Source organism: Glycine max, chromosome 9 (assembly GCF_000004515.6).
Source record: "Glycine max cultivar Williams 82 chromosome 9, Glycine_max_v4.0, whole genome shotgun sequence".
Classification (NCBI taxonomy): Eukaryota; Viridiplantae; Streptophyta; class Magnoliopsida; order Fabales; family Fabaceae; genus Glycine; species Glycine max.
In genome coordinates this window covers 6,212,976-6,285,064 of record NC_038245.2, presented here as the reverse complement: position 1 = coordinate 6,285,064, position 72,089 = coordinate 6,212,976, and the positions used below count along the sequence as shown (strand labels likewise).

Sequence of the window (72,089 nt, the reverse complement as noted above, 5' to 3'; positions counted from 1 at the left end):
TTTCAAATACGTGTCAAAAACAGGAAAAGGAAAGAAAAGGGGGTGTGGTCTTCGAATTCCACAACGAATGTGCTAACGCAACTTCGAATGCGAAAATAAAGGGTGGGTGTGTTCACAAGGTTCCAAAGTTTAGTTGTGTGTTTTATATGTTATTTTTCTAAAGTGTTTGAGTGGTTCAAAGGTTTACGGTTTGAACTCGACCCCGTTTTTGGGTTTTTAAAGGTGGATTGTCACTTATAGAGGGTAAATGTTTATTATTATTATTTTTTTTTTTATAATTCTTGTTCTGGGGACCATAAAAGGGCAGAACAACAGAGAAAATTGAAATTAAATAAAAAATGAAGATAGAGGGGTTAGGCGGAGGGTCAAAGAAAGTTAGCTTCTGTTAGGTTCCATTGGAAAACCTGGATGTTTTTAATCTAATTAAGAAACTTTAATGCTGGCTAGATCATTAATTATTAATTTAAAAAATAAAAGAAACTTTAGCATTCTATATGGCTTGATGACACTTTTTGTCTTTTTTGTTTATACTTTACGGCTTAATAGTGTGTGTTTTTTTATCATTGAGAAATGATAAGGGTTTAATTGTGTGTGTTTGGTATAATTTTGAGGAGTTTATAAGTTTTATTTTGGTCTAATTTATAAGTTAAATTAATTAATTTATTCTCGTTAGCAATCACTAGGGTCGGTCAAACAGGAGAGTTGAAATAAAATATACATAAGGTTAAAAGTTCTACTAATATTTGTAAGTATTATTTATCCTCATTAATGAATAAGGACATTATGAAAAAATAATTAATGTAGAAAATTATGGGATGAGTATAAAAAGAACTAAACATTATTTTTAATTTGGATTTTATAAGTAGAACAATAATGAGTAATAAACTGTAAAAATAGCAAAAATTATAGATTTAAAGATGAAGATTTTTTCCTCCAAAACCTAGTAGACAACTTGGATATGAACACTACCTAAGAAGCTGTATCCATATGTCATATTCATTATTCAAGAAACTTTAACTAAAACAAGAAATTTATATAATGTGACATATCATTATATGGTTCAAATTTAACAAAATGAAAAATTATATTATTTGAGAATAAATTAAATGTATTATTTCAATAAAATTTTAAAACAATTAATATTATTAAACATTACTTGAAAAAAATGCATTATATCATTACAAACAGAAAGCTATATATTAACCGTTAGGTATTAAGATTGTCTTTATTGATATAATTTTTATAAAATATAAATTAAATAATTAATATAAACACTATAAATTTACATTAGTAATATAATGTACTATTAAACTATATTTGAAAATGATTCTCATTTAAAAAATATAATATAATATTAATAATAATATATTTTTATTTCTAATATTTTGTAAGGAAGTATTAAATAAAAATAAATATATTTAGGACCTGTTTGTTTTGGCATCATCACACCGATTTTGATCTATGTCCTTGAAAAACAAGCTATTATAGAATATTGGTCATTTTAGCCTATTTTATTTGACGTAATTGCTGCTATGGCTGTGGTGTAAAGAAGTTGGAACCACCATCTATCAATATTTTATAACATAAAAGATGTACTAGTACTAATATCTTATTGGCCTACTAGGAAGATTAATAAAAATATATATTACAAAAGTACTTAAAATTACTCTACTTGTATGGCTGAAAGTTCTTGTTAAAATTAAATTACTCCAACAAATAAGAATTTTTTATTAAAATTAAAATTACATTAAAAATTATGATAAAATATATTAATAACATTTTTAGATCGCTATCCAACGCACGCACACTATATTTATTGTACAATATCTTGTTTTTGATTTCGAGGAGCAAGCAAGAGATGAGCATGAGCATGAGGTAAAAGCAAAAAAGTCAAGTCAAGACCGCGTTTGGTAATTTGTGCGGCTGACTTACGACAAACACTTACAGACAACGACTGTCGTTGGTCTTTCCAACTTTTGTTACTGTCTTCATTTCCAACTTTTGTTACTGTCTTCATCATGGTGTCCTCATCTTCATTGCGTTTTGATTTAGTATGACTTTTACTAACCGGACATGTCTCTTTTACCATTCTGTCCTTTGATGTACTAGTACAGTAGTATTATACTACAGAAACGTGGATAAAACATGTGAGCAATTTTGTACTACACAATAATTTGATTTTTCAAGTAGCACCATAATAATATGTAGTACCTTATTTTTCCAGTGTGGATTATAAAAAGAAAAAAATTATATTTGTTAAAAGTTAATTTAAAATAAATAGACACTATGCTATGTTCGTAAAGTACAATTAATTATGAATAAAAAGCACCATATATTTCCATTAATGAATTAATTAATTATTAATAATTATGAGAGAAGAAAGTCATTAATAAAAGACAAAGATAATAGATAAAAAAGAGTGGTAATATTAAGCACATATATATTATTTTAATATAACAATCAGCAAACTAGTAAATAAATAGAAAATTTTGTTTTTTCAACATTTTTTTTCATTTAATTTCTTCATTTTTTTTGTGTATCATTAATGCACACATTGGAATAGCATCACCCATGCATTAGAAGGTCGATGATAGAAAGCAAGCACCAAATATATGAGGTACACATTTTATCACACTAACTATACAATTAATAAATTTCTAAAAAAATATTATACCTTAATAAATAAATAATATATACTACGTTCTTAAGTTTATAAGTCACCAAAAATTGTATAAATCCTTTCTCATTTTTCAGAAGTACTGGTAGAGGAGCCATGTAGTAGTGGGGCCCTAATGCCAACAAAGGACCACACGAATTATCGAGTGGGGTGTAGGATTCCAAATATGACCGTATGTTTTTATTTTTTATTTTTTATCGTACATATATAAAGATTAAACTTGATTGATTGGACATGTTGGATGTCCTTGAAGGGAAGAAGGGGTCATTCAAAGTGAGAGACCAAAAGTTATGCTGTGGGCTACTACGGTTATGTGATTTAAATGTTCAATAATTAATTCTTTTGTATCATAATTATTTTTAATTTTAAAAGTTTAAGATAATATATATTGAGATTTATTATATGAGAGGAAGTTATTTTATACCAAAGCGAGGATAAAATCTGAACTGTAAATTAAACATAAATAATTAAGTTTTAATTTCATATAATTACTTAAAAAATTATTTAAATTTTTAAAAAAATTATGTGATTTTTTAACATTAAATCTTAATTATTATTTATAATTATAGGGCGATCTAGATTTAATTCTTTCACTCATATAAATTTTTTTTTATAATATAGGCCCATGTATATTAGTAGTTATATTTACCTGATTGTACTCTCATCTTATCGAGGAGATAAATTAATTATCATTTTGTTGATTAGCAAGAGAAATAGTTATGAAGAGATTGGTTAAAACAAATAAAGAGTAGATTAGAAAATTTTAAAAATTCTAACATGTTAATTATATTTTTAAGTTATACATATAAAATTAAACAATAAATAAAATTTGGAAATAATACGTTATTACTTTACATGAAAATGGATTACAAAGATTTTACAAAGAAAGTAAAATAAAAAGTGTGGTAGGCTTGTAGCTAGGAATGAAGATGAGTCGAGTCGTTTGTCAAGGTCTATGGCTCGACCTATTTAAGGTCTGGCTCGGCTTGACTTATTTTCTATAAAGGTCAAGTTCAATCTTTTTAAAAAGTTTTTTTTAGATCAAACTATAAAAAAAACTTCTTAAGCTTGACAAGCTAACTTATTTAAGTAATAATAATAATAATAATAACTATTATCTATACCATTTTTATGGCATTATGAATAACAAGATGAGGTGGAAAGTGCTTAGAGAGTTCACTTGCATGTGAAAAATTTTCAAAAAGAAAAAGATTCAAGTTAGAAGGATAATGCAACCAAGTTAATACTTACCAAGAAAAGAATGTTTTGTAAAAACATTTTCAGACAATTTAAATATTTTTATTTGGTTATATTAGTATAAATCATCTCTAATCCATATATTTTTTAATATTATGCGTTTTTTTTTTCATTTTCTTTTGATATACTTTATGTTTAAATAACTTGAATTTAATATAATTTTGTTTATCAATTATTTTTAGATTTGTATATTATTTATACAAAATTTTATAAGTTTCTTTTTTTAGTTAATATTTTACTAAGTTTTAAAATAATTAATTGGTTAAAAACGTCTTTAAGCAGATTTTTAAATAGGCTCGTAGGTCAAGCCAAACTTCTACATAAGTCGAGACGAACCTTTAAAAAAAGCCTATAACAAATAATAAGTAAAACTCAAAGTTTACGTATTTAACTCAAGCTAAACTTAAACTTAATAAAGTTTGTATTAGCTCATTTTGACCCTTACTTGTAAAACAGCCGGGGAGTGTGTGCAAGTACATACGTAGTGGAGCAAGTACGTACGCAGCTTATGTCAAATCATAATTAATTAAAGAGACAACCCATTAATGAGTTGTAAGATAAAGGTGCATTTTAACATTGTTGAGCTGGAAATTGGTCCTTGATGGACCCTGCCAGGAAGGAAAATTATTGATCTACACTTCATTTTTTAGACGTCACTTAATTTTTTTATACGTATGAATTACTAATAAAAGAAAAGAAAATACAATTAGAAAAATAAATACATATAATAAATAAAGTGATAGAAAGAAAGAGAAATGAGATAAATGAAATATGAAATGTATAGCAATAATAATCGTTTTTTTTTATCAGCAAAAAGTTGTATTGATAAAATGGAGGGATACTCGCCAATTTATAAATGTGAAGCAATTAAGTTTTCCTACTAATGGTTACTGAGTATTTAATGAATACAATCACTAAATATCCAATAATAACTCTAATAACCCTGTTTGGAAACACATGTATTACAGAATGTAACGGTTGTTGGGAAGATAATGTTTTCTTATTTTTTTATTAATTATTTTTAAGCTAAAAATAACTATTATTAAAAGAAGAAAAATAATATATTAATAAACAATTACTAGAAGAACAGAGACGAATACTAATGACAATAATAATTTAAAAAAATTATAAATTTAAGATAAATTTATTATTATCAATTAAATTAACTATTTTTTTCATCTTAATTAAGTAATTGAATTATATATATATATATATATATATATATATAAAGAATATGCAATTATTGTTTGGTATATTGAATTTTAATTAAAATGTTTGTTTAATTAACATACTTACATATATCTAGAGTTTGAACTCAAAACCCCTAATTAAACTGAAAAAATTATAGATTCACGAGCCTTAGATGATATAGTGACGAGAGAATTAACTTATAAATACTCATAATCTGTCCTTTAAAATTATTAACTAGGTTCCGGGTCAAAGATTATACACATTTTTTTACTATATCAAATACATGACTGGGATACTTCGTCTTTTTTTTTTTTTTTTTTTACTTTAAAAACTTAAAAACTTCGTACAACAAATATTAGTCTGAAAAAAATTGGCTTAAGGATGCGTGCGTACCAAGTGGGTCAAGATGGTCAAATATCTTGACCATTCAATTCAATAATTATCAAATTATGTGTCTATTCGCACAGGATGGGCACTTTAATTTGTACCCCTTTTCTCCTGCCACGTTTTGAATGGTTTGGTATTTTCCTTAGGCCATCATTTAGTCTTCGTATACGTTCAGAAATGTTAGGATATACAGCGCTAACTGATTTGGAATATGAAACTGAATAAGATTATTAGTCTTTGGCCATGAATTAAGCTTTTTTTCCCTCAAGTTTACGCTTTGAAATGTTTAAATTTCAGGTCAAAACATGCACTATGTTTCGACATAAAATACTACCACCAAATATCATCAATGGATAAGCTTACATTGAAACTTGTAAAATGTATTTGGCGAAGGTGTACCTTCAAGTGGACATTACATTATTGTACGTATAATTAAACCACATGAACTTCTCCTTTGACTTTTCAGTTTTCATCCTTTATTATTCTCGAAAATTCATTAACTCTCTTCTTGTTTTTTTATTTCAATATGATCATTTTGGTTCAAAAGCAGCCATGTATTATTACACCCGTGCGTATTAACTAAACCTGTTTGATTTAATTATATATAATAAGCCCAAATAAATCTGTCATAATCTTAAAATAATGTGTACTATAAAATAACTTTATGACACCAGCCGTGGGTTTGGTAGACAGGTATTAAAAACGCTCAACCATTTAATACATCAATCAATGTTATTACCTACCTACCTCCCACTAATATCCCCTCCACGAGAAGCTGAAAAACATACTAATTCATCAAATCATATGATAAAACTATTTATTAAATTAATTTAAAAAATATAAAATGATAAAAATAAAAATATTTATATAATAATTTTATAAAATTTAATTTTTATATTATATAATATATTTTAACTATTAATTATGCTAATTAACATAAAAAAATATAATGTCTACTTAAGTGTATTTTTTTAAAACTTGATTAAATATATTTTAAGAATAATAGAATATATAATATGAAAAAAATATAATAATCGAAACTAAAAATGTAATGAAAATAATTTATATATTAAAAAATTACAAATGTTTAATTTAATAAAAAGAATTAGAATACATCGACAAGAAATATATACTAACCTTTGTCGATGAGGGCAGGAAAGATAGAAATGGGAAAGATAAAAAATATGTAAAAAATAGAATGAATTTTAGTTTGAGAGAAATAAAAACAATAAAAGGCAAAAATATAATGTGTAAGTAGAAAGATCATGTTATTCTTGTTACATTCATTTATAAATATTATTTCCCTTGACATCATTTTCCCTTAACATTCTTGTAAAAAAAATTATCGCTTATTATGACAATTTTGCAAGCAAGAATTCACTTTGTAGGTAAAAAGATCATGAACACCTGACACATAAAGACAATTCTGAAAATGTAAACATAATTAACAAAATTATAAAGAGTAATTTTAAATTTTTTAAAAGATGTATATGTTGTAAGAGAATAAATATCAATGTTGTAATCAATTTGGTCAAGCCACAATCATTGGATACAATCGTAAACAATATTGATGGACATTATATGACATTTGGCATCACAATCATCAACACATTTTTTATACAATGGTAAACAACATCAATGTGTTTTTTTAATTAAAAATGATATTCACAAAATATTTTTTCTTAATTTTAAAAATGAGTATAAAAGTGTTTTAAAAATAATTTAAAAATCATTTCAATTTCGATTCATTTTTGTCAAATATATTTTATTTTAAAAATTTCATTTAAAATTCAAAAATAAAAAACTTAGACAACCTCAAATAGACCCTTAGTTTACCAGGCCACATCGTGATAAACTAAATACTTCTGCTAGCTCCAAAGGTTACACACTTACCCTTAAAATAAATGAATTTGAGCATGTCACAGCCGAATTGCAAAATTCGGTGCTTATGCATGGGCTCTTCAGCAATTAGTTATAACTTATAAACTAGTAGTCGTAACAATCCTTAACAGATAAACCGCGGCTGCAAAAAGCCAAAGAACAAGCCACACGAGAAACCACTACGAATCTGCAAACGCATGTTTCCACTTCCAATTACTTTATTTTCTTTAAAAAAAAGTTAGCTCAACTTGTTAAACCCACTAGCTTGGATGAGTTGAGTCACATTGATTTTTCCCCTTACTATATATTAAAATTAACCAGCCAAACTAGATTGACTTATTTCGAGGTTAATATGTGACGAACAGATGATCAACTACGATTTAATTTAACAAGTTGAAACTTGAGTACGTAGCAGGAATATTAAAGTCTACGAATGAATTTGGACTTAAAGTCAATGCATGCATTGGTTCATGTAAGACATGGAATATAGAAACACGCATATGCATGCCGTTGAACAACCGAGGCTTATTATTATTATTGATCCTATTTCCTAGTGATAGCTCTGTAAACATATTGTAATCCTATATATATATAATCATTTAATTTGTACAGATTGAAATGGCCATTACAGATGGAAATGATGAAATAAGTGTTTAGTGTTAGTTGGTTTGCAATTCACTTCACTCACAACCTCTAACATATAGCTATATATAGCCTGATATTTATTTAGGTAGCCAATCAAGAATTAATGGAGAGACAAGAGAGAGATACCCAACAGCATTAAATATTAATAATTTGTTTGTTAAGAATCAGACAAATGATTTTTCAATTTTCCAACGGTTTGGTAGGCAATGCTTTAGCAAGAATAATTTCATTAATTTTTTTATATGAATAGTTTATTAAAATTAAAATCTTTAAAAAGAGGGATAAATGTCATGTAAAAAATCATTATTAATAAACTGTTGGGTTCTCTTGGTAGGATTGCATTCCCAACTTTGTTTACAGTTTTTAAAAAAATGATAATTAGATGGCTCTTCCTAGTTACATAATAGATTTAGATAGAATTCTTTTTTGCTCCATTCAGGGAGTCACAGACTTAGACACTGTTTGCTGTTTGGCTCTTGGCATGGGTTGGGTTTTGAATTTTTCATCCCAATAATATAAAAGAATTAAAAAAAAATTATCCAAATAATACAAACTAAAAAATATTTACACAAATGATACAAATCACTATTTAAGGTGAGAAATCAGTTTCCCCAAATTGATTTTTCATCTTCATTTTATTTATTTATTTTCATTTTTATGTTGTGAAATTAGGGATGGGTAAGTGGGCTCGAGTACATGGACTTGCCCGCAGGACTTGCGGTCCGCGCATGTAACGGATCAATTTTTTTAAACAATCCGTGATTATGCAATATTTTTGGTCCGTCCCGCTTAACCCACGTGCTATGTGAGTTTGGTCCATGGGTTGACTCATAAGCCCGTTTACTAAGCACAAACATACATTTTTAGTTAAAAATCGAAAGTTCCAGGCATTGATGTGCATATTAAATAAGACAAAAACTTAGATGAAATTTCTTTACTAGAGTAACTTTTAAGTGTTATCTGTGTTGCTTTTTAAATTAGAATTAATAAATTTTTATCTTGAAAATATGTATAATCTTTTAATATAAATTTTTATTACACGAATTACTAAGTACAACTTCAATTTTAATTGAAGAATAATTCAAACATTACTTAAGAACTTGGACTGTAAGACATGTATCTACATCATTTTGTATCACACATTAATTGCAGTACAAGTGCAACTTTAAGACTTATTCATACAGTATATGTGATACAACATTTACTTCCATTCAATTAAAAAATCATTTGTTGTTGGAGATGTTTAAGTTTCATATTTTAAATTTATTGTTAGGATTTTCTTTTCTTAAGACATTATTTATTTTATTGATGTAATTAACTAATTGTTGGAATTTTATTTACATTTGTATTGAACTTAATTTGATTGTATTGTATTTTTGTTGAAATTGTAAATTTTTTTAAAATTAGGCCCGTGGACCAGTCCGTTTGACCCGCGGGATCCGCGGGGCAGGAGTGGACCAATTTATTAGGTCCATGTAAGAATGCGGGACAAGCTGGCTGCTAATTGTTATTCATGAGTACTAAATGCAATAAAAATAGGATAAAAAGTAGCAATGTACCTCTAATTTTATGGTTTCTTTTGTGAGATTTGTAAATAATTTATTTTTGTGTGAATTTATATAATGGAAACTCCATTTGGATGACTAATGTTGAACTTATTTGGATTTTTAGGCTAAAGAAGAGAAGATTTGGAAATGTTGCTGAAGGGCTCGCTTAGCGAGTCACATTGGGTAAGCGAGGTTCATCCGCTTAGCGAAAAGGACAGCTCACTCAGCGAGAGCGAAACCCTAGATAATGTTGAGTCAGAGAGCAGCGTGCTTAGCGCACAGTCAGTCTGCCCAGTGATGATTTCGTCTCTTCTCGCGCTTAGCGCGTTCAAGCCCGCTTAACAACCAGTCACTAACTCTCGCTCAGCGAGACATGCTCGCTGAGGATGCCTTCGTAACCTGAGAAACCCAAAAGTCTTTAAAAACTAGAAGATGAGGGGAAATGAAGCATCAAGCAGTATGGAAAAGGAAGGAACAGGGCACCAAGGCTGAAAGAAGACATTTTTCTTCACACTTTCACTTCAGCACTCCATTCCCACCTTATTTTCATCCTTGTATTAAGCCCTCCTTGCTAATGGAGGGCTAAGCACTTCATTGTTGGGGAGTTTTTCCACTAAGCACTCTTGATATAAAAACTCTAACTATCTATTTAATATTATTACTAGTGTTCTCTGCTTCTATCTGTTGCTTGATCACCCATTTATTTGTTTTATTAGACTTTAAGTATTGGAAAGTGCTTCTAGTCCTTAGAACTTGGTAGTGCAACTAGAGGCCTGCATTCTAGGAATAATGTGTAGTAATCTAGTAAATATTACATCTTTTGCGTAATGTAGCTCGCTTAGAATGAGATTGTTAAGGAATCAAAAACAAAACTAAGAGGACTAGGCTCTTTTATGTGAGGAATTACAGTTAGAGTAATTTAACGGTGCAAAGAACATTAGAACAATATTAAATAGAGAAAAACTTCTTTAGTCACGTCAAGAGAAAGTTTAGTAGAGTACTCCCTGACACATTCATCTTGGTATTTGTTCTATTATACAATTCTGTGTTTGTCTTGGTCATGTGTTTTTAAGCTTAGAAAAAGTATTTTAGGAATTTGAAACATGAATGAGTTATTTCATTTATTTCACTGCAGGTAAAATAGTTTACAAACTAAATATGCGTCATCAAAGTAAAACAAATTTACTGTGGACATGATGCTCAGTCTTACCATTTTAATTACTATTTGAACGAATTAGTGCACTTGTCAATCGTATTACCACTGGCCCGGTCTGTTGCAAATGCTGGTTTATGCGGACGGGCTTTACGTAGGGCGGACTGACCCACTTACCCATTTACCCATCCCTATGTGAAATTGATTCTCCAGTAATCGATTTCACAACGTGTTACTTTTTAGTATCGTGCACAATAGAAAATGCTTGATATCAAAGTAGTATCGTGCACGATAAAGAATACTTGATATCAAAGTAGTATTGTGCATGATAGAGGATGCTTTTTACAAGACGATTTTATTAAACATTGATTTTTAATTTATAACAAAGTATATTTTATCTTGAATAGTATTTAAGAAAAATACATATATTTAAATATTTAATATTAATATAAATTATACAAATCACCGTATAAGGTGAGAAATCGATTTCTCCTAAGAACCAATTTCACAATGTATTATTTTTCATAAACAACTTTACGACATTGGTTCTTGGAAAACAGATGTAGTATGACTTTTTTTATATTTTTTTTTTTACTTATTTGAGTTTCTTTAGTTTTTTTAAAATTGTTTTCCATTTTTTTTAAAAGTTTTTTAAGGAAAATTTACTGTTTTTTTAGTTTAATAATTTATATATATATATATATATATATATATATATATATATATTAATTTATAAAAAAAATATAATTTATCTCGGCGTATGTAAAAATTTGAATATAAAATAGATCTTTAAATGGATTAGTAGACTAAATTAAATTTTTAATTAGATTAAATCAAAGCTAAAAATAAAATTCATAATTGATAATAGACCAAACTCTATCCTTATATTTTTTTAGCATACTTAGTAACATATTTTATTTTTTTATATGTTTCTTTTCTTATCATATCATAAATCCTATCAAACTTATATTTTTTATAATTATGTTTTTCTCTCTCCCTAGATGTTTAATAACAACATTATGAATGTTCATTAAATATTTTTTCCTATCAAAAGATATCACTTATCATATTTATACATATCAAATGTTTTAAATTATTGAAAAGAGACTAACATTGAATAAAATTTTAAAAGTCACTTTTTAAATTAAAAAAATATTTAAGTTAATGATAAAATAAATTTTATTTTATTTCCAAATTTTAATTTAATAAAAACATTTAGCTTATTAAAAATAAGTGGAAAAAATATAAATGATAATAAAAATAAAAAGAGAATGTAGCAAACAAGCAAAATAAAATTAAAAATATAGCAACAAGTTGAATTGAACTAAAATATTTAAATTTAAATTAATACAAAAAAATTTAAGAATTCAAATGATATGACATTCATTCAACGTTGTTGGCTTAAGCTTACACAGTGAGGACAAGTTGAATTGAACTAAAAAATATAAATGATAATAAAAATAAAAAGAGAATGTAGCAAACAAGCAAAATAAAATTAAAAATATAGCAACAAGTTGAATTGAACTAAAATATTTAAATTTAAATTAATACAAAAAAAATTTAAGAATTCAAATGATATGACATTCATTCAACGTTGTTGGCTTAAGCTTACACAGTGAGGACAATTTTTTTTGAATGACTTGGGATGTGACACACGAAACATCGCTTTGGTTGACCTGGTTCTCGGATATCAGTTTCGGTGTGGATACGAGAGGAGGCAGGATGACCTTTAGTACTTCTTTTCTTTTATTGGTCGAGGCAGATCATTGGTTCGTGACATGGTGGCCAATAGGGTTCGTTGCACAATTCTCCAAACAATCCTTTATATACGTTGGAGACACTTTCTAACGTATACACGAGATGTACGTAGTTTCTGTACTCATGATGAGTATGCTTACAAGCAACAACAACATGAGAATAAGGCATATGCAATTTCTAGGATTTGCTACCATCACAACACCTTTCATCCAACCTGACCATGAAATCTCTAGCAGGCTGAATCTTTCTCGGGTTTATTGTCTCCTGGATCAAAAAGCTTTTGTCCTTTCAATCGAACTCAAAAATAGTGTGAGCGTTTGCATTTCTTTGTGCGTCTTCGATGACCTTGTTGCAGTTGTGTTTTGTCCATTTCCTCTTCACTCTAAATGTTATTTGAATATTACACCGCACAATGTTGTCAAGATAATATTTTTGCATTTTAGCCTACCAATAATTTTGGCATTCACAAATTTGCATTATATACCCATATGTTGTTAATATTTGACACAAGTGTTTCCGAAAGAGAATTGATCTCTTGTCAAACAGTATGTGTTTCGTGCGTACAACATGTCATCAAGTGTGTTTCACCAATGACTTTATCATTTATGTTTATTTTTTATGATACTAATTATGTATGTTTTACAAATTTTATGTGTAATCTTCTTTTATTTCGTGCGTGTAATGTTATTTTATTTTTTGGATTATTGTTTATGTACTAAAGATTTGAGAAAATAAATATTGAAAAGGATGACACGTCAGTAAATTTTCTGGTTTCATTTAAGGATTAATTTTTTTAAAATACTATTGTAGATTAATTCATATTTAAGGTATTCATAATTTTATATCAATGCAAACTATTAAAATTGAACATGTTTAGATAAAATAATTAGATCACTTAAATATATGCATTTTTCATAAATATTTAACAAAATTATATTTATATTAAGTATTTAAATATATGCATTTTTTAAATACTATTCTATATAAATTATTTTTATAATTTAATGTATATACATTAGTGAAATAAAAAAATTAAAACAAAATATTTAATTTAAAAAAACTGTAACAAACAAAATTGAAAACAGTTTAAAAAAATTATTTTTAAAAAAATATATAACAAAAAAATTGTGAAATAGGTTCTTTCACAACATCATAATGAAAAAAATAGACAAAGGTGAAAAATTAGTTTGGAGGAAATAGATTCTTTACATTACACAATGATGTGTATCATTTGTATTATTTATATTTATATTGAGTATGTATATATTTTTCTTAAATATTATTTGAGATAAAATATACTTCGTTAGAAATTAAAAATCAGGGTTTAGTCAAATCGTCTTGTAGAAAACATTCTCTACCGTGCATGATACTATTTTGATATCAAACATCTTCTATGGTGCAGGATGCCAAAAAAAAAATAACATGTTAGTGAAAATGATTCATGGGGAATTGATTTAACAACATAAAAATGAAGGTGAGAAATCAGTTTGAGTAAATTGATTTTTCACCTTAAATAGTAATTTGTATCATTTGGGTGAATAATTTTTGGGTTATACTATTTGGATAAATTTTCAGTTTTTTTTTTTGTATTATTGGGGTGAAAAATTCGTTTGGTTTCCCCCTCATTGCTTCTTGCTTTTCTCTTGGTTCTTCTATATATCATTCAGATTTTGCTGTTTTGGAGGGATTCTGATTTGGTGTCAACCTAGTTAGGGTGATCTCTCCTTAGCATCTCTTGTTTTGTTTAAGAAAAACTTAAAATAAATAATAATAAAATAAAAAAGAGAAAGTAAACTTTATATATATATATATATATATATATATATATATATATATATATATATATATATATATATATATTACTACTACTATTTCTCCTACTTTGTAGACAAATAAAATAGGTTATTCTTTTGATATATTCTTTTTAAAAGAAATAAGATATAATATAAAATATATTATAACTTGTTTTTTTTATAATAAAGAAAAGAACTCCATGTAATATGTTACAGTGTCTTTTTTCTTTTTTATCATTGTCACGACGACGTGTATTCCTTTGCCACGTCATTTAATGACACTGAATTATTTGCTAATATTGCATGTAAGTCTCAAGGACTTATATATTGCCAACTTTTTCTTTAATTTTTTTTAAATTTTTTATTCAAATGTTGGCTCAATAACGTACATTTTTAATTGAATATCCCCTTAACTAAAAATAAATAAATAATGGTAATTAAAGAAGAAGATATTGATTGTCCTCTTTCTATGTTGTCTAAAGTTATATAGTTTTATGAGAAAAATATTGTTATCACTCTTGTTTTTTGTTACAAAAAGTAAAAACTTAACTGAAGTGTGGAAAGAAGTGTCCATTGTAAAATGGACCGGGCTACAAATGAAAAGGTCCAAATATGATGCCCATGATTAATAACAAAGGGTCCTATCTATCTATTAAAGGAAACCATTTGTTTCTTTCATTTGCTTTTCATTTTCCCACCCCCACTTTTTTTGTTTTTTGTTTTTATTTCTATTTTACCCCGCTCCCTCTTCTCCCCTAACATGCACCCCTCAATCTCACCTCCTCACTTTCTCTTTTAGCATTGCTTTTCCTCATCTTTCACTGTTTTCTCTTTATGAGTTTTCACATCACTATTACTTCTTTTCCAACAGCATTTCGTTTGTGTTTTTTTTTTAGTGTTACCGACTTATCTTGTACAGAAACCCATTTCCTTTACGTTAAGATACACAACGAAAAACTTATTTTCTTCAAATATTTTATTGTTAAAAAAAGGGAAAGTGGAAAGATAAAAAAGGGATGTGTGAATATCACCGTATCACAGGCCTGAATCCTGTTATCAAGTTTTTCGATCTGGATGATAGGGTGGAATCTCCATTCGACACGTTGTTTCTGAGTAGATGAAATTTAGGGGTGGGTAAATGAGCTCAGGTTCATAGACTGACCCGCAGTCCGTCCGGGTAATAGATCGGTTTTTTTAAATAGTCCATGGTTATGCAATATTTTTGGGTCCGCCCCGCTTAACCTGCGGACTGTGTAGGTTTGGCCCGCGGGGTCCGCGGGTTGCCCATAAACCCGCTTAATCCATGATTTGAGAATCCCACCAACTACAACACCTTAAGAATCTCGCTTAATCTAGATCTTTCGTTGTTGGCTTGTGATATTTTGAGCATCTAAATTACAACTATGGCTTCCAAATCGACATTTAGTATTGGCTCACGGGTGCTTAACAAATATCGAACTAGGCTTCTTGGTGATAATGTGCAAGCCTTGATATGTACTAAAAATTGGTTACTAGGATTTGATGAGCAAGGTAAATAATGTGTAATAATTGTTGTCTTTTAATGACTTAACTTGAGTTGATTCTAATATTTATTATCGTTTTGAGTTTTAGGAAAGGAATATGAAGATGTTGAGATGGGGCTCAAGCTACTTCAAATATGGAATCATTTGTTGTTGGAGATGTTCAAGTTTCATATTTTAGATTTATTGCTTGGATTTTCTTTTGTTAAGACATTATTTATTTTATTGATGTAATTGACTAATTGTTGATATTTTATTTACATTTGTGTTGAACTTAATTTGATTGTGCTGCATTTTTATTGAAATTTAAATTCTTTTAAAACTAGGCCAGTGGACCGGCACGTTAGATCCGCGAGACAGGGACGAACCAATTTATTAGGTCCATATAAGAATGCGGGGCGGGCTGGCCCAGTCCGCTACTAATGCGGACTTATGCAGGCGGGCCTTACGCGAGGCGGGCCGGCCCGCTTACCCACCCCTAATAAAAGTTCACTTCGCTTTTGGATCTCGTTTGTTTTGGTCATGCCTCATGCGTTTTTGCTTTCACAAGTCACAACTGTTACCCATCTTAAAACTAGTTGACTTTTTTATACAACCACATATTAGCGCATTCTCAACAAGCCCCATATACATTTCCCCCGTTAACCTTAAACTCAGCATGACCTAATCTAAGTCTAATCTGCATCAAGTACGAATACGCCCATTTTTGTATCGATCTCAATCCAATCATTCGTTCAATCAAACATTAGTTTGGCTTTGCAGAAACTTTGATTTGCAATTACTTTCACATTTTTCAATATGTGTCAATTCAATTTTTATTTTGCAACATGTAATAATCCTTACATTGTGTGCTACTTACAGATGAATCTTGTTGTCTTTGGTGTATAGAGATTGGCTTTTGCATTATTGTCTTCAATTATCTTGTAATGGTAGTATTAAATTTTAATACTAGTAATGCATTTGAAGTATATTGTTGGAAATTATCCCACATTGACTAAAATAGGGCCATCATTATAAGGTTGAATTAGGCTTAAATCCAAATTCTAAGACAGAATAAGAGCTTATAACTATTTCTTTAGGGCCTACAGGATCACCATTGTTTGGCCTTTTATTGGGTCACCCAGAGATGTTCAGTCTTGCAATCTCCATACTCGAGATGTTCAATTGTTGGCATCAATGGATGTGTTAGAGATTCGACAACAATGATAGAATTGACTTTAATACCATCTTAGAATTCTAAGATATATTGTCTTTATATCGTAGGACCAAAATTAAAAGAAAAATACAAAGAAAATGAGAACTGATTTTCGTTTGAGTCTTTTATTTACTTTGTGTGAACTATGAAGTTATGGAAAAATTACCAAGAGCTGTATATGAAGTTTGTTTTGCCTAATTTTGGTTAGATGATTATGATTTTCTGTGCTATCAGTTAATGAAAAGGGAGCACCTAATTTGGCTGAAAGAGCAAAGTAAGAAACTATGAATCATTGTAACAAGCATTCAAGCCATCATCATAACAGGGAATCTCATGGACTAAATAGCGATAACACCTCAGTTGATGATGTTAGGGCTCCGAATGTGTTTGAGCCAGCAAAGGAGGAGTTTCAAGGCCTTGCTGAAGTGTTTCATCACAAGATAAAGGCTCTTACTTCTGATATAAGGTTCAAATCACACACATCTTCTTAAAGAAAAATAAAAGTCAAAATTGACTGCAGAAAGTAGACATTGGACATTGGTGTTGACTGTTGATAGACTCTGTCTTCTATTTTGTTTATTTTGTGATTTAGGAATGAAGATCAAATCGTCGAGTCATCAGAACATAACCAAGAATCTCCAAGCTCTCCACCAGGTATATATGTTAATGTATGGGAAAGGTAAATTATCTTAGTCATTTGGAGATTGTGTACATAAGATGGTGTTTACATTTTCAAATCTTTTTAAATGGCTGCATACATGTTATTATAGAAACACATTAGGCTAGTGAGTCTCATTGCTATAGTTCAAATTCTTTCGAATGTCTTCATACATGTTATTGTAGAAACACATTAGGCCAGTGAATCTATCTCATTGCTATTATTCCAATCCTATACCTAGTGTGTGGTTGTGGGAAATGGAAAGAATGGGAGAGGAGGGATTTTATGGAAATTTGTTGTTTGGTTCAATTTTTAAGAGGAGGGGGAATGGAGGAGAGTAAGATTTTTTTTTGGGAGGGGGGAATTTGTAACACTTTAGCTGTATTGACTAAAATATTTGAAATTCAAAATAAATTATAAGCGTTTAAAATTAAATTAATTTTAAAAAATCTATTTGACTCAGTGTTGTCAAATGACGGTTATGGCGGCACCATGGCGATATGGCGTGACAGATTTTTGATAAAACACCACCAAATAGCGGTGGCATTGCAGGTTTCAAATGGCAACACCATGACAGCTGCCATAGGTTTAACGGTGATGGTGGAATGGCGGTTATGGCGGAAGAAACGTTTTTTTTTTAAATTTTCCAAAAATGAAAAATTGGGTCGTCTAGGGCCGACCTGACCCAACCCTAAACCCTGGGTTTGGAATCCTAAATGAGATGAGCAGCACGACACACACGAGCACCACGCGAGTTCTCACACCTCGAAGTTGCGAGTTCTCCCATTCGCAGCAGCGACGAGGACGACAACGAACGACCACTCGACAGTGACGAGTTCTCTCTTCGATTTTTTGTTTTTCAGTGGAGCCATGACTTTTTCTAGTTATGTTTTTTTTAATTGTTCAGCCCTCTTCTACTAATTACAATGACTGAACCATCATCTAATGCTGCAACAAGGAAAAATAGGACAAAACCTGGTTGGAAGTATTGTCATCCACTTGTGAAAGAGGATACAAACACCATTGTTTGTAATTACTGTGGAAAAATCACAAATGGAGGAATAATGAGAGCCAAAGAACACTTGGTTGGGAAGCTGGGTAATGTTGCATCTTGCAAGAAAACTCCACCAGATGTAATCGAAAAGCTCAAGGGATATATAGCTAACAAAAAAAGTGGGATCACTTACAGTAGTACTAGTAGTGGTAATATGCCAAATATAAGAGATTTTGAATTTGGTGAACCAATTGGATGTGATGAAAGTGAAGATGAGTTTGAGGACTCTTGCAATGCTATTGCTTTGGCCGCAAAGACAAAGTGTGAGACTAAAAAATGACCAATGGACAGCTTTTGTAAGAATCCAAAAAATACAATCAATCGGAGAAAAATGGAAATGTTGAGGCAAAGGAACATATGAGAGTCAATGGATAAGAATGAAGTTTTGAAGGTGCATCAATATATTGCTTGCTTTTGGTACAGAGCTGGTTTGTCATTCAACCTCATTAAATTGAAATGCTTTGAGAATATGGTTGTAGCCATTGGTCAATATGGGCCACATTTGCCCATTCCAAGCTATCATGATATCAGAGTTTCACTCCTGAAGAAGGAAGTTGAATACACTGAAAATTTGATGAAAGGCTATAGGGAGCAATGGGTCAAGTATGATTGTACTATTATGTCCGATACATAGACTGATCGGAAACAAAGATGCATCATTAATTTTTTAGTTAACTCTCAAGCTGGTACAATGTTTTTTAAGTCTGTTGATGGCTTTGATTTTGTGAAGATAGGTGAAAAGCTTTTTGAGTTGCTTGATGCTATTATGGAGAAAGTTGGAGAAGAGAATGTTGTTCAAGTTGTAATTGATAATGGGAGCAACTATGTTTCAGCGAGTAAGTTGTTAGAGGACAAAAGGAAACATATTTATTGGACTCCTTGTGCAGCCCATTATATTGATTTGATGCTTGAAGACACTGGGAAACTTCCCTTGATAAGGAAGAGAATTAGAAGGACAATTAATCTAGTTGGGTTTATCTATGCCCATTCTGGTACCTTAAGCTTGTTGAAAAATTATACAAACAAGAGAGAATTAGTGAAACATGCTATTACTAGATTTGTCACTTCTTATCTAACCTTAGAAATGCTCCACAAAGAGAAATCTAATATTACAAAGATGTTTATTTCTGATGAATGGATCTTAAACAAGTTATCTAAGGAGCCTAAGGGGCAAGAAACTACAAAGCTAGTGTTCATGCCTTCTTTTTGGAATAGTGTGGTTTACACTCTTAAAGTCATGGCTCCATTTGTCAAAGTGCTTCGTCTTGTGGATGATGAAAGGAAACCAGCCATGGGCTATATATATGAAGCAATGAACAAGGCAAAAGAAACAATTATCAAGTCTTTCAACAACAACGAAAGCAAGTACAAAGAAGTGTTTGCAATCATTGCTAAAAGATGGAATTGTCAACTTCATAGGTCATTGCATGCAGCTGCCCACTTCTTAAATCCTGAGTTCTTTTATGACAACATTGATTTGGAGTTTGATTTTAAGGTCACCAATGGATTGTTTGATTGCATTAAGAAGTTGGTTCCACAATTTGATGTGCAACAGAAAATTCTAACTGAGTTGCATCTTTACAAGATTGATGTTGAACACTTTGGTTCTAAGTTTGCAATTGCTCAAAGGAAAACACATTCTCCTAGTAAGAAACTTTTACCAAATGACAAATACTATACTATTTTTTTTACGTATTAATGTTACAATTCAGAATTCTAAGTTATGCTCTTAGTTGGTATTGTAGCATATTGGTGGCAAATGTTTGGGTCAAAACTCCAAATTTACAAAAGCTAGCTGTTAAAATTTTGAGTTTGACTTGTAGTGCTTCAGGATGTGAAAGAAATTAGAGTGTATTTGAGCAAGTAATTGTGACAAAACTCTAACTATGCTTTTTATTTAATTTTGATGGTCAAGTTTTATTTGGAGTATATTTGAGATTGAGATCAAGATTTATTTGTTATGTTGTAGATTCATTCCATAAAAAGAAATAGGCTTGAGCACAAGAAGTTGCATGATTTGGTGTTTGTCAAATATAACCAACAATTGAAGCAAAGATATAATGCAAGAGATGAAATTGATCCAATTTCTCTTAATGATATTGATTTGCGCAATGAATGACTCGTGGGAGAGATTGATGAAGATGATGATAATGATGCTGGAAATGATTTGGTATTTGAAGACGATGATGCACTAAATTGGGCAACTGTGTATGAGGCTTCGGGGGTTGGAGAGCGTAGGATGTACATTAGGAGGAAAAAAAAGGAAAGAAAGCAACCAACAAGTGCTGGTATTACTCCTATTGTTGCTGCCCACACATCTAAAAAAACATGCAATGGTTGTTGGATCTTCATCGAGGAAGCAAAAAGCAGTCCAAGAAAATGATGAGGATCTAGAGTTTGAGGATATTGAACTTGAATATGAAGAAGAAGAAATCATAGTTAATTTTGAGGCATCTTATGGAGAAGAGGGAGAGGGAGATGCTCCAATACCTTATGATAACAATGAAGAGGATTATGTTGGGATTGAAAAAGATGATTAGAGCTTCAACCTTTACTTTACACTTTGCATTATGCTTTTATCATTTTGTTATTTTGAACTCTTGAATGAGTTTGTTTGGTGTTGGTTATTGTGTGAATTCATGAAACTTTTGTAGTTTATTTAAATGCAATCCATTGTTTTTAATTTTTTTTTTATATTTATTTTTTATCTATTATTTTGTATATATATATATATATATATATATATATATATATATAGTCCGCCATTTTCCGCTACGCCATCTGCCATATTTTTATGATGAATTTTTTACTTTTCGTCATGAACCGCCATTTGCCATTAACAACATTGATTTGACTTGTCAACCAAATAAAAAAAAGACTATTATTTTTTTCTTCCATTAAAATCTCTTATCTCCCAGCCATCAAATTCCTTTTCTTCTCTCCTTTTGACCAAACTTAATGTCTAATCAAAATTCTTTCCATCACTTCCTCTCCCTTAAACCAATTAGAGTTATGTCAAAGAATTATATAAAAAAAAAATCCATTCTACTTATGTCCTTTGAATGCAAAAATCATGTCATGCCATTATAAATAACCAAAGGCTTCTTTCATCATGAGTTGCTGATTTGATATACAAGTTCATGGCCAATAATTTGTTGACTTGATGTAAGGCATTTTTTTTTATTGGCAGAAACAAAAGCAAAGGAAGCAAACATATTTGTGAAAGCTAAGGAAGAGATTAAAGCCATCATACACCATGATAAGTCACAACACCATCACCATAAAGAAACTCATGGAAGGAATGATGATATTAATGAGAATACTCCTACCGATGAAGTTAAGGGTCCGAATGTCTTTGAAAGAGTAAAAGAAGAATTTGAAGCTGTTTTCCAAGCTATACATCCCAAGAAGGAAAACTGACAATTTTCCTTTCTTACCATAGAAGGATGGTGAATCCTATTTGATTGGGAGCGTAATGTGCATGATATAAACTGTAAATAACATGTTTATACGTATATATATATATATATATATATATATATATATATATATATATATATATATATATATATATATATATATATATATCGTAAAAAAGTAATCTCTTAGTTAATTTAAGTCCAAAAAGATTTTTCCAATCAAATCTAACCTAATTAAGTTTAAGTTTATTATGAGTAAAATTAATAATATTAATTATGATATTTAATTTAATTTTGAAAAAAATTTCCATTTTATCATTAGTTAACCTATAACTTTCAAATTAAATACCAAGACTCATCTAAATAAGCTTCTTTTCAACCTAAGTTTTTCGTTAGCTTATTAACTTCTAATTAATGTTTTTAATTATTAAAGTTAAGTCACTCTCACTAATTAATTAAGGTCTGGAAATTTTGCGTGCAAGCCAATTGTCTGATTCAAAACTCACATTTTTTATTAACCAAATTTTGGCTTAATCTCGTTAGATGTTTAATTAGAATTTTATCTCCAGGTTAAACACTTCGTTCCAACAACTTGGGTCCATCATCTTCATTGTCTAGAACCTCGGATACAGATTCTTGGGCCCAAGGTTGCTTTTATAAATTTCCAAGCTTATAAAAATGTTTAAAAAAATTCAAATTACGTGCTTCTAAATTACCGGATAACATAGCCAAATGATATAAGCATTAATTATTTTTTATCCATAAAAATAAAAGATAAAACTAAGAGTTTAAAACAATTCATATCTTGTTAAGCCAAGTGAACTAAAAACCCCTTGGTATATATAAGCATAAAATAACATCATAAATCATGGAAGAATAGTCAACATTCAGGCAATATCAACCCAAAAATATTAGCATAGTTTGTGAAAGAAAAATGTATCAAATATAGCAAAACCAAATCTCTTGATTCTAAGAACTTATGTATGAAACAAAAAATATTTCAGTATTAGTCCTTCGCAACTTGGTGGGCATTTGCGTGAATGCATGGGTGATACTGAATATTGATACACCTGTGCAGGCCCCCACAATTCTCTAGCGCTCCATAAGGTTTTTCTTTTATTGGAAAATATTAGTAATTAATTATTAATTTTTTTGTTAAGAGAAAGAATCAAATTTATGATATTTTCTTCTTTTTCTTTTTCTTTTATCACTCAACCAATCTTATAACTCCTGGTTCATATAAGTGTGACAGAAGTGTATTGCTAATGATGTTCCATCTTATAACTCCTTATTTATATAAGTGTGACAGAAGTGTATTGCTAATCATGCATGTTCCATCAGTCATAGGATGACCCCATCTTTAAATTGAGTTACACTCATTACTTGTATTTATCAGGTCATAACTTTTACTGTGAATTAATTTGGACTATATTCAACGTAGAACATTTTTTATATTTTTGTTATCAGTTTTTTTATTAAATAATACTAGTATGTATTTACATGATAGGTAAATATTTCTAATATTAAAATTTGATCATTGCGGTTATAGACCCGTTGTGCAACTTCAATTAGATCGTTATCCTTCCACTTCCGTCATTCTCATGGCAATACACACATGCACACAAAAATCAGCTCAACTTTATATTCTCAAATCACTGTACATGTCCATATACATGCACCATGTGCAAGCAAAACGATCCGCAACTTGGCATACACTCCTTAAAACATTATTAATACGTACATGCAACCAAAACCTACCATTTTATGTCTTCTTTCGTGTTGGGGCAACCCCACATGCCGTTTGAGTAAAGCGACAAATTTTCCTTTTGAGAAAATTAAATTACACTAGGAAGTCAAATTTCCCAGTATTCATTGCATTGCATATTTGCATCACTAGAATCTCATAAAAAAAACAAGTGTCTCAATCGAAAGATGTATATACAAATGCCTTATAAACGAAGGCAACTAAAGTGTGCAAACAAAAAGGCAAAGATAAAAATTAAGGAATTGAAACAAAGCCGGTGGCAAATTTACTGTAGAGGGACACATTTATAAACAATTTACGCATCAGGGTCCCTTTTGAAAGAAATTGCAGGGGGGGTCTGTTTCTGATTTGATGTCGCCAACTGCATTAGCGACTCCAGGGATGCCGCCAGCAGGAGCAGCGAGAAAGCAGTCCCGCCAGCAGCACGAGCGAGATGCTCCACGTAGGACTTATGCCGCCATTCTTCTTGGCGATACTTGCTGAGTAGGCACTGATGCCGCCAGCAATAATAGCGACATACACCAGGGCAATCTCGCCAGTGCTAACGACGAGATGCTCCATGTAGGAAGTTACGCATGCTCTCCCTGTTCATGACGAGACTAAAGATAAGGTCTGAAAGCAGGTTAGGTTAGGGTTCAAAGGCTACCTGTAGATGTTCACATGCATTGCAGGTTAGGGTTCAGAGGCTACACCTTGTTCACATGCATTGCACAGGTTAAGAGGAGACTATAAATGTTGACATGCATACAATTTTGCTTTTGCTTTAATGGCGTGTAAATTGACAGATAGCTTCAGCTTTGTTGTTGTAAATTTTGTTTAAATAGAGCACTTGCAATGATACTCAATACTAGCAAAATTTCATACTGAAAGAGAGTAAGAAACTAGTGTGAAGAGAGGAAGAAAGCCTTTCGTTTGAAGTTTGAAGTTTGTTGATTCTATTTTTTTTTTTTTTTTAGTTTTTGTTTATTTCTCATGTATAAATTTTTTATTTTGAAGTAATAAATTTTATGGTTAGAATAAAATTTGAAGGTCAAATTGTATTAATTTTGTAAATTAGTTTTTTAATTTAGAAATTATTAGCAGTAATTATTTGTAAGCCTTTTTTTTAACTGTTTTGCGAATGAATTTAAATTCCGTATTTGACATATACAATTACAATTGTTTTGGTATTATTTGACATATAATTTAATTTAAGACAAAAACTAATTACATGCTATTTCTTAACTATTTTGTGGTTTGTTTTGAGTTAAAAACAAAGTTTCATTTTACTTGTGATCAAATATAGTATAAGTTAACAAAAAAAAAATTGTAATTTTAATTATAAAATATAGTATAAGTTAATAAAAAAATTGTAATTTTAATTATGTTCCGTCTGAAAAAATTTTAAGTGTAATCCTTTCATTTATAACCCTTCTATTTTGTGTCTGAAACTTTTTGTGAAGTTGAGGAATTTTTCATAAATTATTTAATTAGAGTAATTTTTTAGAATAAAGTATGAATGTGTAGTTTAAGTTTAATAGAGCAAACAAATAAATATTTTATATTTGTATCATTGACAAAATATTTAATTGAAGTAATAATTTTATTTGTTAGACTAAAATTTGAAGGCAAAGTTTAAGTAAATTTTTTTTAATTAGAATTTTTATTTTAAAATTAGTATGAGTAATTATTTGTAATCCTCTTTGTTCATGGTTTTTGTGGCTTAGAAGAAATTTGACGTGTGACACTTCCGGTTATAAATATTATATGTGAGTCTTTAAGTTTTTGAAGGAATTTTTTTTTTGAATTATTTAATTTGATGTATGAGTAATTTTTTTTTGGTTAGAATGACGTCTCAATATTTACTTTAAGTTTAATAGAGGAAACAAATAATTTTTTTTTTATTTTTATGATTCACAAAATATTCAATTGAAGTAATAATTGTTTTATTTAGAAACAAATTTTAACACGTGAAGTTTAAGCCTATTAATTTTTGTAATTAGGTTTTTTACTTTGAAGTTATTTTTTAATAATGTTTACTTATTTTAATTTTGTAGTTTAAGTTTAACTTTAACTTTAATTTAGTAGATGCAGCAAGCAGATACACTTATTTATTTTAAAAAGACTATTGTTATGATTAATTATTTTTAATTTTGTTGATGTAGGTATATCATGAATTCAATTATTACAGTGTTGTATTTCAACGGAAGAGTATATGAAGACAATGATGGTGTAATATTTGAAGGCAGTAAAAAGGCGATTCAGATTAAACGCGGAATTAGTTTCAATGCTTTGAAAAAAAAATTGGAGATAAGGTAAAGTTAGAAAATAATGAAATTATTTCTACTATAAGTTGTAGATTTTTAGTTTCAGGAAAATATGTTGCGTTGCAAATTTGTGATGACGAAGATGTTGAAACTATGATCGAAAGTTTTCAACAACAACAACAAATGTCAATTCTAGAATTGTACGTAGAAAAGGATGTTGCTGGTGGTTCTATGTTTCATGCTGCAAATTCTGTTACGTCATGTGGACGTAATGTATCTCATCATGAGTCGGAACTGCCAAGAAATATAAGCAATTTACATGTTGATGAAGATGATGATGATGATTATCTTGCATCTAACTCATACGTTGAAGAGTCTTTTGATGAAGATGATAGTGATGATGGAATATCTGATACAGACGATGAAGTCACTGACATCGTTGAACCAGTTTCAATTGTTCACCCAAGCGAAGGTAAATGTTTGTGAAATACAAAATTAGTTGAATACATCTATCTTTTTATGAGAATTGTATTTAATGGTAACTAAATATGAGTAGTTTGTTGACGTGATTTTTTTTATAAATTATTAGGTGTACCAGAAATTCAAAATCCATTTTGGAATGATGCTATGCATTATAATAATATCAATTGGAGTCATCCGGACGAGGAAGACATTTGTGGTCTGGACATGCCAACGACTTTTAATGTTGGACAAGAATTATATGTTGGCATGGATTTTGACAGTAAAGATGCGGTCAAAAATGCACTCAAACAATATGTGATGAAGGTGCATCAAAGTTTTAAGGTTGTTGAAACGAAATTACACAAATATATCGTTTGTTGCCCCCAACAACACCGAAGAGTCTCCTTGCCCTTTTTATATGAGGGTAATTTTATCCAAAAAAACTGATGCATGGAAAGTGACACAATGGGGTGGACCGCACACATGTCTAAATATGACTATGACACAAGACCATGAGAAGCTTGATTCAAATTTAATTGTGACTTGCGTAGTAGGTACGTTTTTTATGTTCATATTATCCTACTTTTGTGTTATTTGTTATTTTAATTTGTAATTTTATTTAATTATTTGAATTACAGGCATGATCAGAGAAGATCCATCAATAAAAATTTCTTTGATTCAAGAAAGGATAAATAGTGAATTTTCCTATAAGGTTTCATACAGAAAAGCATGGATGGCCAAACAAAAGGCGATTGCAATTGAATATGGCGATTGGGAAGAGTCGTATGTGAAACTCTCGTCATGGCTAACACACATGCAAAATCATTCTCTTGGCTCTTACTTTCAAATACTACATGACGATTTTAGTGTTGGTAATAGGATGAGTCGCAAACATCGTCAGTTTCATAGAGTATTTTGGACATTTGGTCAATGCAAGGAGGCTTTTAAGTACTGTAAGCCAATCATACAAGTTGACAACACACATTTATACGGAAAATACCGTGGGACCCTGTTAATGGCCACATCACAAGATGGAAATGGTGGTGTTCTTCCTCTAGCATTTGTCGTGGTCGAAGGCGAGACGCTAATAGCATGGTCATGGTTTTTGGCCCACTTGCGTGAACACGTCACAGATAAGAATGGAATTTGTCTAATATCTGATCGTCACGCAAGTATAAAGTCTGTTGTCGCTAACGAAGCACTTGGTTGGCAACCTCCCCACGGTTATCATGTGTATTGCGTCCGACACATAGCCAGCAATTTCAATCGCAAATTCAACAACGCAAAACAAAAAGAGATGTTCAAGAAATTGGGTAAGGTTTATTTTATACATTAATTTAATTTGAGTTTCATGTCTACGTACAACTTTTGATGATAACAAATTTGATGCAGTGTACACTCCTTGCAAGCATGTGTTTGATCAGCCATAGCAAGATGGATTGATCGCATTTCAAAGGAAAAATGGAGCATGGCTTACGATACATCTGGAAGACGATATGGTCACATGACAACCAACCTATCAGAATGTGTGAATAAGGTGTTGAAAGATTGTCGCAGCACTCCAATAACAGCGTTGGTCAAGTCAACATATAGTAGGTGCCGAAAGTATTTTGTTGATCGTGGTCGCCAAGCCCAAAGACAATTAAGAGAAGGCCAAGTTTATTGTTCTAAGCTTGTTACAGAACTTAGGAAAAATCAAGAACAAGCTTGTTCGCACATCGTTCGCGTGTATGATATCCACTCGACAAGGTTTGAAGTAGAGGAGACCTTCAATCCTATAACGCAACGTGGCGGACAAAAACGGGCAGTTAACTTGAATGGCCATTATTGTCAATGCGGAAGGTATTCTGCGCTTCACTATCCATGTTCACACATTATTGCAGCTTGTGGTTACGTGAGCATGAACTACTACCAATATATAGATGTTGTTTACACCAATGAGCACATCTTAAAAGCATACTCCGCACAGTGGTGGCCTCTTGGGAATGAAGCGGCAATTCCTCCTTCTGATGAGGCATGGACACTAATCCCTGACCCAACTACAATTCGTGCGAAAGGTCGGCCAAAATCAACAAGGATAAAGAATGAGATGGATTGGGTCGAACCATCTGACCACCGACAAAAATGTAGTAGATGTGGAGCAGCAGGGCACAATAGGTGCCGATGTCCAATGCAATCTGATCGTGGGAGTAATTCATTTAATTGATTTATGTATGTTACATGACTGACTTGTATTGCTTTAGGTTTTGTTCAATGTATTTACTTGTTGGTCTTCAATGAAATCGTCAGTTACTTTTTGTTGAATGTGTACTTCTAATGAAATAAAATTACATTTAGAAGTTGAAATAAATGGAGTGGATCAATCGAGGTTGAGTGACATTGGTGTTGATCGCTAGTTAGAAACGTTAGTTATTTTCTTTTGTCTACCTTAGTTTTTTTTTTAACTATCTACAATGACAAACTATGGACTTAGTCATTATGGTTTAGTGTCTAAGTATTTTGGTTTAGTGTTTAGGGTCTAAGCCTTAGGTTTTAGTGTTTAGAATTTTGGATTTAAGGGTTTAGGGTTAAGGGTTTAAAATTGAGTGTTTAGGGTTTGGGGTTTAGAATTTAGTATTTAGGGTTTAGTGTTTAGTTTTTATATTTTATGGTTGAGGGTTTAGATTTTATATTTTAGTGTTAGGGGTTTAAAAGGTATGGTTATGGGATTAGGGTTTAGTTCTTTTTTTAGGGGTTAGGGCTAAGTTTTTTATTTTAAGGGTTAGGGTTTAGTTTGTATATTTTAAGGGTTAAGGTTTAGTTTTTATGTTTTAAGGGTTAGGGTTTAGTTTTTTATTTTAAGGGTTAGGGTTTAGTTTTTTTATTTTAATGATTAGAGTTTGTTTTTATTTTAAGGGTTAGGGATAAGTTTTCATGTTTTAGGGGCTAGGGTTTAGTTTTTATATTTTATGGGTTAGGGCTGAGCTCTTATTTTTTAGGGATTAGGGTTAGTTTTTTTATTTTAAGGGTTAGGGTTAATTTTTTTATTTTAGGGGTCAGTGCTAAGTTTTTTATTTTAAGGGTTAGGGTTTAGTTCTTATTTTTTAGGGTTAGGGTTAGTTTTATTATTTTAGGGTTAGGGTTAGTTTTATTATTTTAGGGTTAGGGTTTAGTTCTTATATTTTAGGGGTTAGGGTTAGTTTTATTATTTTAAGGGTTAGGGTTTAGTTCTTATTTTTTAGGGTTAGGGTTTAGTTCTTATATTTAGGGGTTAGGGTTAATTTTTTTAATTTAAGGGTTAGGGTTTAATTCTTATATTTTATGGTTAGGGTTAGTTTTATTATTTTAAGGGTTTAGGGCTTAGTTCTTATTTTTTAGGGTTAGGGTTAGTTTTTTTATTTTAAGCGTTAGGGTTTAGTTCTTATATTTTAGGGGTTAGGGTTAGTTTTTTATTTTAAGGGTTAGGGCTAAGTGCTTATATTTTAAGGGTTAGTGTTTAGTTTTTATGTTTTATGGGTTAGGGTTTAGTTCACATTGATGTTCATCGTTACTTAGAAACATTAGTTTTTTCCTTTTGGCTACCTTAGTTATTTGGTTTAGGGTTCATTGATTATTATAGTTTGATACACGACATAAATTGTATCCATAAGTAAGCCTTAATAAACTGAATATCATACATTACGTGTGAAATTCAAATGACAAATATACAACAAAGCCTTAATAAACGGAGACATGCAAATCATTCATTTTGGTGTCCGTAATGCCGTGAGGATGTGCCACATGGTCGATCCCATCTTCGTGCTTGGCGATCAGGATTTCTTCTGCCCCGATGCCTCCCCGCTTCTTCTTCGTCAGCCTTCGCAGAAAATGCGTGATGCAAATCAACACCGAATAAGTCACCCGTATTAGGTATTTGTCCCGGTACATTCCATTGTGTTCCTAACGGGGCATTAGGTGTTGGAATTGGGCCATGAAAAATGAGCTTGTGTTTCCGCAACATTATCGAACGATTGCTGGCTTGCAGAAGTATCAGTGTGATGACCCTGAAAAGGATACGGACACATCTGTGTCGAATACTCAGCAAATGTTTGTGGCGTGTAATACATTCCATGGCCATGCTTCGGCATTTGTTGGGAATATTCTTCCCCTTCAACAGTCTCCCTTCGTCTGTCTATGCCCTGAGTTTCAACACTTGACTGAAGTATGTGAAACTATTGTGCGGGAAATTGACGCTCAGATGCAGGACCATGTGACACTGGCTCAGTGACTCTCTCTTGCTCTTCGGATAAAATTGTAATTTTTTTCACATAAGGCACGAGATCATCAACTGTCCATGTATTCCTCCCTTGAGGAGACACCATGTATTGTAATGTCTCCGCAACTTTAGCCTGCAATTATAAGGGTCAGAAAATTAATGGCCATCATTAAAAAAATGTTCAAGTTAAATATTCAAAAAAATTAAAAGATACCAATGTAGCCGTCTTTGCATTTTGTGGGTCAACAAACATCTTTGTCTTTCGCCTATACCAGACCATGTAGTCCGAGTTAAAGCTCAATAGGTCTTCTTGTCGGGATAAGCGTCGACCCTAAATGCATCGCGATTTTTCCACTGATGAATCATTGGGGCGAACAATTGCCCCCAATTTTCGTCATGTTTCCCTTTTAATGTTATGCCATGAATGTTTAAGGGTTGTGAAGGAGACTCTGGAATTGGTTGTTGCATACCAAATTATCTCAATATTCTATCCGGTTGGTGCCACTCAATAACTTGGAAACAAATTAGTGGCACCACCGTGTACCACGCGAGACTTCTGACTAAACAAATGGGAGGCAACAATGATATAACGGTTGATGGGTACGACTCCCACACAAACTGCATATAACAACATAGTTGTGAATATTTTAGTAAAATAACACATATAATTTTTTATTTTACAAATACAATAGCATGTTCTTACCTCATGACGTTTCATAATATCCAACTTGCGACGAAAAACTCTCACATCATCATTGCCGATATGTTGGTTTCCACGTCGCAGCCACCTACAAAGATTAAAATTTAATATATGCTAAAACCATTTATTCTATTGAAATGAAAGACGCTGTTAAAAATGACTAACCTGTGCCCCAGTGGTGTATTTTCTACTTGGGAAGGAGTTCTCTTTGGAGCCAAGGTTGGACATTGTTCCCATGCCCACATTTGTAGTAAGATGCACATACCTCTGATTGATTTAGTTTTATAACCGGTGGCATTGCACATCTCTCTATATAGAAAACCAAGTACGGCAGCTCCCCATGCATATCTGCCACATTCTTCAAAGTCACGTAAAAATTGAAGGTACCTTAGCGAAACTTTGTTACTGCTTTTGTCAACGAACAAGACACCTCCAATGAATCTCAGTATCCATGCACTGGCAAACCTTCGTACTTGTTCTTCGTCGTCGTCGTTATTTATTTGCGCAAAATGGTGAGCCAGCCAACTTAATTTAACCACACTACCTTTAATTTCATCTTCTTGTGGTCTCACTCCCAATAATTCCTCATATAAATCAGCCCAATCAAGATTTGTTGGACCGATTAATGGTAAACCATCCACACTTATACCTAACAATACAGAGACGTCTTGGAGAGTAATAGTATATTCTCCGCATCTCATGTGAAACGTATGTGTTTCCGGCCTCCATCTTTCTATCAGAGCACTAATTAATGAGGCCTTTATTTTTAAGTATCCCATCTTGATAATCCAGGCGAAACTAGATTGTAGAAGAAAAGGAAAAATTTGCTTGGGAATTTGTTCTTTCCCTTGATACGTGGGGACAACTCGTCTGATATGTAATTTCCGATCTTCTTCCCCATTCCAAACATGTTCTGAAACATGCTTAGGTTGCATCCATAATACATCAGCATCGATGGGGCCAGACTTAATGTTAATATGTGATGAAGATGATGATGAAGATGTCATTGCTACTACAAAATAATATATAATACAATAAATTCACAAATCAATTTATACATTATTTGTAGATAATATAAATTAAATTAAACTACGCACATTTATAAAAATATTATTAGATATATAACAATAAATTTGAAAAAAATCAAACTAGCCAATTTTTAATATATTCTATATATAAATTAAAATACATGTGAACAAAACTTTAAATAAATAATTTTTTTTCTACAATTAACAAAAAAATAATTGAATAAAATATGGACTAACAAATTATTTATAATACAAACAAATATTAAAATGCAAAAAATTATTTAAAAATATATATACAAAAATAATAATAATGTACAATGTATCATATATTTAATAACGTAAATTTCCTAAAACAATTAATATTAACCTACAAACTAAAACTAACACTATCTTATCATATATATATATATAACTAAAAATTAAAAACTAAAAATAATTAACTCAAACAATATTAACTTATCAATTGATTTATTTAAAACTATACTATCTATATATAACATACAAAAATATAACACTATATATCACATATATAATATCTAAAAATATATACTACAAACTAAATAATATTTTTATACTAACTAACCTAACCTTCAAATATCTATTATTACATAAAAATTAATAACAGCATACTTATTAATAATAGTAACTAACCTAACCTTACAATACCTATTAATCCTAATTAACCTAAACTTACAATACCTATCAATACTAGCTAACCTATTATTTTAAAAATATTAACAACAAAATATATAAATCATAATATATAAATGTTATTTAAGAAAATCACTTACCAGGGAATTATGAATTATGGAAGAAAAAAACTCAGCAAAAGCAAAGAAACCAGCACCAACAGCACGCAGACACTCAATGAAACTCAACAATGGAGAAAAGCAAAGCTCAGCTTGAAGAAGAGAAGTGTGAATCCAAAGTTTACATTGGAGGTTTTTTTATAGAAGAAAACGTATACAAGGTCAAAAGCTACTCAAATCCTACTCTGTATATGTTGCATCCCTAAACAATGCAAAGTTGAACCTAATACTGAAAAGCTGAAGCCCTAAATGCAACTTCATGTGAAGATGGCATGTCTCGCCAGCACTGTGGGCGAGTCCCACGTGGCCTGTATCGCCAGTCCTGATGGCGGTTCCAACGTGGAGGTGTGTCGCCAATGCAAAAGGCGACACTCTCCTCTCTCCCTCCTACGTGGCCTATAACGCCACTGGCACTGGCGGGTTCACCCTTGCCGCCAATGGCTATGGCGGGTTCACCCTTGTTGTCAGTGGCAGTGGCGGATTCCACCCACATAACAGACCCCCTCCGTTAATTCTTTTAAAATAGACCACAATCCGTAAATAGTTTTTAAAATAAACCCCCTAAGGTAAATTTGCCCAAAGCCGGTGGTCATGGTTATTATGGTTATGGACTTATGGTACGTATTATTGAACCGTGTTGACGTTTATCCTAGGACTTTTGATGTGCATATCTTAATCCAGAGCCATGATACTTTAATGCATACGTAAATGCTTAACGTATTACTGTGTTGAGGACCACATATATATAAATGGCCTCAACAAGGATTCAGCTTCACTACAAAAAATATTTTTCCCTTAACTTTCTTCAATTAATGTACGTATATCAATGCGAGCCATTTAGGGTGTTTTTGACTTGGCGTTTGAGCACCTAAACTGACGTTTATTCCTCGTGAAAAATTACACCTATTTATTTGAGGTTTATCCTCAAAGTTATATATTCCTCTCTTTTCTTTTTCATCGAAGGTGGAATATTCCAAAATAAATATTAATTCAATTACATTAAACCTGCTTTTAACTAAATTTAGGTTTACAAAATTGAGTTCAATTCAATTTTTTAACTTAAATACAATCACACGCCTAGACTTATTTATTCACACGTGTGTTTGTAATGAAAAATGTATAGGTATTTATAAGTTATCTGCTTTGTCTAATGTATATATATCAAAAGATATTTTTGAAGCTATATGTGCATTTTTAACCTTATAATTTTACAAATTTCTATTCACACTGTATTTAGTTACAAATTAAATTACTCCCAATAGGTTTGTTAAGAACAACGGATTTTTGTTACATAAATTTAAAAGGAAAAATATTTTTTGGGTTTCTTAGTAAAATTTGGATTGCAAGCCGTCTGAACGTCACAAAATAAATCAAATCTAAATATAATACTTATTTCCTGCTTCAAAATTCCACGATAGGATAACTAGGGGGAGGGATGAGAGCTTGTATGATACAGTGATGAAAGAGAAGAGAAAGGAACATGATTTCAAAATGAAAAAGAAAAGAAAAAAGAAAGAAAGAATTATCTAATAAAAATGAGATTTTTCATTTCTTTTATTTTTTTCATTAAGAGAAAGAATAAACGTATTTGTTAATAAAATTTTGAATATAAGTTTGATGACTTTGATCTATTTCAATGTTCAATATTATAATATTAAATAATAGAAGAAATGTATTGAGAAAATCAACTACTAATAAAATAAGTATATATAGTACGAGGGCCTTTATTACAAGAGAGTGGGTAGCGAATGTCCTTGGCATTGACTTGTATCTTGTTCTTTTTCCTTTGAAGCGAAAAGTGGGTAGCTAATGTGTTCTCCTTTTGTGCCTGCATATACGTTTCTGATCTGCTTGCAGGGGTAAATTCTTTGGAATTGTTATTTGCAACCCTCTTTTTGCTATTCTCAATACCATTTGCTCATTTTTTTTCTTAATATTATTATTATTAAATGTGATTAAAGGATTAAAAGTTTATGCCCTGCAATTAAATTAACGTGAATGCTTTGGAATTTTTGATAGCAATAAATATATATATGCTACATATTTGCTTGAACGTGTTTGAATGCAAAAGACAAATAAATGTGAATATTATTTTATGGCCTGAAATAAAATTAATAAAATGACTATAAATTGTTAATAACAATAAGAATGTGCATGTCAAGTATTTGATTGAAATTAAATGTATGATGGATTTGTTAGTCACTAAAGTGACCAAATTTATAAGGTTATTTAATTTCAAATTAATTATTATTTCAATTACCCATAGAATACTAGATGCTAAATTATATGATTATTGGTTTATGGGTAATTGAAATTCATTGTTATAAGGTATTTATGGATCGCCTAAAGGTTGATTAGTTGTTCTTATAATTAATAAATATAATTGTAGGCGATTTATGTGTATCATTAGTTTTTATTTATATACCCAAAGGAAATAGGTATTATTAATTGGTGCATATTTAATTGCCAAATAATGCTAAGAATTTTATTAGTATCATCATGTTTGTATGTTGTGTATTGGTGTACCACCCAAAGGAGAGCATCAATATACATTGACCGTTATCTAAATGAATCATATGTATGACATGTGTTTTGTGTCTCAAAACACTTATGTTAATTTTATTATGAAGAGAAAGTCCATTACGAAGCTTGGCAAAGATCTAACAAACTCAGCCTAATGTTCATGAGAATGAATTTTTCAAACAATATTAATACAGTTCTCCCTAAGATTGATAATGCTTAAGAGTTTATGAGTTTAGTGGGAGAGCGCTCTTAAATAGTTGATAAGTCTTTTGCTGGGACATTAATGAGTACATTGACCACCATGAAGTTTGATGGTTCACGTACTATGCATGAACATGTCATTGAGATGACAAACATTACATCAACACTTAAAACCTTGGGAATGGCTGTAAATGAGAACTTTCTTGTTTAGTTTATTTTGAACTCATTACCGTTTGAGTATGGCCTGTTCCAAATGAGTTATAATACCATGAAAGATAAATAGAATGTGCATGAATTGTACAATATGTTAGTTCAGGAAGAAACGAGACTTAAGAATCAAGGAAGTCACTCAGTCCATTATGTAAGCCACCAAGGGAATTAAGGAGCTGAAAAGAAATTTATGAAAAAACATGATAAAGGCAAAAGGTCATTAAAGATCAATGACAGTTGTGTGCAAATCCAGAAAAAGGTATCAAAAAGGCAATAATTGCCAATTTTGTGGGAAATCTGGACACTTCGAGAAGGATTGCCTAAAGCGTAAGTCTTGGTTCAAAGATTGTATGTTTTGAATCAAATTTAACTAAAGTTTCCCATAATACATGGTGAATTGATTCTAGATGTACGACTCGTGTTTCTAATACTATGCAAGGATTCCTTACAATCCAAACCATAAGCCCAAATGAGAAGTTCTCTTCATGGGAAATAGAGTGAAAGCTCTAGTGGAAGTAGTCAAGACTTTTAAAACTCGACACTAAACATCATTTAAATTTACTGGAAACTCTTTATGTACCTAATTTATCTAGGAATTTAGTTTCATTATCTAAACTCGATGTTACTGGATACTCTTTTAATTTTGATAATGGATGTTTCAGTTTATTTAAGCATAATCATCTCATCGATACTGGTATTCTTTGTGGTGGTTTATATAAATTAGATGGTTTGTATATTGAAATTGTTTTAACTCTTCATCATAATGTTGGCACTAAATGTAGTTTAGTGAACGAATGATCTGCTTTCTTGTGGCATAAACTATTAGGTCACATTTCTAGAGAAAGGATGGAAAGATTAATAAAAAATGAAATTCTTCCTAATCTAGATTTTATGGATCTAAATATTTGTGTGGATTGTATTAAGGGAAAACCAACAAAACATACAAAGAAATGAGCTACAAGAAGAACTTAACTTCTTGAAATTGTGTATACTAATATTTGTGGACCTTTTGATGTTAATTCTTTTGAAAAAGAAATATAATTTATCACCTTTATTGATGACTATTCAAGTTAAGGTTATGTCTACTTACTGCATGAGAAATCTCAAGCAGTGGATGCCTTAGAAATCTACTTGAATGAAGTAGAAAAACAATTAGACAGAAAGGTGAAAGTTATTAGATCTAATAGAGGTGGTGAGTATTATGGAAGATAAGATGAAATTGGACAACACCCAAGTACATTTGCAAAACTTTTTCAGAAACGTGGAGTTTATGCGCAATACACAATGCCTGACACACCATAACAAAATGGATTATTAGAAAGGCATAAAAGAACTTTAATGGATATGGTTAGGAATATGTTAAGCAATTCAACTTTACTCATATCTTTGTGAATGTATGCCTTGGAAACTGTCATGTATTTGTTGAATAGGATTTCTAGTAAGGTAATTCCAAAGACACCTTTTGAACTGTGGAAGAATAGGACACCTAGTATAAGACACCTGCATGTTTGGGGTTGCTAGACAGAAATAAGGATTTATAATCCGTAAGAAAGAAAATTGGATGCAAGAACAATCAGTGGATATTTCATTGTTTATCCAGAAAAGTCAAAGGGGTATATGTTTTATTGTCCGAATCATAGTATGAGAATTGTCGAAACTGGAAATGCAAGGTTCATTGAAAATGGTGAAATCAATAAGAGTACAATTCCACAAGATGTAGAAATTAAAAAAGTTAAAGTGAAAGTCCCTTTAACTTGTGTCTCTAGCAGTAAGGTGATTGCTCCTTTAGTTGTTGTTTAAAAAAATAATGAAGAGGAGTAACACAATAATGAGCCTATGATACATAATGAACCTATTATGGAAGAACCACAAGAAGTAGCATTAAGGAGGTCTCAAAGAGAAAAGAGACCAGCTATTTCGAATAACTATGTGGTATACCTACATGAAACAGAAACAAACTTAAGCATTAATGATAATGATATAGTTTCGTTTTCACAAGCTGTCAGTTATGATAATTCTGAGAAGTGGTTAAATGTCATGAAAGAAGAGATAAATTCCATGAGACATAATGGTGTTTAGGACCTTGTAGAATTGCCAAAGGGTTGTAATAGAGTTGGTTGTAAGTGGATCTTTAAGACTAAATGTGACTCTCATGGCAACCTTGAGCGTTACAAGGTTAGACTTGTTGCTAAGGGATTTACTCAGAAAGATGACATTGAGAGACGTTTTTATCGGTTTTACAAAAGGATTCTTTCAGGATTATCATGACATTAGTAGCTCATTATGACTTGGAACTACATCAGATGAATGTGAAAACTGTCTTTCTTAATAGAGATTTAGAGGAGAATGTTTATATGGACCAACCAATGGGGTTTTTAGTTGAAGGAAATTAACACATGGTATGCAAATTAAAGAAATCAATATACAATCTCAAGCAAGCTTCCCGCCAATGGTATTTGAAGTTTAATGATACCATTGTTTCCTTTGGATTTAAGGAAAATACTGTTGATCAGTGCATATATCCGAAGATTAGTGGGAGTAAGGTTATTTTTCTAATCCTGTATGTTTATGATATATTGCTGCAATTAATGATCTTGGTCTTCTCCATGAGACTAAGAAATTTCTCTCTAGCAACTTTGAGGTGAAAGATATGGGAGAGGTAAGCTATGTGATAGGGATAGAAATATTCTGTAATAGATCACAAGAATTGTCAGGCTTATCTCAGAAAGCATATATCAACAAAGGACTAGAGAGATTCAGGATGGAAATGTGTTCAACATCACTTGTTCTAATTTAGAAAGGAGACAAATTTAGTCTCGCACAATGTTCTAAAAATGATATGGAACAAAAACAAATGGAAACAATTATGTATGCATAAGCTGTTGTTAAGAAAGTTGAATTTGGAGCATGTTTTGAGAATACAATTCAAGCTAATTGACTGCAGGATTTTATTTCAAGACTTAGAATTGTCGACAGTATTACTAGGCTGCTGAAAATGTATTGTGATAACTCCATAATACTATTTTTTTATGAACGATAAGTACTCTGAGGGTGCTAAACATATGAAATTGAAGTACTTTTTCATGAAGGAAGAAGTTCAAAAACAAAGAGTGTTAATAGAACATATTAGCACAAACTTTATGATACTTGACTCTTTAACAAAGAAATTATTGTCCAAGATATTTATAGAGCATGTTGAAAGTATAGCCATTATTGTTATTGATGATCATTAAATGTAATTTACCTTATATATTTTAGTAACACTTTAAGCTCATTTTAGGAAAAGAAAAAATACTTTAAAATGTAACTAAATTTTAAACTGATGATTAATTTTATGATATGCAAAGTATATTCAAAAGGAAGAAGAGCTTACGGAATAACTTGATGTCCCATCAAAAAGTGATCCTAATTATGGTGATCGGAAAAGAAATGCTATCAAAAGTTAGCACATGATACCAAAGATATCCTTCCTATCTTAAACTGAGCGTAGTTCGCTAGAAACCCAATTAATGCGCACCTGGACAACTAGTGAGTCCCTGGTAAATCCCGTCCGTTCAAAAACATGTGGAACACCGAATATTCATGATAGCCGTTCCATGTAGAAGGGATTATTATTAATATACATTTTGCTAAGATGAATATTATATACAGATAGAGTACAATTTTTTTATATAATTATTTAATTATAACTTATCATATATAATAAATTTATTAAATTTTAAAATAATTTAAATGATAATTTATAATTAAATAATTCAATGCATATATGTTAAACTTTTTTTATATTCTGATTCCATTAATATAGTCTATCACTTGGTAAAGATAAAAAATTCTAGCACTTGATAAATAATTAATTCAATTCAGAAATAATTAATTTATCAATAAAAAAGAGAAAGAATTAATCTAGCCTGGATGAAAAACGTTTATTCTTTATTTTTATTTTAAAAAACATTTGTTCTTTATTTTACTTTATGATGATCATTTTAGTCCCAAAATATATAAATTGATGATGATTTAATTCTTAAAAAGTTAAAATATTCTTATTTAATTTATAAATGTATAAAAAATGTAAGAATTATGTTTTGTGTATAACTTAATAATAAATTGATAAATAAGTCTTAAAAATATCTTAATATTAAATTAATTATTAAATATTATAATTTAATAATAAAATAATCTCACAAAATTACAACAGAACATAATTATTAGTTATTAAAAATAAAATCAAAATTTTTCATTTTTTCAGAGATTAAATTATTATCGATTTACATAAATAAAATATAATCGATCACACCTTTACTTTATTTTGTTCTCTTCATGTTCTTATTTTTTAGCATGCATCCAACAAATGGGGTAGGATAATATTCATTGTGAAAGGGACACTTCCTTCTACAAATCGTGACCCAACTCAAAGCAAACACAACACAAAAACACTGATCCCAAATCCATTGGCGTACGGACAAATTCCCAGATTTATCTTTAATAAATGTCCTCATATCTTAGCAGCTTTTAAGGAACACAACACCATTCTTATTCTCATTCATATATAAGCACAGCTCCTACCTCTATTCTCTTCATCATTCCTTAACCTCTCTCTCTATCTGTGTATACATATCATTACCATATCTCTCACGAGGAGTTTAGTATAGTTGATTGAATAAATATGGTTATAAAAAAAATCTCTGCCTTTCTCTACCAAGAAGTTAAACTTAATTGGTTGAGCATACATGAATTGTTGTAAACATTCTGATACATGATACATGTTTTTAATTTCTACGGATAAAAAAATATCTATCCTCTCTACTTTTGAACCAGAACCATATCCTTCAAGCCATGAACTTCAGAAGCGGCTCCTCGGATTCAAAGGACGCCAGTAACAGCAGCACCGGCGAGGCCTATTTGAGCGGCGTTTCGGACGTCATCACGCCGCTGAGGCGCCTCTCGGAGCAGCTCGGGTCAATATTAGATGGCGGGGGGGTTGACTTTTTCTCCGACGCCAAGATCGTGGCCGGAGACGGCCGGGAAGTGGCGGTGAACCGGTGCATTCTGGCGGCCAGGAGCGGCTTCTTCAAGCATGTCTTCGCCGGTGGTGGCGGCTGCGTGCTCCGGCTGAAGGAAGTGGCCAAGGACTACAACGTGGGGTTGGAGGCGCTTGGGATTGTTTTGGCTTATTTGTATAGTGGAAGAGTGAAGCCTTTGCCTCAAGGTGGTGTTTGTGTTTGTGTGGATGATGTGTGTTCACATTTTGGGTGTAGGCCTGCTATTGATTTCTTGCTTCAGCTTCTCTATGCATCCTCCACTTTTCAGCTCAATGAGTTGATTGCTCTTTAGCAGGTACACAATAATTCAACCCCTTCATCCTTCTTTTTGATAGAGATCATAACATCTTGATAATCCTATTCGTACCAGATAAGATTATTGTGAACGAAAAATATCTTTTTTTTTAAGTATTTAATACAACTATTAGTTAAACTATCTCTAAATATACCTCTTTCTAATGATATACTGTATTTATGTTGAGTTTGATTTTGATACAAGATCATTCACTCTACTGCTGAGCATGTAGGAGTGAATTCTAATGAAATTCATTTATCTTTGTTATAATGAATTTCCTCAATTCATCTCGTGTGTTTCCCTGTTATCCATTCCTTTCTAATGAATTTTCAGTCTATTACTTTTACCTCTCAATTAGTCTTTATTATTGAAAGAATATATAATATTAAGATTACATAATACAATATTTTAAAGAATTTTTATATTTCATTATACGTGATGATATTTCTTTACTTAACATTAGAAATTTAGTACTGAAGATATTTTAAGATAGAATACAATATTAATCTATGAACAAGGAGAATATATAATTTTTATCCCTCCATGCAACGAACTGTGGTGCTCAAGATACAGCATATTTTAAGATTGAGATATTGCCATCTTTACAATTACAAGTAACATTAGAGGCTGAATTATGAAATGTAAAATATGCAGTTCAATACAACAACATATTTTGTTTGCCTTTTGCAGCAATGCTGTAAGTAAATTCATTTGATATACTTGCAGGGACATCTACTAGACATTCTTGAAAAGGTGGCAATAGATGATATTTTGGTGGTTCTATCGGTCGCAAATATATGTGGCATAGTGTGTGAAAGACTACTAGCAAGGTGCACTGAGATGATACTTAAATCTGATGCTGATATCACCACTCTTGAAAAGGCACTGCCTCAACATTTGGTGAAGCAAATCACAGATAAACGAATAGAACTGGACCTGTACATGCCCGAAAACTTCAATTTTCCTGACAAACATGTCAACAGAATACACAGGGCACTGGATTCGGACGATGTGGAACTGGTAAGATTGCTTTTGAAAGAGGGACACACAACTCTTGATGATGCTTATGCACTCCACTATGCTGTTGCATACTGTGATGTGAAGACCACCACTGAGCTTCTTGATCTTGGTCTTGCTGATGTGAACCACAAAAACTATAGGGGCTATAGTGTGCTGCATGTTGCTGCAATGAGGAAGGAGCCTAAGATTATAGTTTCTCTCTTGACTAAGGGGGCACAGCCTTCTGATCTCACTTTGGATGGAAGAAAAGCCCTTCAGATTTCGAAACGTCTCACCAAAGCTGTGGATTATTATAAGTCCACAGAGGAAGGAAAAGTTTCATGCAGTGACAGGTTGTGCATAGAGATATTGGAGCAAGCTGAGAGAAGGGAGCCTTTACTTGGAGAGGCATCTCTTTCTCTTGCTATGGCAGGGGATGATTTGCGCATGAAACTGTTGTACCTAGAAAATAGAGGTATTTTCTCACATTACATATTCTTCAGTAAGTTTAATTTCTATGCATCGTTGTGTAAAATATACTGTCAACCAATGAGAAATCATCACTGGTATAACTTTTTAAGTAGTTATTATAAAAGTCAACAAATTTAGCATATGTGATGGTTTGTGAATGGATGACTTTATATTTTACACTATCAGTAATTGGATGATAGTACAAAAATTCTGGACAGTGCTTACTAGGCAGTTTGTTATTTTTTTCAGTAACACAATTCTTGAACCAAGAAAATTATGAGCAATAAACAACATGAGGCTATAACTAATGATTCATTGTTTTCAGTTGGACTGGCGAAAGTGTTGTTTCCCATGGAAGCAAAGGTTATTATGGATATTTCTCAAATTGATGGCACATCTGAGTTTCCATCAACAGACATGTACTGTCCAAATATTAGTGATCACCAGAGGACAACTGTGGACTTAAACGATGCACCTTTCAGAATGAAGGAAGAACATCTAGTTAGGTTGAGAGCACTGTCTAGAACTGGTAATTGATGTTTCTATTTCTTTCCCTTATTCAATAATGAATACTTTCCTTGAGGATAAAGGCTTAAAATTATTCTTATAAACAATAACAGAGAGTTTAGTGTATGTCTGTCATGTTTCACTTTCTTAAAATGCTTCCATTCAGTTATGTCTTCTGAAGTGTAAACTCTATTGAGAATTTGAGATCTAGATCGACTATAGATCTGAGCAAAGTGGAGTTTATAAAGACTAAGACAATCCTCACCTTATGAGCGGTTTTGGAGTTGAATTAAGCATAGTCCAAATTCCAGATGGTATCAGAATCTACGTAATAGATCTAATATTAGGCCACATTGATTATAAATATGAAGGTTTAGTTATGCCTAGCCCAGTTTCAAGATACTTACAGATAAAAAATGCCTGCAGTAGTTGGGACCTAAGTTCTTTTTTTGTTTGGCTTGAGCAGTGGAGTTGGGGAAACGCTTCTTCCCTCGATGCTCAGAAGTGTTGAACAAGATCATGGATGCTGATGACCTAACTCAGCTTACATGTATGGGTGATGACAGTCCCGAAGATCGACTAAGGAAGCGAAGAAGGTATGTGGAGCTCCAAGAAGTTCTGAATAAGGTCTTCAATGAGGACAAGGAGGAGTTTGATAGGTCTGCCATGTCATCATCATCCTCTTCTACATCAATTGGAGTAGTGAGACCTAATGCCAATCTAGCCATGAAGAACTAGGTGAAAATAATGTGCTCAGAGATGAATCCTTTTCTATTGATTTTGTGTTTCAATGCTAGTTTTTGTTTAGCCATTCTGTTTTTCCTTCCCATATTGTATTTTTGGTATTTTCATAAAGGAAGAAGGGGATGAAATTTTATAGCAACATTGTCTTCACTTGCTCATGTTATAGCAAAAAAAATGTCTTTTATTGGCTGCAAAATTTGGGAAAATAATTTTTGGCCCTGCTAAAATTGATGACTGGGGACCTTTCTTTTATAGTGTTATCTATCAACTTTGTATAAAGCTCATGTTAATGGCATAGTAAGTTTTTATTTGCTTTTTTTAGTAACAAAACCTTTTCAACAACTTCCTTCTATCTTATTGTCTCAACACAGGCATGTAATGAGACCCCACCAAACTCTTCAAAGTTCAAACCCTTTGCTAAGATCAGCTGAAAGTTAATACACGTGGCAAGTCCTAGAATACAAAATGCAACACAAACTTAGAAGTGATAATCGAATTGCATTTCATCTTAATTGATATATGATGAAGATTATCCACCAATCTTTGTTTCATGTTAGGGAACAGAGCAAATTAAAAGCACATGATATCTACAAACATCATTACAGTTCATAAGTTCTAGTTGATTGTAGGGGCCATTGGTTACATCCATCGACAAACCTGGGCTTATGTAGTTATTTTATATTAAGCATAAACCAAGCAAAAGACAGAATGTCCCACTTGATCTTTGTCGTTTGATAGATTAATGATCTTTTAAAATCTTACTTTTCTTGTTACATTTGTTCTATCATGATGCTGCTGCATATATATATATATATAGGAAAAGGTACAAGTGATACCCTTCCAAAAATAAAGTTACAAATTAGAGTTACATACAGAATATTATAGGCACCAACTGGTTACTAGCCATTAAATGGAAAGAGCATTAAATGCCCAATAACCAATCCCTCAAAAAGCAACGTTGAATCTCCTGCCACTAGCTGTATATGCAATGTAATTAGAACATTAATAGCCCATAAACAGTGCCTACAACTCCAGCCTTTTCCACCTCCACTTAATTGATCGACCTCAAAAAATAACCACAACCTTCGTGCGAGAAATTGTAGCCTTACCCATACCACCCACCAGAATACCCATTAATTTCCAAAGATCTCCAAGTCTTCTAGATGTGATTGACCAATAACATTACACTTCCAGATTAGCCTGAACCATTCAGACATCCATTGCGCAAAAGAGAAGTTGAAATTCTTCACATAGCTTTTTAGCCACATGTCGTATATGAAATCTGATATATAACCTGCTGTAGGTCAAATACTCCTACTCTAAACACAGTGATTACGTGTCCTCCACAAGCACCATACTATCGCACTCCAAATCACTTTCCAGCACTGAATATGATGTTTTAGACGGAACTCCCCTGGTAAATGTTGGAAGTTCATATCTACATTTTCCGGAAAGACAGTGAGAGTGTTAAACCATTTGCTGCAATGCTTCCATACACTATCAATCTTAGGACAAGTAAAGAACAGGTGTTGGACCGTTTCCATGTGTGATCCACAGATAGAGCACATTCCAGAGCCTCCTTCCACAACACATCCTCGTATCCTCAGATTATCCAATGTAGGTAGTCTATTTTTTTATAATCTCCACAACAAAATTTTTAGCCTTAGATGGAATATCAAGTTTCCATACACTGGCCAATCTATCATCACATGTACTTCCTCTCCCTCTACTATGAATCACCCTATACGCAGATGACACCGAGAACAAGCCCCAGGCATCCCCCTCCCACCTCCAAGAATCTACTTCTCCTTTAACAAGATTAGAACCATCCAGCAACACCCTAAATGAGTTTGCCCCTTGAATCTCCCATTCGGACCACCTTCTTCTCCACTCTAGGATCCAAACCTAGCTATCACCTACCCATTGTCCCATATCTCTAACAAGAACCTCCTTTTCTTCGAATTTAAGTACATCCTTGGAAAAGAAACCGCCAAGGGTTCCCCACCATACCATTTATCTAGCCAAAAAGAAGTTTTTTCTCCCTCACCTAATCTCCATTCTAGTAGGTCATCAAACCATTTAGTAGGACTTTCCCCCCACTCAGCTTCCTCAAGTCTCTCCACCAAAGTGACTCACTACTCCTCACCTCTTCCCTCCTAAGGTTCCTCCAACCATCATACTTAGAGTCCAAGAACTTTCACCAAAGAGCTTCTTTGCTATGGAATATATTCCATTTCCATTTAGCTAGTAAAGCATCATTGAACCTGGAGATATCTTTAACCCCTAAACCACCGTGACTCCTAGGACAACAAATCCTCTTCCAACTAACCCAACAAATTTTTGTCACTCCTCTAACCCTCCCTAAAGTAACTTTCTTTGGATACTTTCAATTTTTTTTCACAACACACCTAGGCATCTTAAAAAAAAACAAAGAAAAGAGGAAGAGAAGTTAGTACCAAATTTATGGGGCACACTCTTCCCACCAAAGATAGAGTCTTATGCTTCCAAAGAGATAATCTACTTTGGAATTTATCAATCACTTTCCTCCATGTAATCTTCCTTCTTGGATTTGCACCAATTGGTATTCCCAAATAGTCAAAAGGAATAGATAGCTGCTTGCAATTTAGAAGCTCCGCATACCTTCCCACCACACCTATAGCTACAAAATTGCTTTTTTGCAAAGTTAACCTTAAGTCCGGACACCAACTCAAAGCTCCTCATCAAGCATTTTATTGTCCTCGCATTCCTTAAGTTTGTCTCACCAAAGAAAACTATGTCATCCGCATATTGCAATAAATTGACCTCCACCTTTTTTTCTCCCACCAACACCCCTTTGAACATGTTCTTTTCCATCGCCTCTCTCATAAGGACACTAAATCCCTCCGCCACCATTGTGAAAAGAAAGGGAGCTAATGAATCACCTTGTCTAAGGTCCTTCTCCATTTTGAATTCACTAGTTGGACTCTCATTGACAAGAATAGAAGCAAAACCAGATGCCAAGCATTCTTTGATCCAATTCACCCATTTAGTACAAAACCCCAACCTCCTCATCATGTATAAAAGGAATTCCCAATTCACTGAGTCATATGCCTTCTCATAATCAACTTTGAAGATCACACATTTCCCCTTCCTTCTTTTCACTTCCTCCACTACTTCATTTGCTACTAAGGCACTATGTAACAATGATCTCTCACTCAAGAAAGCACTTTGACACTCATCAATGATCTTAGGAAGGACTTTAGCCAATCTTTTAGCTAAAATTTTGTACATCAAGCCCACCAAGGATATTGGTCTAAATTTCTTTAGACTTAGTGGATCAATCACCTTAGGGATAAGGATGATAAAAGTGGAATTAACTCCTCTTGGAAGTACTTCATTCCTATGAAATTCCTTCGCAGAGCGATACACATCATTCTTCAAAAGGATCCAAAAGGATTTGATAAACTTGAAGTTGAAACCATCGGACCCTGGGCTCTTCAAGCTTCCACAATCCCACACTGCTTCTTTGATTTCCTCCTCCTCAAAGATTGTCATTAGAGATGAGTGTCTTCAAAAGATATTTCTCTAAAAGTCACTTCATCTAACTTAGCTAGGTCTCTCCCAATTTGCCTAACTAATATTCTCTTGGAAATAATTTTTGACCACCTCCTTGACCCTCACCGGCTCCTCCACCCAAGCTTCACCAACCCTCAAGCCTCTTAACATATTTTTCTTTCTTCTCCAATTAACCATCATGTGAAAATATTTTGTATTGTTGTCCCCTTCCATCAGCCATCTATCCCTCAATTTTCTCCTTAATAAAGACTGATTGCTTTTCATCAATTCCCACAATTTATCTTGTAACTCAATTCTCAAGGCTCTCTCTTGGTTGCTCAACACTTGCACCTCCTCCTTCTTATCATTTTTTACCTCTTCGATTTATTTTTGTCTTCTATGGATGTCACCAAAAAAGTTTTTATTCCACTCTTTGAGTTTCACCTTTAGCATTTTGAGCTTCTCTTTAACAACATAAGCACCTCATCCTTGCACCTCCAACCCCCTCCCCCCAAGATGATTTAACAAACTCCTCAAACCTCCTATCCCCGAACCAACAACCAAGTGTCTTGAAAGACTTTGGGCCCCAATCCACTAGGTTTTGTTTTAATAAAACTGGACAATGGTCAGAAATGCTATATCAAGAACATGTTGTGTGCATTTTGGCCACACGTCTAACCACTCCTTGGAAACAAGGAATCGATCATTTCTACTCTTTACCCTCCCATTAGGTCTATACCAAGTGAATCTCATCCCAACCATCGGGATGCCATTGTGTTTAATTCAAGTAATTCAACCAATTCTCATAGTTGTTTATTAAAAGTCTTCTTAGCTAAACATAGGATACTTGGATATAGACATATAGTACAACAAAAGTTTATGGAATGGGGTCTTGTAAGGTTGAATTTGGGGAGGAATGTTAGGAATATATTATTTTTAACACATTTTTTTGTTGGTCAAAATTTATTAAAAATTACAAAAAAAATTATGTGTCTCACACACACATCACAATTTAGTGAATATCTCTCCTAGTTTTGTACTCCCTTTATCCCTAATTATAAGATCATTTTAATTAACTAATGCATCTAGAAATTAGAAAAAAGTCTTACAAAAATAAACAAACAAAATTCTAAAAAGAGTCTTATAATTAGAGATGGAGGAAGAAGTATCCAATAAATTTTCAACTAATAAGAAAGAGTGTATTGTAAGTGGCAAAATTGTGCTTACTTTATTTGCTAAATATTTTAGTTTTATAATAATTTTTTGAGTTTAATTAAAATTTGGTGCTAATTTTATAATTTTTGTGAATTTATGTATAGAGTAATTGAATTGTGTTTTGATGATGTTTTTCTTATATTGTTGTTTTTATATAGGTATTGGAAAAGTAGTCCATGATTTGGAGACAAGGAAGACCCAAATTTTTGAAGCCCGGGATGAGGAAAAGTCAACTATTGGAGAAGGCTTTTGCTATATCCACTCCCCCTATTGCTAAGTACACTCCCATATAATTTTTTTTCTGTTTTTCATTATCAAATACACCCTTTATACCCATAACATTAATATAAATCATTCTAGAATGTAATTTCTGGAATAATATTTTTTTTTAACATTCCAAAAGGTACTTTCTGAAATACTACTTTATGTTCCAAAAAGTACTTTCCCGAATGTTAAAAAATAAAAGTGTGTAAAGAATTTTTCAGAATGTTATGAAAAAATTCAGAAACCAAGTAGAACACTAGGGTGGTTAAAAATCTCAAAGAAAAAATTATACAATAGGGAAGTAATTAAAGTGAAGAAAACATATCGTTGATATTAATCCTTTAATTTGGACAACTTTAAGAGGTGTTTCACTACAACAACTTGGAGTTATGGGAATGAAAAAACCCTAACGTTAATGCAAGAGCCTGAGCAAAGGAGGAACAAAGGTATACCACAACAAGAGATGGAAGGCATGAAGGGAGTGAAAGAGATGAGGGAGTGTGATGAAAGAGAAAGGGATGTGTTGTTGCTATGAAAAAAGGAAAGTGTGTAGTTGCGTTGAAAATGGTAGTATGTGAGGGACAGAAGAAGATTAGAAAGGAGAAGGATATTTAAGTAATTAGATTTTTTTAGGGGGTGGATATAGCAATAGGCTTGAATAAAGTGCTTGCATAAGGTGGCAAAATGACTTAGAGGGATTACTTTTACAAACAATTTACCTAAGGGGGTCTGTTTTCAAACATTTGCCCGAGGGTGTCTGTCTTTTAAAGGTGTTCCGCTATTCCTGCTGGCGAAATCTTATTCTCCTTATTCCGCCATTCTTGTTGGCGAGACTCACCTGTCATTCCCAAAGGATTCCGCCAATACCATTGACGAGATACCCTTGCTTCCCGTGCAGTGAAGGTTCTGCCAGCAACACTGGCGTTTTTTTTTTATTTTTTATCATATCAAATTTTATATTTTAAAAACAACCGATTGTTTTTTAAAATAAAATAAATTTATTTTTTCGGCTAATTATTTTACCAAATATTCTTATATTTTATTTTTTTATTTAAGAGATAAAATTATTTAGTTAAAATTTAAAATAAAAATATATAGACTCAAGTAAAATATAAAATAAAAATTTTAAGACTCAAGTCAAACATAAAATAAAAATGTATGGATTCAAGTAAAATATAAAATTAAATCTGGAAAATATTAGAGAGAAAAAAACATATAAAAAAGTATAATGAGATATGAATTATTAATTTAGGTGCAATATAAAAATTAATTATATTAGAGAATAAAAAATATTTGAAATTTTTAAAACATACTTAGTAAATAAAAAAGAGTTGAATTTGAATTTCGAAAAATAAAAAAGTTTAATACAAAAAAAATTTAAAATAACACATGTTATTTAAAATTATTAAATTAATATATTTACAATAATTTAACATTTAAAGATAAACTATGCTTTTAAAAAGGTCAAAAACAGATTTTTTTTTTTCAAATTTTCACATATTTTATTGTATATATTTAAAAATAACTAAGAAGATGTACCCAAAAAATAGAAAGAAGAGAGACGGAGAACAAATTTCTCTCATGAACTAGTCCAACGTCTTAGGCTACATTCATTCATTTACCATATAAATAATAAGTAATATTTTTTTTATTTGGAAAATTTTATAACAATTTATGCATTCTCCTCTATCAATATATAACATTATATTAACTTATAATATTTTTAATTAATATTTCCTATATTTTATCTAAGGTAAATATTAAGAAAGAGTAAATATATTTAATGCTTTAGAAATATAAAAAGTATTAACATTTATTTATTTAATTGATAAATTAATTCAAAAAAATAATAAATCAATCAATAATAAACAATCTTATAAAAATCAAATTATTCATAAACATTTGCTCTCTCCCATTACGCATGAGTTAAGCATGAAATATAAAAAGAACTCATGTAGGATAAACGCCTGTGTTGCTGGCGGAAAAAAAAAACATAAGGAAGAACACCAATATTAATGGCGGAAAAAAAAAAAGAAGCAAGGGTATCTCGCCACTGGTATTGACGAAACCCTTTGGGGATGACACGGAATAAGGAAAATAAGGATTTCGCCAAATGTTTGAAAACAGATCCCCTTAGGTAAATTGTTTAAAAATGACCCTTCTACATCAGTTTGCCTGCATAAGGTCGGGTGTCCTGTATCGAAAGAATGAAAATATTTAAAACTCGACCAATGAACCGGTAAAAATAATGGTTCAAAGTTTAATAGTTCAATTACTTTGAACCGTGATCACACCAATAATAACTAAATAGTATTTTTTTTAAATTTTAATACAACAAGTTATATAATAATCATAACTTTCTTTAATATATTATCATTAACAACACATAACTTATAAAATTACACATTAAACTAAATCAAATAAAACATAATATTTAATTTCTACAACACAAAATAATATATCTACCAACAACTATAAGGGAGAAATATGAAAATTATATTTGTTACAGCATCAATCTTTTAGAGTTCATATAGTACTAGTCTCATTTATTATAATATTTAATTTAATACATTAAAAAAATTAATGTATTCCAATTTTTATTTAATAAGTTTTATTTTTTTATCAGTAAATTTTGATCACACTACTTTTCAGAGCATCTTTCTACTCTGCAGTGTATGACAAACACGCTTTTTGTGACTTCACCTTTACATGTTCACTTAGCTATTACTTAGAGTGCTCACTTTCACTTTGATAGGTACAGACTACAATTACACTACTTTGGATAGCATTTTCTCTTTCACACACAATACTTTTTTTTTTTTACTTTATAAGAATCGTTAACAACCGGTGAACCACCGACTTTGACCGGTTTTATACCAGTTTAACGGTTCTTTAACCGATTCTTTTACTATCCGGTTTCATGGCTCATTCGGATCAGAATCGGCCAGTCCAGTTTTTAAAACCTTGCCAAAGATAGAGCTCCAACACCTTGTTATGAAATGTCTATTTAAGTTAGTTGAGTGTGAGATGGATGGCCATATTCCCATTTTTCCATTTCTCTAGAGGTAATGTGTGTATGAGATAGAGAGACTTAGAGAGTTGTTAGCTTTTTCATCTTTTGGGTGTGGTTTAATGTATCCAAAGGTGGCTTTTGCCATGAGATGAGTGGCTAGGCATCTCCTTGATGAGAATTGTGAGTATCTCAAATTCAATTTCATGTATTGAATATCAACTTATAAAGTTCTATCTTATTTTATTACTCATTGGTATTAAAATTCCTAACACAAAGGACTATCCCAACTTCATTCCCCCAAATTGATACTCTAGCTTTTCATCAGCAAGAGGTGGAACACATTTTTTGAGCCACTTAATCTTCTCATTGGCAACATGTGCATATCCATTCATGTCATGTCATCAGTAAATAACTGAATAACAATATATAGATTAAATCTAATGGGATAGTAGCTACCCAATGATACATACTACTCTCAAGATCTCACAACATAAAACTTGTGAAGCATTGACTCTCACTTTCAGATTGCCACAATTACAATGCAGATTACTCTACAATTAATACCACACAGAATTAGCAGCTAGTTTCATTGATCACCACTGAGTGCAATAGCTAGCCAGCTGGACACTGATGATTGAATTTCCATGTGAACATTTGCATACAAAGACAAAGGGGTAACTGTAACCTGTCATACCAAATTAGCACAACATTATAGGATGTTCAGTTCCCACCATTGCACCCTAGAAAGAATGTAATGGATAGGTAGAAAGAGAAAACACAAAATTGTCACTCACAAATCCCTCTTCAAGTTCTCTGGAGTCTAAATCCTCCTCTATGTCCTGCTGCTCTTTTTCTGTTAACTGCATATGTGAATTCAGGCAATGAATTCAATTTGTTGCCATACAAGAGAAAATGGAAAGAAGCACCATCAAGAAGAGTTTATTTTCAAACTTGTGCTAAATGCAAAGTAGATTCATGAGAACTATGCTTGTTTGCTTTACAAGCCACTGAAGTCATGTTAATGGTAGCGGTACCTCCATTCGGAAGTATTTCTTTATGGTTTGTTGAGAACTGAATTTTCCAGCAACACCAACTGATTCAACCTCCACATTCTTGCGGTTTGAGTTTAGACGGCGCGCTGCTGCCTGAAGAGTTTAACACAAAGCAAGTTCCAATGAAAAATGAGAGGCTGAAAGAATGTTCATATAAAGAAAGCAACTAGCTGTTGAAAACTGAATGCATTAAGCTATGTGGTTAGATAGGACAGTCTTACAGCAGCAGAGGCATCTCTTCCTAGTTGTGCTAACATGATTCCAAGACTTTGCTGGTTAGACATGTAATGGCCTGCTGAAGGATTCTTATTTGTTGACACAGCTTGCCAACTTAAAGAAGATCTTTGCGGACTTTGCCTTGTCACTTTGACACCCTATTCACAAAATGTAGGTCATAAGAACAACCACTTGGATTGTTATTGGAAAGCACAATGTCTAACTAAATGAGATATAGCCCAGTTTGGATAAGCTTTTCAATACCCACTTGAGAAGAAAATAAAATGAATCGGTTTTCTTTTTAAATGTTAAAATCAACTTATGACCCTTAACTTTTTAAGAAACTCTCTCAGCTAATTTCTCCAAAACTTAAAGTGAATATCTCGATTTTAACCTATGGGATAAATATGAGTAGTTTTACCTTGCTCTTTCTTATCCTATATGTACTGTGAAGAAGTTTATTCAAATTGGACTTATGTCAAACAAAAAGTAAGGATACTGGTTAAATTATGATGTATGAAATCATGAGACTCTATACAAAATAATGGAAATTAAAATATCTTATATGAGTATGTAGCCCAAAAAAACTCTAACAAAAACTTATAACTCAGCAAAGTATTTCCTGGCAAACTGTAGAATATGAAAATATGATGATCATGAGAACAAACCTTATTTGTCAGAGGACAGCTTGGGATCCCTATGTTGAGGAAGCAATTCTTGGGGAAAATCCCTTTCTGTATATCTCTTATTGCTGCGTGAATTAATGGTAAACATACTGTAACTGCATCCTTCAAATCACTTTCACAGCTCACATTCTTTTCCCTGCAAGACATTTACATTAACAGAATTCTGTGATCATTGGAGGGACAAAAGAAGAATAGAAAACTAAGAATGCATAACATTTGACATAAGTACCAGTTCAATGATATACAAAGAGAGGGAACACCACAAATCAGTGCCTCTCTAGCTCCAGCAACAGCTCCGGAGTACAACCTACATCATTAAAGACACCAAAATCAGAGACCAAAGTTTGAAAGCTAAATTAAAAAATACATACATACCCACATACATACATATATATATATATATATATATATATATATATATATATATATATTTGTCTCTTTTTCCAAATTGATTCGGTAGATATCTAAAGAAGAGCACATCACACACTTACGTGTCATAACCACAAGTTGTTCCTTTGTTTAGTCCACTAATTACCTGGTTTCAAAGTCATACAATTAAAATGGTGGTCTGAACTATATAGTTTTATATATTCGACAGTTGATGATAGATTTTGTGCATACCAACAATACCTACCAAAACAGGTTTTGACCAAGAAAACAATGCCCCAGATAAAGCCAAAGAGACACAATCTGCTGGAGTTCCTGACATAAAGTAAGAATAATAAGAAGAAGAAATTATAATACCCTACATCCTAAAATGCATTTTTTCCACAACACCATTAAGAAATTTCAAAAACATATAAAAATCTAGATTCTAGAACAGTAAGATTAGAACACAACAATGCATTACTCTCATAATCATAATTCTCACACCAAATAACCAAAGAAAAAAAAGGACAAACTTATATGCAGTTCTTTAAGTGATTTTGGCACTATTTTTCAATCAGAAATAGAATTTCAACTTAGTAATTTAGATGACATTTAATGAAAACTATTACTATGCTAATTACCAAACTAAGACTCTTATGAAAACCAACACCAAAACAACTTAAAGAACGACATCTAAATTTTGTTCATAACCAAATGAGTGAAACTACCAGACACTTGATAAGCATTGGCACCACCAACTTGTACTGAACACACAGCTAGTGTCTCCCCTGTGGTAACCGAGTGACCACAAACCGATCTATCCCTACACCAAAAAAAAAAAAAAACATCATCACAATCCTTAAACCAATCCACCCCAGTTGAAGTGTTGCCATGATCCACACATTAAAACAACTCAAATTCACCAAAAACCATGTCTTGAGGAAATTAAACTTACGTTTCTGGAGCACAGACATGAACATCAAGAAGGGCATCACAAAGAAGTGCCTCAACTAGTAATGTGAGGCCAAGAGAGTCTATGCCATCACCATTGGTGACTAGCACCACGGGTTTTGAAGAAGCTTTGGTGGGTTCATTGGCCCTGTTGTGGTGCTGCTGCTCCTGCACACTGTCCTTTCTTCTGAGCAGTGCTTGTTGGAGATTTGAAACCAGTGCAGGGTTCAGGAAGTTGTTCTTCACCGATGTGGCCATTGGAGACAGAAAATGTAGTACAATTTGTGAAGTGAGACAAAAGAGATATGTTATGTAGAGACACAGAGGCAGATAGATGTTGTGGTTGTTGTACTATAGTCTCTGCCTGATGCAAATTACATGTTGGTGGAGATTTCCATTTATAAGGCTGTTGTTTTACTTTCACATGTGCTAGACTTGAGTAGTTCAACTCACTTCAATGTTCTTTTAAGAGCAAATGACCAATTTGGTCTTTGGATTTATGTTACTCACATTTTAGTTCCTCGAATTAACAAAAACTTAAATAAATACGTGAATTTTTTTAGATTTCATTTAAGTTCTCAAAATTAACTCGCTTTGGTCCTTAGTCCAATGACTTAAATAATATTAATAACATAAGTTTAGTACTAAAATGAGTTAATTTCAATAACTTAGTACATGTTTGGATATATGTTACAAAAGAACGTTAAGCAAAATAAAGTTTGCAAGAATATCAACGCTCTTCCTTTTGCGTTTAGTTTATGGTAGACCATTAAATTTAATCTTAGAATTCAGAGCACCTTGGACTAAAATCCAAACATGCTCTTAAATAAAACCTTAAAATTTTTCAGGGACTTATTTGAGTTTAAATTAATTTTAGGGACTAAAATCACAACCAACATATAAATTTAAGGACTAAATTAATTATTTATTCTCCTTTTAATCCATTATTAATATCACTTTCTAACATACTTCTTTCTTTTACTATAAAGTGACATTTACAAAATTTTATAATTAATTTCATTATTAGTACTATTTCTCTTAATTAAATTTTATTGAAAGTTATAAAATTATAAGATTAGTTCATTAAATAAGGATTAAGACTCACAATTTCATAATTTTAACAAATTTCACTCAATAATAGAGTGTCATCTCTTCCGTATAGTAGTGCTAGTATCAATATTTACGAGAAAGAAATAGTTTTAGAAATTATGAAAATTTATGTGTACAGTTTGAATTATTTAGTAAAATGTTATTGACAGGATTAAAGTATCATTTGATCATCATGTGAAAAGTGGTTGATCGTAAGCTCGTGCAACTATCGCCTATTTGTAAATTGCAAGTACCCCATACCATATCCATCTACTTCACATGTCTTGCTTTTATCATTGTCACCATGCTTCTTCTTTCTCTCTGATATTTAACTAACCAGTGTCAGATTATTAATTTGCACCTGTTTTGCATTACTTGTCAACAGTCATCATAGATTCATAGGTTGAGCCAAGGAAAAAGATAGTGCACCAAAAGGGACTACCGTTATTGTTGTTTGTAATTAATTTATTGTGGGTCATAAATTAGACTCATCTGGGGCATCACAATAAAACTATATTTTATTTAAATGTTATTGCCTAACAATTTTAATGAATTATTACATTATCCGTTAGATAAATAGTATTGGTCCATATCTAACGCATATCATTATTAATCTTGATTTTATGTACCAAATTTTTTTTATTAATCTTGATTTTATTTTCTTCTTTATTTGAAATGAAGACCCTCTTTAACTCCATCGTGCAGTGTTATTATATATTCAACCGACCATCGTTTCAATTGGGGTATTGAGTTATTCATTTAGTCAATATTATTGATTAAAACAATTTAAATATATAAGTGATAAAAAATAACTGTTAAAAATTGAGTTGATTATATTTTCATAACACACTGCCATCAAGAAAAGAAAGTGAGGTAATAATCCACTCTATGTGGTGCAAATGGCAAAGTTGAAAGTTTTATCGTAGATTAAATTGAAATGTCAAATGATAAGTTTTATTTATACAATTTAATTGTATAATAAAATGTATAATAAGAGATAGAAAAAATATAAAATAAGATAATTAATGTAATAGAAAAAAAAAATATCAATAAAATATATTGTGTAAATTATATAATCTAAATTAAGTTTGTGGTTGAAATTATAATTTATGTTTCTTCCGGGAAGAATAATAATGACATGGGCTCAGAACAGCGTGTAAGACGATCATAACCTACATGATTATGATTTTGGCAGAGGCAACAGCGAAACGGAAAAAACTCACAAAAAGAAAGGATTTATATTTAAAAGAAATTTATACAGTGAAACTTTTATATAAATTTTAAACTTATTAACATAAAAGTGACCGAAGAATAACGTAGATTTTCTTTTGTAGATTGTGTAGTTTATAGATATAGGTAGATAAATAAACAGATAAATAGATGTAGAGGAAAAAAATAGATATAGTCAGATAAGAAAGTTGGTATAAATTGAGGGAAATGTTTATATTCTGTAGTTTATGCACAGAATACTAAGTTTAATTAAAAATATCAAATTTAAGTTCTAAATATGAAATTATTATCTTGTTGAAAAAAATTTTAAAAAAATATGATTATTTAAACTTTAAATATATGAAAGAAAAATTTCATTGTCTATAATATTTTTACTTAATTTGAATGGTATTACTTTCGAGAGAACTAAATAACTAATTTTATTAATTAAAATAATTTGTAATGGTATATTTGATTCGTATAAAATTTCTTTAAATCAGCAAAAGTCACTAATCATAAACTGAATTAGTCATTCTCATCCATAAAAAAACGGTGGTATACAAATAATGCAATGTCTTCTCTGACATGACTGATGATTGGGCCCCTTGCTGGTTGAAACATTTTCTATGTGTTCCTTTTATATGAGTTTTTTTTTTTTTTGAATAATCCTTTTATATGAGTTGGAGTAACATAAATTGCTGCGAAATCTCAGGATCAATTATTTTTGTGATGTAAATCAAGTATAAAATGGTGAAAACAGCCAGCCACCTATAGCCAATAAATATTTGTTGCAATTTATATTCATGTGAAGTTATTCTCCCACGCAAACATATATTAAATGATAAAAAAAAAAACTCTATTATTACTAAGTGTCAATCAGGTTAAGCCACTGATAGGTTCTCCAATTTCTTCGATGGGGGAGAAAATGGGAAAGAAAAAGTATTTTGTATCAAAAAATGATTAATTTAGTTTATTTTTTCTTTCTAAAAATAACTTTGAAAAATATTGGTTTACCAATAAGTAGTCATTACCTGTGATGCCCTCAAAGCTTTCGCTATCAGGACAATTTTGATTTCATCTCACAAGACAAAAATTATTCAAAATGTTGAACTGTGCAAGCAAATCGCATAAGTTCACCATTTCAAATGAATTTGAATCTTGAAAGCAAAAAGTTTTCGGCTAATAATGGAAAAGGTTCACAATAATTTCCAACAAAGCATAACTTTATATACATGAATTCAAATAAACGAGCGTCTATGCACCTTCATTATATCTCTTTTTCATTGACCGATGCACCTTCATTATTCTATCTCCCATATTTTAACACCTTTCATGTATATCTTATTCCTTTTTTTTCCAAAGGGGTAAGCAGAAAGTCTTTTGATTTGAATTAACGATCTACAATGTAACAGAAATGAAACACAACGTTTAACAAGCTTGTCTTTAAGTAAGAATTTGATTACAAAAATATTTTTAAATAAAAATAAGGTATAGAATATATGTCACAGTCATGCACTGGATCAACAGACACAAAGATGATCAGATGCATAACCTCAACATAAATACATGTCACATTAATTTGCTCTTTGGATTAATTAAAGACAAGCTAGGCTTAGGTTCTTGACGGTTCTTCTTCTGATCCACATGTCTCTGTATAATGTATCCCATCACAATATTAATAAAATAAAATAAAAAAGATTAGATTAATGGAGTGACATTGCATTAGGCATACCAAGTTACAATCGCATGACCATAAATAATCATATACAGAAAGTGACATATAATGTCAGGCGGCAAATTAAAAACAATGTAACAGTGTACGAAATTATATAGACATGTCTTCCTGTAACAATGTAACATAAATAGAGTGTCAGAGGTGGCCTCATATAACAAAGAAGGAGCTGCATATCCAGGAACAGTTTTAGAAACACAGAAATCTCTCGAGGGATTTCGCTGGACAACAAATTCATTAGTATATATGCTTAGGAGTTGAATTTTGAAGGAAAGGGAGGAGAGGGTAAAATTTTATTTTTAAATTAAAAGAGTTGTATGATTAACACATTAAATTTATTCTAATTTATCATTTTATATTTTTACTTTAAAAATTATGAAATTATAATATATTTATTAGACATGAAAAGTTTGTTATCCCCTCTCGTTTCTTCTAAAACTGAACTCTAACATACCTTTAGAAAGATGATTTGTTCATCTTATATTTATCTCCTTTTTTTCAAACTGAATTCCTTCTTGCAGAGAGTAAAATAATTTTCCCACAAAACTTTGGCTAGGAGCAAAAACAGTGAGTAAATAATATATGTATCCACAGTATAAAAAAAATCATACTATCATCCAATAAAAAATTGTCATATTTGATAAATTTATTATTTTTTATGATAATTATTTTAAAGGTTATACTTATTATAATTTCTAATTAGTTGATAGTATAAAACCTCTAAACTAATAGTACATAGGAATTATACTCAAAAAGATAACCAACTGCAATAAGATGTAATGGAAAATCTACATAATCTATGTTTACAGTCCTTCCTATCAAAGGATGAAATAGAGGTTAAGTAGACAATCTTGTTAACAAGATGCGGTGTAGCCAGCAGCCAGCAGCCAGCAGAAAGGGCTGTTCAATAGAGAAACAACTATCAACACACATGTAACGCTCACAAGACTGGAGATTCTAATGAAACATGTTAAATCTTACTTGCCATTATAGAGTTGTAGTTCATAGCTTCTAATTTTAGTTCAAAAACTTTTAACTGAATATACATTGACGGTTGTCATTTGGCTTATAACAATAATTATGAATTTAAAAAATTCTTCATTGAAAGTTGGCTTGACTTTGTAACCAAGCAAGTCAAGTGATTTACAATATTTACGCACCCTACTTCCAATTTAACTAGACACCCTTGGTATTACTAATAAATGATCATGTGGATGTTAATTGAAGTGAGTGCAGTACACTGGACCAGTGGGTGGGTGCACCTAAATGATAGTTAATAGCATAGGGAGATATGATACCAGCATGGCTCATAATGAGATGTTTTAAAAGTTAAATCTGAAGTTGCTTGTAAGGAAATCATAAATTACAACTAGAAATCGGCCAATATCAGAAGATTTTCCTAAAATATTTTTGGAATTGTGAATTGTTATTACTTGTAACCTTATTCTGTCTTAATATCCTCTGTGTAAATGCGTTTTTGGTCTTGTACTCCTGTCAATCGCTGCTCTTCTATGATATCCAGATGTTGGGTTTTAAGATTGATTATATATGGTGTATTTGATCTGATTGCAAGAACCACCAAAGTTAGAGTCTATAATTTGATCCAATTCGTGAAACTTTGTTAGTTGTGAAGCCAACTTATGTTTTTTCTTTGCCTGCAGGCAAAAAAATATAATAAATAATAAAGTGTAGAAACTAGAAGACTATATTATATGAGGCCAGAAAAATATCAAAACGTCTTACTCCTGCTTGAACTGATTTACTATTACCATTGTCTCCAAGGCAGAGAAATTGAGGAAACTGGGTTATAAAATCAGTAGTAGAATCATCTATAGAAGCTCTAGCCGGAAAATTCGTAGTCCCTATTATATGGTCAAATTGTATTTTCTTTGAATCTCATTTGAGTACGAACAGCCTGAAGTACATTTCATTATTCTTCATCACATACTTCTCTGGCATCATCCTTATCAGAGACTAACTTCGTGCTCAGGCAAGCCAAATCTTATAACTGGGGCAACTTGGCAACACTTCATGTTTCATAATTCACCCCTATCATTTACGACTAAACCTACCATACCGAAGTGTGCATTCTACTCTTGCTAGTTGCCAGTTCATAAATCAAAACAATCTCACCTTATACCAAGTTCCAGTGCCAATGTGCTTGAAAAATGAAAATTCTTATGAATTTAAATCAATACATTAAATCAATTTGCAATTGCATCAACAAGAATTTGCAACAATGATCAATTCACACAAGGTTACATGGAATCGAAATCAATACCACTGCCCAACAAATTATTCAGAAAAGTAAAACCAAAAGTGCATTAACCTAAGAATCAAAACAATCAACATATGCTGATTCTTAAGACGAGTGGGATCTATTCTCAACAGATTAATTCATAGTACCTATAAGGCTATAACTACTACTATCACTGCTAATGGCAGACCTTCATCAGCAAAAATTAGAACATTGGTCACATGAGGAGGCAATCAGATTGACTATTATCTTGAAAGGATATAAACATAACCATGATTTTCTCCTTTACCAAAAACAAAAATAAATAAGGCATGAATTGAAAGTCTGATGTGCATTTAAATTTTCAAGTCTTCAACAAATAAGAAAACAATACATGAAATCCTAGACAACAAAATCACAGAATTCTCAGGAATAAACATCCTCATTGATGTGAATTAAATTGCTAGCACACTTAATTGAGCTAGCTTACTGACCAGTTACCCTATGTTACGCATACAATAACTGAAGTTTCAAAATTTAACTCACGAGCAATGCAACACCGGAAAACAGTAATACAGTATGTATAATCATTCATTGACACACCACAACGATCAACACTTGATCATACATGGAAATATCACCGCATACAAAAGAAATATTTTGAGAATAAACAAGAAAAGCATTACATAAATACCCAAAATGAGGTAGCAATGGCCGATCAGAGTTCCCAAATATATGCTAGAACTAGAAAGCATAGAATTGAGTGACTAAATTCATTATTAAACAATCAAATGGCAATTGGCATATCATTTCAGATCCAAAATTCAGACAATTGCCATTTGAGTTATCAAAATAACAAATAGCACTCCAAGTTAACATAGTTGCAAGAGATGCATTCAGAGGAAGATAAATGGATAGCATTCAAAATGCTTCTGCAGAAACAAAGAAATCAACCAGAGAGTACAGAAATACCGCAAATGCAATCAGAGTGCAATAGAGGAATAAATCCAAAATCAAATGACCTACTTTCCCTATCACCCTGACAACTTTCAAAAGTTCCACAGAACAAAAGTAACAGGCAATTCAAGAGAATGATAACCTATCAGTTCACTTAACATAATATCGAACAACCTAAATTTGATCAGAGTCTAGCCCTCGCTTTGGAAAATACACCCACAATGTAGCAAAAGAACCCAACTTCTCCACACAAACAGTAGTTATTCTATTGAGTTCTGTAAAATCAATTGAGAACATAGATATTAAAGATATATCTAGAAAAAAATGGTCGATGAAAAAGGGGGAAAAACATCCTAAAATACATCACTTTAAGGGTTTTCAGGAGTGTCATGCTGCTGCTCAGTGTTATTGGCATCAGCTGGCTTCTCTTGATGCAGGACACGTCCTGTAAGAGCATCGACAGGGCGAGTATCACGTGGTCCACCTTTACGCCCCATTGCCACCATGGGCGGTGGGGGCAGCATTCCAGCTCGAAATAGAAGCCGCTCCACGGGCTCTGAAGGCTGAGCTCCAACAGAAAGCCAATACCTAAAGAAGAAAAGAGAAACCAACACTATCAGAAAAATGACCAGATGTTTCTCATCTCTGTCCCATTAACTCCACAAAGAAGATCCTAGGGTTTAATTAACAGTATCAGATCATACAACCAGAAACACTTCTATTCCTTCCTCAAAAACAACTAAATTTAATTCCGATCTTATAATTACTTTTCATTAACCATATTATCCACCAGCTTTGCCAATCTGCTATGGCTAACCGGGAGATATAAGGTGGGTTGGATGCATGGTTATTAAACTCTCAAATTAACTCGCTAATTCTTACGAGTTTATGAGTCCACTTACCCTCTGCGAGTTGACTCGTGTGTAAACTCTCTTTTTAGTAGACTCTATAAACTCTAAATAAACTCGGTAGACTCTTGAGTTTACCATCGAATCAACGAGTCAGTAAGTTAAAAAAAATTAGACCAAAATGTAAGTCATTTTGGATTGTTTTTCTATCTGTTTAGTATTCAACATACCTTCATATAGTGTATTGTTCCCAAATAAATAAAAAAATCACCTTTAATAACATCAAACTCTCGATGAGAATGATCTACCACTACTATAACTATTATCTAGTAGTTATGCATTATTAGACTTGGTTATTTAAGTATTATGAAATTTATGATTTATTATTTTGTTTTATTATATTGTTGAAATGTTTAATTGGTATGTTATTTGTAGACATTTTATTATTATTTTATATAAAGTGGACTCTTATGAGTCCTCAAGTTGAATCTACGAGTCGAGTCTATGGAACTCTCACGAGTTTACATAAACTCTCGAGTTTGATAACCATGGTTGGATGGCTAAGGGAAAAGGGAAGAGGGGAAAGGTAGTGGGTTCGATCCGCTCTGCTAACAAAAACTAACATTTGCCAATGAATAAAAAGGGAGTCTGCCTGACTTAGTGGAGTCTAGCTGGTCATTATTAGTGGAGTCTCTCCTCCCAACCATGTTTACATAGCTTACATTGCTTAACAGGACCAACAACTTGTGGGCAATCTTATTGAAATATCTACTTAGATATAATTCGATTCAATGATAATAAAAAAAGAATGTTCAAAATATACGATAGCAACGGTCAGTGATTGTTTACCCCCAAATTGACATAGAAAGAAAGAGTCACACTTACTTCACTCTGTCGAAGTTGAGACCCATTCTCTTGCCACCATCTTGACCTGTAAGCATCGATTAGAAGCGCGTATCAAATTAAATCATCTTTGAGAATTAGAAAATAAAAGGGGGAATAGTGAAGTGAGAAGGAACCTGGTAAGGGATTGTAGTAACCGAGAACTTCGAGGTGTTTGCCATCTCTTGGTGATCTGCTATCAGCGGCCATAACTCGATAGAAGGGTTTGTTCTTACACCCCAACCGGGATAGCCTAATCCTCACCACCATTTTCCAACCCCTCTTGTGTTCTTCCAAACCTGTTCGATCGTGGAGAGAAGAGAGAATCAGGCTCAACAATAGGGTTCTGGGTTTAGTTGCCAAACGACACTTCGTCGTTCTGGCTATGTGTCGTTCACTACTTTTGCGCGGAACGACGACGTATCCGGCTGCTGGTGATGGAAATTAAAAAAATAAGTAAAAAAAAATTGAATATGTCACATAAATAAAATCGTGTTAATCGTATGTTTGCGTACGACTCAAATTGTATTGATGATTATTTCTCCCCTAAATTATATTAATTATTCTCAAATTTCATGAAATTACGTAACTTTTCATTTTCTTACATTTATCACATTTTTTTTTATCATATGTTAGGAGGTGTTAGTCTAATGTATAAAAAATGTTGATAAAATAATTTTGAAACAATCAAGAGGTTAGGATTCATTTGGTAGAGTGAGAAGAAATAAAATGAAAATAAATTAAGAAGGTAAAAAAAGGTATAAAAAAACTTTCTTAAAATAATTCTTTTTTATTCTCATGGATATTCTCTTTTAAAGATAATCATATTTGATACACTTTCAAATACTAAATATGAACGTATTTTTCAACAAAAATTTTAATGTAAATTCACCATTTTATGATATATTGATTCCTAACTTTAATATGATTATTTCAAAAAATGCATTATGTTTTAATTTAAATAATAAAGTATAACCTCTCTGAATATGTGAATATTGCATTATTCTTTCCTCCTATGTTAAAAAATATAGTTTTCTCTCCTAACAAATTCAAATATATGATACTTTACTCCTTTAAATTAAAATTTGATATTTTAAAAAATAATAATTCTTAAAACACATCGTTCTCCTCTCTCTTTAAATAATGAGAAAGGTCTCTGTATGATACTTCAATACCACCCCAACACTCACTTTACAAAAAAATTCCTAGATTTAGTTGCGTGAATATTAACATTAATACCCGTGAATGTCCACAGTCATACAAGTCTAGTGTTTAAATTAATATTCAAAATTGATAAATGAAATAAATAATGTTAGTTAAAAATATGACAGTAATTAAATTAAAACCCCATTCAAAAGTATTTTATAAAACATAATCATAAGACATAAAAAATAGAAGTTAAAAATATTTTGCAAGCATAAGTAACGTGATTTTTTTTTCTTGAATTAAGGAAGCATGATATATTTCTAAGTAACATGATTTTTTTTGTTGTTGTTGAACTAAGGAATGTGATTTATTTATTAGCAAATTAAGATTATGGAATCTGTTTTTTTTTTTTTTTGAATTAAGGAATGTAGTGTTGTTGGTACTAAGGTACCTATATCTACACATGTACTTGTTAAAATTTGTGGATAATTACTCATACCTTGTTGAATCAAGCGTTTATCACTAGGTCAAAAGTTATAACGGTTAACAAAAGACAACTTTAGTTCCTTAAAGATTCTTAAAGTCGCATCAAGTTGAAGGACGTGTGATCATTATAGGTGTCATGGGATGAGATGTTAAGCCCATCAAATCCATATGAGACGATGGATGGTTAGATGTTAAACTAACAATCTCTCCCCGGTGGTATCACAGTGAAGTCATAGATTCAAACTTATGACCTTACTTTGATATCACTTGTTGGATCGAGTGCTTACCATTAGGCTTAATTGTTAGCAATAACATGACTTTATTTCCTTAAAGATTTGCAAAATTTCGTCTATCTCAATGGGTTCTTGCGCCCATTATAGGCCATATCGGGTGCGATGTTAAGCCCATCAAATCCACATGAGATATTGAATGTTAAGTTAACATTTCTCACCTTTTTGCGTGCTTCTTGACTAGGTATTGTCTTGTAATCACAATCTCAAATCAAACCATTAGTAGCTTAAGTATAGAAGACTTAGAATTTGCTTTTTGATAGTTTGTTGTCATTAAACTCAACTTTAGAAAGAGTTTTGTTTCAAAAAGTTATGCACATTTGTTCTAATAAATCTTTGGTCCACAACTGTATACTACTTTATTTAGGATGAGTGAAACATTTGACTTACTATGTAAATGTTCAAATTGTGAAATACCTTTATTTGAAACCATGTGATTTTTAGAATAATGAGATTTGAATGTATTTTGAAAATTGTTAAGGATTATGAGATTTAAAAAAAATGAAACATTATATTATTTCATAAAACAATGTGTCTATCCATAAAAATTGTAATTGGAAAATGATAAGAAACGGGAAACACACAATATTTAATAGGCAACTAGATTGTTACAAATGATAAGTAATTGGAAAACACAATGAATGGCATGATGTGCCCTTGACCTCATTTTTTTTAAAATGAATCACTACAAATCAAAATTATAAATACCAAATTATATTGCTTATACAACACCTTTTGAATATTATTTTGTCTTTGTTACGATAATTATTGTATTCGTTTTTATTTCATTTTTTGTTTATTACATACACCATTTTTTACAACCCTCATAAATATAAAGAATATGGTCATTACATTATAATCGACTTAGACTATGTCGTCTTAACAAAAGATAAACAAACATCAATCTCTACATTTATTCATCATTATTGACAGAAATTAAAGAAGGGGAACAAAATGTGTAGTAAATTGCACTTCTGAAAGAAAAGAGATGAAAATGGTGGTTCTGGAAAGTGAATCTAATTATGAGGTGATAAGAGGTGGTAGATTGAAAACAAAGCAACCAAATAACAGTTTTTCTCAAGATGACATTGTTTTCATCAAGGAAGTGACTAATGTGAAAGAGGACAAAGTTAGGATTATTTTTAAGGGTATTGGTCCACAACCGTTCTTGAAAAATATATTCAAAATGGTGAAGGATTCTAATACAAACCCAATTGTGTCACGGGGTGAAGCTAGCTCTTCTGAAAGGGAAGAGATAAAAATAATGGTTCCTGAAGGTGAATTCAATCATGAGGTAATAGGAGGTGGTAGATTGAAAGCAAAGCAATCAAACAATGTTGGTTCTCAAGATGACATTGTTTTCATCAAGGAAGCGACTAATGTGAAAGGTGACAAAACTATGATTATTTTTAAAGGGATTGATCTATAATCGTTCTTGAAAAAACATATTCAAAATGGTGGAGGATCCAAATACAGGCTCAATTGTGACATGGGGTGAAGCTTGTCACAATTTTGTAATTTGGGACTTTTCACTAGTTTTACAAAATCCTTCTTCCCAAGTACTTCAAGCATGATAACTTCTCCATCTTCCTATGCCAATTCTCCAATTTCTTGTTTTTTTTTCTTTACATATTGCATTCACTATTAATTTCAATGCTTAAGAGTTTTCACTTTTTTAAAAAAATTGTTTATTTTAAGCTTTTACAAAATGTAAAATATAAATATTAATTTTAGGAAAAACACAAAACATTAAACCTTAACTTGCACTTAATTTGTGAATTTGTACTTAAATGTTGAGTGTTTGTTTCATGCTTGGCAATAACAAGTTGTGTTAGTAAGTTGCTTTTTGCATAAGTAAAATTATTCTAAAGTAGCAATTAGGAAAAGAAAAGGAAGAGAGAGAAAGTTACAAGTATAATAAGTGATATAATTAAAAAAATAAAAATTAATTGAGATTAAAAACTAGATAGAAGAGAAAATGAGTTTAAAGGTGTATACTTGTTGTTTATTTTTAGATTACACAATTATAATTAAAAGTTTTTTTAAAAAACATATTGTTGAAAGATGAAATTATTTATAAATAGAAAATTACAAAGATAAATTCCCTTTTTAGCTTATCTTAACAAAGCAATAATTTGTTTTATTAGGCTTAAATATGTTATTGATCTTTGAAACATAGTAGCATTTTACTTTTGGTTCCTAGATTCTTTTTCTTGACTTTTGGTCTTATACAATTTTTTTTATAGTGTTGGTCCTTAATATTTTGTTTTTGTTCTTTTAACATATTTATTTATTGATTTTAGTCCCTATAATATTTTTTTCATTTTGAATTAGTCTCTTTGAAAATATTTGATAGGAACTAAATGCAAATGACCAACATATTATAAGGACTAAAATAAAAAATAGATTGATTAAAAAGATCAACACAAAATACCAAAGACCAAACAAAAAAAAGGACTTTTATAAGGACCAAAAGTGAAGCAAATTTTTTTAGGGACCAAAAGCAAAAATGACAATATTTCAAGGACCACAACACACATTCAAGGCTTTTTATTACTTTTAAAAAAAAAAACTGAGTTATTATTTTTGAAATTTAAATAAGTAACCATGTAATTAATAATTTGATACTCTCAAAAATTAATTTGTATGAGTATTGATTTTTACCAATTAAAAGCACACAATTATGTAGGGCTATATATTATATTAAAATTGAATTTCTGTAGTGGTAACTTTGGTGTTTATCTTTATTTTCATTGTATATGGGTTTAGGAAGGTTGATTTATAGTATTAGGAGTTTGCACACGAAAGATTTTAGGGTGGAAGAGGCATTTGTTGAATAATATCACAAATAATAAGTTGTGTAATTAACAACTTCAAAATAGAGCATTCATGTCCATGAAGTATGGCCTGAAAAGTAAACTTTAGGAGCTTAAGAAGGAGCAAAGCATGTTATCATCGGTGATTATGAAACTCACACAACAACACGAGGATTCACATGTTCAAATGACCAATGTTGAGGAGAGGTTCAGTGTGTTGAGTTAAAGCAACATCAAATATTGGCTTTCCTCACAAAAATGGTTCAAAGGTTTGATAGTGTTGAGAAATTAATGCAAGAGGTGAAGCAAGAAGATGGACTTGATAGGCCCAACATGGTTAAGGGACACAAATTGTCAAGCACGAACACCACCCCAAATGTTGGTTATGAACAACAAGGTTGTACAAAATAATCTCTTGTTTGAGATTGGGTCTATGACTATCATCTATCGTCCCATGAAAGATTATTTATGCAAATATTTACAAGGGTTAAAGATTAATGATTATGATGTGTCACATGCATATGATGTTCTGTTAGAAGGAGACTTTAGGTGAGGATATAAATGTGAATGACTCAAATATCTATAACTTTTTCAGTCTTTTGGGTTTGAAATTTTTGTCCCATTGAGTTTTCTTTCATATAATTGTGTTTTTATAGGTTGCAACTTACAACGTGGAATTTATGTTGATATTCTATTACAATAAAATGATATAGGGCTAAAATATGTAAGACTTGATTGATTGCTCAAATAAATTTTATAAAATCAAGGAGAATTTTTTTGATTTTGTTTTGGTTGAGTCTAAGTTATACGCTGATAATGTTTTGTAATTCAATTTTCCTAACTTTTGTGTGGGTAGATTTTGGTTTTCCCAACTTCTATAAAGTCATTTACCAGACTATTAATATATGAGCCTTTCATATGACATAACAAATAATTTGTTTGTTGCTATTACGTAATATGGTTAAATGACTATATTTATCCTTTATCTTTTTTTGTGTGCAATTTGGACCTTTATCTTTTAAAAAGGTCACCTTGATCTTTTATTTTATTTATTTTGTTCAAATGATCCATCATCTTTTAAAAAGTTCACTTTGATTATTTATCTTATTTAAGAGGTTCAAAATGGTCATTCAATTATTAAAATATATTCAAAATGGTCGTGTATCTTTTAAAAAGTTCCACTTTAATCCTTTGGTTCATGAAGATTTATGTCATTTGTGCTTGGAACATACAAAAAATTGCGATCCATGTTATGTGTGATTGCAAATAGGTTAAACAAGTATGAAAATTATTTTTGGTCCTCTTATACTAACCCTTCTTGCATTAACATCTTATCATTCTTTTGGATTTGAACAATAGATTTAAAATTATACACTAGTTTTTTTGTTTTTTTCAATAACTATAATTATTTCATGATAAATTCAATGACATGTTTAAATGTGATATAATAATAAGCCTATACTATAAAGGAGTGGTCAGGGTAGAAAATTTATAAGAGGGCTATTAAGTTACGTGGATGACGAAATTAAAGGTTGTTAAATTATGTGTGTACATGCTTGCTTCTAGCTTTATGTTTAACTTGTTTCAGAAGACAACATTGTAATGTCCCATTAAGCTGTCTTATCTCTAAGCCTTGTATTGTGTATATATGTATGTGTGTTAAAGTTAATAAAGCTAAGTGAGGTTACTTTTCAACTCACTAAATATCAAAGCTTTTCAAGTTGGTATCAGAGCCTGGTTCCGCCGTCCGCCACCGTCCGCCGCTGTCGCCGCCGTCATCTTCTCCGGCGAGACCAGGGTTAGGATCGCCGGAAAAGCGCGACCAAAACCCTGCAAAACGCGCCGTCATCGGAGCTTCCACGCGCCTCCACGCGCGGTTATAGCTTCGTGTCTCTTCCGGCGCGTGTAGTTCACGCGCCGCCGTGCCGTCATCGGAATCTTGTCCGAGTTGCTCCAGCAGCCTCGTCGGCACCTCGTGGCTGCCTTCCAAGTGGTGGTTTTCTGTTTTGACAAGCTTGTGTGGTAGCTTGTGCTTAGTTCTACCCTTTTTCCGTTAGGGTTTCTGTCATTGATCAAAAATGACTTCTGCTGGACCTACTTTTTCTTTTTCTGGAACTCCGACTATCACAACTGCGAAACTAAACTGAAAGAACTATTTGTCCTGGTCTGCTTCAGTTGAGCTGTGGTTCCTTGGCCAAGGATACCATGATCATTTGGAAAAGGGTATTGATACTGTTCCAAGTGACAGAAAATCTGAGTGGGAGAAGCTGGATTATCAGCTATGTGCTGTCTTGTGGCAATCAATCGAGGCGGATGTTTTGGAGATCCTTAGATCGTTCAAAACATGTTGTTCTTTTTGGAAGAAGGCCAGAGAAATCTTTGCCAATGATATTCAGAGTTTGTTTGATGCAACTATGAAGGTCACAACCCTCAAACAAACCAGCCACGACATGATTGCACACATAGGAAAAGCTCGGGCTGCAGTGGAAGAGTTGAAGAGGTTTCTTGTAGCTGATTCGCTGGAGGAAGTGAATAAAAAGTTGGATAAGTTCTATATGGTTCTTATCTTGAGGAGTCTTCATTCAGATTTTGATCATGTGCGTGATCAAGTTATTGCTGGAGATCAAGTACCATCGATGGATTCTCTCATCACTAGGCTACTTCGGGTGCCCCATGTGCTGAAAGAAGAAAATCCAGTTGACACGATGGAAACATCAGCCATGGTTGCAA

General features: G+C 31.6%; 5 protein-coding genes and 1 long non-coding RNA gene across 7 annotated transcripts in view; 2 read left to right on the top strand and 4 right to left on the bottom strand.

Moving 5' to 3' along the window:
- The window catches only part of LOC100786251 (IQ domain-containing protein IQM1), a 4,103-nt gene extending 3,904 nt beyond the window's left edge, over positions 1–199 (bottom strand). Inside the window, exon 1 of the mRNA XM_006586956.4 lies at positions 1–199. This exon is cut by the window's left edge and continues 175 nt beyond it. The gene's annotated coding sequence lies outside the window, so the exon portion shown is untranslated.
- Positions 200–18,588: 18,389 nt separating this feature from the next.
- Positions 18,589–20,835, top strand: LOC106794326 (uncharacterized). The gene is made up of 5 exons (XM_014761572.2): positions 18,589–18,977; positions 19,140–19,314; positions 19,447–20,327; positions 20,429–20,477; positions 20,686–20,835. The coding sequence occupies exons 1-5, from the start codon at positions 18,589–18,591 to the stop codon at positions 20,833–20,835; spliced, it is 1,644 nt and encodes a 547-aa protein (XP_014617058.2).
- A 19,896-nt stretch (positions 20,836–40,731) lies between these two features.
- LOC100800032 (BTB/POZ domain and ankyrin repeat-containing protein NPR1) lies at positions 40,732–44,602 on the top strand. The gene is given in 4 exon segments (XM_003534878.5): positions 40,732–41,647; positions 42,374–43,121; positions 43,443–43,646; positions 44,091–44,602. Coding segments are annotated over 4 exon segments (1,725 nt in total). The 5' UTR covers positions 40,732–41,146; the 3' UTR covers positions 44,363–44,602.
- Positions 42,973–44,334, bottom strand: LOC121172820 (uncharacterized). The gene is made up of 3 exons (XR_005886515.1): positions 44,032–44,334; positions 43,890–43,948; positions 42,973–43,108 (listed from the first exon to the last, which is right to left on the bottom strand). It is a non-coding gene; the product is annotated as an uncharacterized lncRNA (long non-coding RNA).
- An 8,152-nt stretch (positions 44,603–52,754) lies between the features above and the next one.
- LOC100785738 (5'-nucleotidase SurE) lies at positions 52,755–56,086 on the bottom strand. 2 transcript variants are annotated; one of them, XM_006586955.4, is made up of 10 exons: positions 55,673–56,086; positions 55,446–55,540; positions 54,983–55,041; positions 54,840–54,883; positions 54,578–54,655; positions 54,331–54,484; positions 53,668–53,820; positions 53,429–53,539; positions 53,189–53,254; positions 52,755–53,079 (listed from the first exon to the last, which is right to left on the bottom strand). In XM_006586955.4, exons 1-10 carry the CDS (start codon positions 55,924–55,926, stop codon positions 52,981–52,983), a joined length of 1,113 nt encoding a protein of 370 aa, XP_006587018.1. In that variant the 5' UTR covers positions 55,927–56,086; the 3' UTR covers positions 52,755–52,980. The 2 variants fall into 2 exon arrangements, with proteins under 2 accessions (XP_006587018.1, XP_003533765.1); XM_003533717.5 differs by having other exon boundaries at positions 54,983–55,050; positions 55,673–56,084.
- A 6,983-nt stretch (positions 56,087–63,069) lies between these two features.
- Positions 63,070–64,997, bottom strand: LOC100499851 (uncharacterized). The gene is given in 3 exon segments (NM_001249975.2): positions 63,070–63,479; positions 64,625–64,670; positions 64,759–64,997. Coding segments are annotated over 3 exon segments (399 nt in total). The 5' UTR covers positions 64,892–64,997; the 3' UTR covers positions 63,070–63,259.
- Positions 64,998–72,089: the final 7,092 nt, after the last annotated feature.

Bases quoted from the DNA above. Each gene is read 5' to 3' on its own strand.
- LOC106794326 (XM_014761572.2), top strand. From the start codon at position 18,589: ATGACTGAACCATCATCTAATGCTGCAACAAGGAAAAATAGGACAAAA. The intron at 19,315-19,446 runs GTCAAGTATGAT...GATTTTGTGAAG, and splicing joins AAGGCTATAGGGAGCAATGG to ATAGGTGAAAAGCTTTTTGA. The intron at 20,328-20,428 runs GTTTGCAATTGC...GTTACAATTCAG, and splicing joins GTTGAACACTTTGGTTCTAA to AATTCTAAGTTATGCTCTTA.
- LOC100785738 (XM_003533717.5), bottom strand. From the start codon at position 55,926: ATGGCCACATCGGTGAAGAACAACTTCCTGAACCCTGCACTGGTTTCA. The intron at 55,051-55,445 runs GTAGTTTCACTC...ACTTTATGTCAG, and splicing joins CAATGCTTATCAAGTGTCTG to GAACTCCAGCAGATTGTGTC. The intron at 53,080-53,188 runs GTGAGTGACAAT...TTGGTATGACAG, and splicing joins GAGAACTTGAAGAGGGATTT to GTTACAGTTACCCCTTTGTC.